The sequence below is a fragment of the Ipomoea nil genome, unplaced genomic scaffold (assembly GCF_001879475.1).
Source record: "Ipomoea nil cultivar Tokyo-kokei standard unplaced genomic scaffold, Asagao_1.1 scaffold2283, whole genome shotgun sequence".
Taxonomy (NCBI): domain Eukaryota; kingdom Viridiplantae; phylum Streptophyta; class Magnoliopsida; order Solanales; family Convolvulaceae; genus Ipomoea; species Ipomoea nil.
Genome location: NW_017618711.1, coordinates 2,059,830 through 2,131,918, shown reverse-complemented (window position 1 = coordinate 2,131,918; position 72,089 = coordinate 2,059,830). Strand labels below are relative to the sequence as shown.

The following is a 72,089-nucleotide window of genomic DNA, read 5'->3' as shown; positions in this document are numbered from 1 at the left end:
AAAGAATCACTCGATATTGATCCATGTTACTGAAAAATAGGGGGAACAAAAATAATTCCATAATGAATATCATTAGAAGAAAAGGGACTTACAATTTTCTCATACGCTATTCGGTTCTCTTCACTCCTTGGGAAACCATCAATGAGAAACCTATCATTTTCACCTGATTCAATAGCCTTTCGAAGCAACTTGACAGTCACTTCTGATGGAGCAATTGTCCCTTCCTTCATGATCTTCTCAATCATGTCACTATATAGAGAAAAAATTGAATTTAACAAAAACTATATTTTCTTGGATAGCAACAGGGATGATGACAATGATAATGATAATAATAATAACAATAATTATAATACTATAATAGTAATAATTTATATCAGTGCATGCCTATATTCACTATTAGAACCCATTTCTTTCCTCAACAGTTCTCCAGCACTGATGTGTGTGAATCCATAGGTATCAACAATTCTCGTGCATTGAGTACCTTTTCCACTGCCAGGACCTCCTGAGAGCATATAATATATTTATCAGCATAGCAACTAGAAGATTTGAGAAGTTCTACATGCAACAGCAATGATCACAATATTATATTTTTGATCACCCCCACCCCCCACTAGTGGGGATATAATTGGAAAATAAGAAGTTTATTGGATATGACAAAACAGATTGGTGCATATTGTCTGTTTACTCCCTGTTGAGAGAAAGAGAGCAGATTGCCAAATGCAATAAAATGGTATTCAACTAAAAGGCTAAAAACCATAAAGCATCATTAGTTAGGGAAGAAAACTCCTCTCAGGCAGATTCAAACAGCATCAAAGGTAACCCAAATTAGGCAGATCAAAGATAACCTCTAGTATACTTTTAGAGCTGAAAAGTTTTTTGGAACTTAATGCTTATACAAACCAGAATGAGGAAATCAAAGGCACAATGTAAAGAACAACAGTAGTTCAAATTATTTATACTATACACTAAAGCCCAAAATCATCATTTCAAACTGCAAATTACCCAGAACAAAAGCTATGGATGGGGTTGTTTTTCTGGAAGAGATTCCACCTTCTGCCTACACCAAACAGAGACCAAAATTTTAGGTGTTCGAATCTATTAACTATTATAACCGCTTCAATACTAAGAACGTAGATTTGGAAGAAGCACCTGATTATAAATCTCTGTACAAAACCCTTGCCAAATTTTGAACCCATTAACTGCTGGAACCTATTAATGAACAGGATCATTAATATTGAAATCAAATGTCAAAGAGAATAAGCGGGGCCCCAGATATTGAACCAGTGGTACATACCTGGAGAAGATGAGAAGGCTTAGACGATGAAGACGAAAATCGTGGAGAGAATGCAGTGAGCCGCCTCCACATCTTTGATGATCATAGAGGTATGAACATATGAACAAACGCAAAGCTAGAATTGGATTTCAGCTTCTTCCCAGTTTCAAGTTTCAACGCTTCTAAGAGGCTTTCTGTCGAACACCTGATTTACAATGCGGCCAGCCAACACGTGTGCTGTCTGTTGGTCACGCTCAGCTCCCCGTGTTAAAGTTTCTTTTTTCATTATTTTTTAAACGGAATCTTTTTCCCAAGCAAGATTTTAATAAGAGTTTATTACCGAAATGTTCTCTCGACTATTATAAAATTACCAATTAGATCATTGACAATTTTTTTTACCCAATTAAGGTTCTGTTTGAAAAGCTGGAAAATGACTTCTGAAAAATGTTTTCTAGAGAATGAGTCATTTTTCTGAAAACATTTTCCTTTTCGGTATTTGGCTACCTAACGTAAAACTGTCTTTGTGTGTTTGGTTCATTTTGCAGAAAATGAACAGGAAAATTAAAAGAATTGAATACTTCAAAATTTTAATTGTTTGATATTTTTGATAAAATTCTTCTGTGAAAAACACTCATAAGCCTTGTGTGTGTGTGTGTATATATATATATATATATATATATATATATATATATTGAAACACTTTTATCATTTTATTATATTATTTTGAAGTGATGATCTCGCTGGATCAGATTGCCTAAAGATGGGTCAGCAGTGTCAGCGCATGAAGCAGAAATTGGCATGCACGCACATCTCCTAAATTAGATGTTGTGAAGATTAAAGTTGGTTGTTGTGGCTAAGGCCTTTTGTATACAAACCCCCTTGTAATCTTGTTGAACATCTAGTGGATTGGGCTTATGTGAGTTACCCTGCAGACGTAGGAGGTTTCGCTCCGAACTGCGTGAACAATTAGTGTATTCATAGTTCTACTTTCTTACCTTTAATTTGTTTTTGTTCATTCGAAAATAAACATAATTAATGGTACGTTAATTCCTTAATTAAAACCAAGTAGAACTATAAGTATTAACTTGCATTCAAAACCCACGGTACAATAGTCAGTGGATAAAAGTGAAATTTATTCTAATATTTATTCTATATGTCTATAAATATAAGTTGTAATGTCCAAAAATCCGTCCTAAACTAAATGCACATCATCATATGCATTTCTATTCATTTTATAGTAGGTCCATAATGTTATTTCTATATGTTAATAAAAACAAAGCTTAATGTGTTAATATATAATATAATATAATATATAATATAATAAAGCAGAATCTAGCTACAAAATTTTCCCTCCAAAGTGTGAATACATTTTGATAGAAACAAGATTAGCAAGTATGAATGCATTAATGGTGTGGGTAGATATATTTATACATATTTTTTTTTTGAAGTTATTATGTATTTTTATATTTTATTATTGTAGCTCTATCTCTATCTCTATATATATTAAAGCATAATGAAGTATGGAAAAAAGTTTATTGTGTTCAAATTTATTGGTAAAGTTTTATATTTAATATAATTTGTGTATATATTCATTTAAACCTCAATTATAATTAATTTGACTCCACATATATAAAGAGCAGAAATTAAATATAAAATAAATATAGTTCTTCCATAAATAATCTTTTTCAAATGAATAAGTTTTTGGTGGAGATTTTTGACAAATATCGCCTGTTATTTTATTTACAAGATTTATTTAAATACATTAGTTATATAATTAAAGTAGTTATTTCAAATTCAAATTCCTTTCAAAAAAATCAAATTCAAATAATAATACAAGTAATAATAAATTTTAAAATCAACACAATAATAGCATAATTAAACTTTTAAAAATATTAAATATTACATTGTATAGTTACACTTACATTTTTAATCAAACTAATTATAAGTTCAAGAACTCAAGTACGTTTTTCTATTTCCACAACCATTACTTTCTTTGCTAATTTAGAGGATGTCAAAAATTTAATTGGTAAATTTGTTAAATTAATAATAGTTCGTGCATCGCACGGGACAATTACTAATGTATATAAATATTACACTAAAATAATGACTTTATGTACATATAGATTTATTTAAAAATTTAAAATAAAATATATCAATATGGATGACATTCAAAAGATCTTAAATTAGAGCTTTTTAATGATATATTTTTTATACATTAGTTGTATTTTTACAAAAAGAAAAGGAAAAAAAATAAACTCCAAGTTAAAATTAACATAAAATTAACATATGAAAGAAAAGTGTAAATTACTTTTAATTTTAAATGACATTTTTGTTCAAATAATTGATAGGGAAAATGACACTTTTTACCCCTGAGTTATATACTTATAGCACTTTTTTCCCCTCAATTATTTAGGTAAGCGCATTAGCCCCCTCAGTTATTCTAAAAGTGGTGCTTTTCCCCCCTGATATATTCAATTGACATTTATACCCTTAAAGTAAATATTTTATTTATTTTACTTCTCCAACAAATTATTGCGTATACGTATGGATGACCACGGTTCGGTTTGAATTGAACCAGATACTATAGCAATCGAATTAATAGTTTTCGGTTATAATTCATATCTAGAATCAAATATTTAAATGTCAATTTATTAAAATTATGTATAAAAAAAATTGAATCTTGAACCGTGAACCGGCGGTTCTGGACCCCATTCGCGATTTTGAACCGTCTTTATTTTAAAATAGTATAAATTCAACAATATATGTATTTTATTTTTTCAGTTCGGAACATGAACCGTCCGTTCTGGTTCACGATTTTAAAAAACTCTAAATATCAGATTTCGATTCTAAATTGTAATTGGAATATTTCGGTTTGGTTGCTATAGTGTTTGTTTGGTTTGAACCAAATTATGGTCATAATTTGTTGGAGAAAAAAAATAAATTAAATATTTAGTTTAAGGGTAAATATGTCCATTTAACATTTCAGGGGGAAAAACAGCCACTTCAATAATTTAAGGGGAAAAAATGCTATAGGTATATAACTCAGGAGGAAAAAGTGACATTTTCCCTAATTGATATTATAGAAATGCTCCTAAGATTTCGGAAAAACCTTTTCAGGCACTTCTATATATAGACAGAAATGCATGAGTTCTGGATATCAAATGATCCAGTTTTTATTCCATGTTATCTTCTGTATTTTTGTTGTATCTCAAATGTATTATAGAATACAAGCACTTTTATCATTAAAACTTTTCCATCTTTCATATTTATTTTATTTTTTTTTAAAAAAACGTTAAATACATTTGTTTGTTTTTAGTTTTTGCTAGAAACAAAAAGGACATCAAATACCGTGATTGGGCAATCAAAGAGTTAAAACATATAACATGTATTCAAACTCGGCAGGCATTTGTCAAAGCAGCATACCTTAATAAATAATAACATCTGTCATTCTGCATGAAAATCTTACTAGCTATATATACTTTTTAGGTTGTGTACCAATCTCCACTAAAATGAGTGTGTTTTATTATTGGGTATATATGGGCAAAACTAGCCTCAAAGAAGTCAGATTGTATGCTATTGCCCAAATCAGAACTCTTTTATCATGCAAGGATTTGGCTATGGCAACATCCTCTCCGATCGAACTTGAGCAAGCGAGACACTGAAGACGACACCAATTAAAATGGTTTCAGGGAGGAGAGACTTGATTATAATTCTGGAAACAATGCTCTAAACTAGCAAAACAATTCCAATAAAAAGGACACACCAAAGGTAAATGAATACCAAATCGAGTCAAGCAATCTAGGAAAGACAAATATCGATGAAAAAGCTTCCATATGAAAATAGAAATCTTGATTGGAATGCTAGAAGACCAAATACTTTGACCAATTCCACATTTAATTTGGTCCCTGAATATTATTTTTCTACATTTTGTCTCATAGATATTTAAAACCTTATCACATTTAGACCTCCGACCTAATTTTCAACTGCTCGGGACTTGATGGATATATATGGCCCAATAATAGAGACCCAGGTCTAGGAGTGCATAGCCCGAGCGCCCGAGGCCCAAAATGATGGGCCTTGACCTAGTCTCACGGGCCCACTTGGGGGGCCTCGACTTAGTCTTGTGGCCTACCATGACTTTAGGGGAGTTTGTTGGCTCATGTCCTGTATAAATATTGCGTTGTCTTGGCATTACAAATCATGTTCTATCTTGTGTCCTAAACACTTGTCTTATTATTACACTAGTTTTTTTACGCGCATTGTGCGATTGGGATAATGTCCAATGATTTTTTTTTTTTAATAAGTACTTTAAAGTATATTATGGCAAGATTATATTGAAATTGTTCATGCATAGATAATTGAAGGTTGAATTTGCGTATTTAAATAGGTAATTCTTCTCCCAAATGTTGAGTCCCCAACCCCAAGGGCCCCCCACACTCCGACCCGACAGAGCATTGTGGGAAGTTGTAAATCACGGTGACTCAATGGTTCAGCAGACAGGGCCAAATGCTGATACGCACAAGGAATCTGCCCACTTTGGACATAATTCCCGCATTGCCGCCGCCGAGGTTCAAACCTTGGTCTCTTCTCCCAAATACTACCCATTAAACCATTGAGCTAAGCCCGTGCAGGTTAAATAGATAATTCTAAGTTTACAAATGCAAGATAATATAGTCAATATTGATTATAATTGTCAATAAAATAATTGTATAGGTATGGTTGAAACCAAATACGGGACATAAGGGAGAACAAATAAAAATTAGGGCATAAAATATTAAATATATACTAATATTGTTTGAGGAGATTCCGACATTAGGATTTGTGGTTAAGTTCTATTAAGACTTTAATATTAGAATTAAATTAATGGTGTAGTTATAATTCTATATTAGACTTTAATATTAGAATTAGACTAACGGTGAATTAACGGAAAAGTTAAATGGATAATCATATAATTAAGGATAAATTAGAAAATCTTAAAAGAAAAAAATTAAAACCTGAACAATATGAACCATTCATTTGATTTAATAATTTGGCGGTCATTTTTTCTACCCAATGTTAATAATTAAATAAATTCGCTGGTCAAATCCGCTAGTATAATCCGCTAACGCTAACCGCTAACTGCTGATTGTCAAACAAGGACATTGCGAGGTAGTTCTCACTTCAATTTGTTGTGTGATTTGAATACTCTCTTTATCACAAAATCTCTCAAAAGTAGTTAATATGGTTGGCTTTATTAATTATATTTTTTTAATTTTTTCATGGTATTAATAAAATACTTGGTAAATAAATATATAACATTATTTTATGTTATAACTTTGATATTTAATTAGAAAAATAGTGCACAAAAAAGATAATAGATAATGTAGTGAATATAATCAATTGATGAATTTGAATGTAAAAATTTTTACATTTGAGAAAAATAAAGACTATAACTAATGAAAATATTTCTTTTAATTAATTTATTGATAATTAATAATTTTTTTTCACTGAATAAAGACATTGTAAGGACAATGTAGCGAATATAATCAATTAATAAATTTGAATATAAAGAATTTTTATATTGAAGAAAACTAAAGACAATATAACTAATAAAATTATTTATCTTATTTAATTTATTAATAATGAATAATTTTTTTTTGAATAAAGACATTGTGGACACATAATTCTAAATTAAAGAAATGCATATGTATTATTTTTTGTTGTAAATACTAAATTATTATTTATATATAATTTAATAAGAGTAAAATAGAGTACTAATTATGCCAACTTTGATTGGGATGAGGTTCGAACCTAAGACCTTTTTTTATTGAAATCAATGAGTAAGTTAACGGTGAACTAACGGCAATTCTTAAAATTTTAACGGAATTAGTAACGGTGTGTGGGTATTTTAGAAAATTTTAATGTAAAATTTAAATTTGATCAATCTGAGCCATTCATTTGATTAAAATCTGTGACCACCATTTTTTCTACCCATTATAGGCCTAACTCTCTTGGGCTCTTATAGTAGATGTTCTACACATCTGTAATAGCATTATACTTTCAGTTAATACAATATCAGTCTCCGCGACTATATTCTTATCCGAATTTAGTGATTCGGCACACCCCCTGATTAATTAAATCCATCAGGACTAATCTAATTTTTTAATGAAAAATATTATAAAAAATTACAACTTTATCTTTTAAAATAAGTTACATAATTATTTTTGTTAATCTAGTAACCCGGATGAGTGGAATAATAACGCCCGGCTTCAACACCCTCATGATTGCTGCAAATAATACCGCAAGTTGGCCAAATGCTAAAAAAAATGTAGCACCCTTCCGGGGCCGGGAATCGAACCCGGGTCTTTCGGGTGAGAGCCGAATATCCTAACCAACTAGACTACAACGGATTAGTGACAATAACAAGCATGGTTATTATTTTAATGAGAGAGCCTGCACATGAAGACTTTGAGTAAGCTGTAAGTATCGAGTACTTCATGACATGTAAATAGGTACCATTACTCTTTAAATAGCTTTTGTTATGATATTTAGTCTTCACAAATTTTTATCTGTAAGACATATCGGGTCAAATTAATATATAAATGTAATATTTATATGCGCAAACGTCATACTTATATGCTCAAATGTAATACTAATAAGAAATAAAGTGTTTGTTACTTAAGGGAAAATGTAGTACTTATAAGGGAAAATGAAATACTTACTTATAGGGAAAATGTATTACATTTTTTAATATAATTATTATATTTTCTTATTGACCCGACCCGACCTGCATGTCTCACATATAATAATCCTTGAAAAGGTCTCACACAAGTGTAATCCTTTGCTTTATTGCAATTGTCTAACTTGAAACTTGAAATCTTATCATGTCGCATTCTTTGAAATCTACTAAGAAAAAAATTGCATATTTAATTATTTATATAAGGAGTTACAAACTCTTTTTAATGATAATTATATTATAATTGATAAATGATTAAAAGAAAAGGACTTTTAATGATATATCATTAAAACTTTTCCATTTTTCTTATTTATATTCCTTAGAAAAAATATTAATTAGATTTTTTTTTTTTTTTTTTTGCTAAAAACAAAGAGGATATCGAATATAACTATTAGGCATCAAATTGTGAAACACATCTAACATCTATACAAACTCGGTTGGCATTTGTCAAACAACTATAAAGCAGCTTACCTTAATAACATTTGCCTTTCCGCATGAACCTTTCACCCACTATTAAGTAGAAGTGAGAGTGGAATAGAGAGCTTTGTGTATGGTATATATTAATTAAAATAGGATTTGTATTTTCTTTTTCCTGTGTGTACATACAAATTTTAACCTAATGGGTACAAGAGTATCGTTAGGCACCACATGGGATAATATCATCAAACCGATTAATTAATCTCGAAACAAATTACATTCTTGATAATTGTGGGGACTTTTCAAATAATGAGAAATGAGCTCACCTTGAAAACTTATATTTATAAACCTTTCACTTGTTGTATATATAATAGGTTATTACTTTTGGAGCTGAGTAGAATCAATATACGAGATAAATGAAAGAGAGAGGGGGATAGAGAGTAACAACGTCATTGCATAAAATAAAGATATTCAAAATACATACTTCTTTCAATTTAAATATTATACTTTTCTATTTCAAATTAAATGTTAAGTAAAATTTAATCTAATTGATAACAATATCAATATAATTAATAACATACAATAGAATTCTCGGGAACATATATTTATAAGCTTATTATTTGTATAAAAATCGAAATTTATGATTCAAATCTTAACAAACAAAACAATCTCTAGCATGCTCTTTCAAACTAAATAAAGCATATGAATAATGCTACAAGTTTGCAAGTAAGAGCATCCACAATGGTTGGGGAGAATTGGGGGAGAATGTAAGAGTGATTAGGAAAGAGAATGTGGGAGGGGAGAGAAAAAAAAAAGAAAAAAATTAAAATATAAAAAAATAATGTAATCAGACGCGTTGGCGCGCCTGACGCGCTACCGGGCGCGTGCAGTGCACGCGCCCAGCCTTCCTCTTGGACTGCGCAAAACGCGCAGTCCCTGCGTTGCTTTACCTTTTTTTTTTCTTTTTTTTTTTTCTTCCATTCTCCCACCCTTTGCAGGAGAATTATTTTGGTATTATTTCCTCTCCACATTAGTTATTATTTTCAACATGAGAGAATTCAACTTACATTATCCCCATATTATGCATTGATGTGGTTGCTCTAAACAAATAGGTAACCAATTCTTCTCAGTTTACAATAAATGAAAGAGTTAATTCCACTGGAGGTCCCTTGTCTTTGGTGACAATTTCAAATTTAGTCCCAGACTATTGTTTTTGCCATTTTACATCCCAGACTATCGTTTTTTGGACATTTTTAGTCATTCTCATGATTTTTTTCTATTTTTAGTAAGGGCATTTTTATCTCTTCATATTTTTCTTTTGTTATTTTTCCGGTTTCAACCAGTTTTATTGATTTAGAACTTTAGGTAACCTCTTATTTTTAGTAACCATATTTTTCAACCAATTTTTTAGTAAAGTCCTAAACCAATTAAACTTGTTGAAACCAGAAAAATATGAAGAGGCAAAAATGCCCTTACTAAAAATAGAATAAAATCATGAGAAGGACTAAAAGTGTCCAAAAAATGATAGTCTGGGACTAAATTTGAAATTACAACCAAAGACAAGGGACCTCCGGTGAAATTAACTAAATGAAAGCTTAAGACACCTCCAACTATGCAAAATGAAGGGATAAAGAATGTGATAAAGAAGGGGAGAAAATGGGAAGGAAGGGTTGGAGGGGAGAAAGTTGGGAGGGAGAGACAACCTCCGGAGAAAGTGTCATCTCCAGAGGTTGCCTCCCCAGGTACATGGGTGACACACGAGACAAATGACACGCAAAAGATGGGGGACAACCTATCCCCTACCTTCTACTGCTTTATTACTTAAAAAAAAAAAAAAAAAAAAAAAACAATTCAATTGTTGAGGTTGATAAAGGGCACACACAATAGTTAAAATTAATTTGACAATTGTGAGTGTTTTTTTTAAATGAATAAATAAATTTTATTTAGAGACTATCCCCCAAATAAAAAAAGTTCAGAAATCATACATGAGAGTATCTTGGACAAAGTTTGGAATAAACCCAAAGCTAAAGGCAATAAATGGTGAATGCTCTTATATATATATATATATATCCTACACTTCTATCATCTCAAATATTACACTTTTATTATTTCACAAAATTGTCTACATTTATTTAAATTTAAAATCAAAATTAAAAATTATAATTATAAATGTGAAATTATTAATTATAGGAATGTGAGGGAGTAGGACTATAAAAAGGTGGGGGGAAGGGGGGGGGGGGGGGGGGGGGAATTGGAGATGAGATTATATAGTGATGAGAAAAAGTTGAGTGGGAGAATAAAAAGAGATCGAACCATTATAGATGCCTTTATAACTAGTAAAGACATAATTGAATTTCTTCATAAATCAAAACACAATGACACAATCAACTAATTAATTACTCCGTATTATATATTAAGTAATTTCATGATTGTTGGGTTTGTATGTATGAGGTTTACTTCCTAAACACTAGGGTGCTTTATTATTTTTAAAATAATCATTGCACTCTAATTTACTTGTGATCCTTAAGAAAATGTTGTTGTATCTCAACAATATTAGTTTTGAATAAATATGAGCTTATTAGCACACATGTTGATGGATAATTACCTTTCAAAAAAAAAAAAAAAACAATCTAGTGGTAATTGGATGCTTTGATGGTGATTAATTTGTAAAAGGACAAGTCAATATAGGAATTGTATCAGGTTCTATGAAAATTTATAAAAAATTGTGAAAAAAATGTTAGAGCTAGTATCATGCACAAAGTCATTAGAAATGAAATTTTCTCTTTGAGATTATCCTTCTTAAAATTTGAAATGTTATAATGTCGTTTACTTGAAATTTACTAAAAAAAAAAAAAAGAAAAAAAAAAGACAAATTTATATATGGAGTAGCAAACTCTTATTAATAATAACGGTACTATAATTGATTAAATGATTAAAAAAAGGTTTTTAATAAATAATCTAATAATTATATTTGCCCATATTAGAGAAGAAAGAAAAGAGAAATAAAATGACTAAAATATCTTTTTTATTTTACTTATATCTATTATTAATATTTTTCAATGAGTTTTAACAAGTAATTTGATCGGAATGATCAAATAAAAATTGAATGATTAAGATTCTAAATTAATAATTTAAAAAATCGTGGATTGAAATTAATCGTGGTAGGAGCGAAATCCACCCAAAATTAAACTTAAAAGTCTAGTGGATAATACTCTGCAGTTTCTTTCCTTGTTTAATTCTCCTTAGCAGTTAGCAGAGAAGTGAAAATGGCGCTAATTCTCCACCCTTCATCTTCCTCTTGTATCACCAAGAAGAACAAATATCATCCTCAACATCTTCATCTTCTTCACAGAGCTAGACCCACACATTTCTCTATCAAATCTCAAGAATCTTCTTCCACAGATGGGGTCTCCTCTTCCACAGCGGGTCCGCAGCCCAAGAACCCTGACTCCGCAGGCATGGGATTCGGGTCCTCAACCTCCACGCAACCCAGTTCTGCCCCAGTGACCTCCAAAAAGAAGAAGCAGAAGGGGAAGGGAGAGAGGGCGTCTGTTATTCGCCGAGCCCCAATTCAGAAACCCGATTTCGCTTCCCAGCAGGACGCTGTTAAGGCCGAGGAGGTCATGAGAAATGAGAGTGCTTTTCTTCTTGCTTGGTTGGGTCTCGGCGGAATAATTCTTGTAGAGGGCATTGTTCTTGCATCCTCAGGTAAATCATAAATGGATTGTTCTTTAACTTCTCTAAAGTTGTGATTTTTGTGTGGTATTTGATTTCTTTTACTGTGTTCTGCTTGAATTAGTAGTGTTTAATTTTGGCTTAGATGTCGGCTTTTAAACTTTGAGGGGCAATTGGTAAATAGTTATTAGCTGATTGGATTAGTGGATTTGACTAGTTGATAATATTAGCTGATTGTGGAAAGATGTTTGGTAAATTAGCCGTTAGATGATAGCTGATTACATACAAATGACTTTCTCAAAAAACTTAGCAAATTAATCAAGCACTCATATTGATTGTTTAATCAAGTCAAACAGCTAAGTGGTTAAACAAGCCAAAATTGGCTGATAGGCTAACTATTTTACCAAATAGGGACTTCATTGTATGGAAATGATGGAATTCAATGATATTAGGATAACAAATAGCTACTTGCTATGATTTCACATTAACATGTCCATTTTGTATTTGGATTAAAATTTATAAGGAATGATCTTAGATGGGTTAATATTATAGCATGTAATTGTCTTTCCAAGTTACTCAAACTCAATTTAATTCTCCTAGGCTATGTCTGTTGATTTAACTTCTATTGTTGTATTCTCCCATTGTTAGTATAAGGTTGTTATTATTATTATTATTATTATTATTATTATTATTATTATTATTATTATTATTATTACTTTGTATAGTTATATCTTGTGGCTTAGATAGATTGACTTAGTATATCTATTTACTAGGATTAGTTAGAGTTGGATATATTTTGTAATCCTGATGTTACGTATCAATTAACGAAAGCCTTTTCCAATCTGGTATTAGACTGGGTTTTCGATCTCTCTCAAACCTCCACCGCAATTTTTTTCCCCCTCCCTTCCCGCACTCACAATCGACCATGTCTTCACACGGTTCCGATCGCACAGCGTTCGACGGTGCGGCTCCGGCAGCTGGTGGTTCCCTCGCCGGTGCTCACCATTACGTCACCGTGAAGCTGACGTTGAAGAATTACCTCTTCTGGCGCATGCAGATCGTCTCCTTCCTCCGTGGCCAGGAGCTCCTCGGTTTCGTGGATGGAAGTCTTCTGTGTCCACTGGAGATGATCGCCGGCACTCCGGCCAACGATGACGCCTCTGAACGGTCATTTGGCAGAGACAGTGTACATGAAACAACCACCAGGGTATGAGGATCCATCAACACCAGGGCATGTTTGTCATCTACAGCGGTCTTTATATGGTCTCAAACAGGCTCCCCGGGCCTGGTTTAAGCGTCTTCACGATTTTTTGTTGTCAGCAGGTTTTAAGTCGTCAAAGACGGATGTGTCCTTGTTCTACTATACTTCAGGCATCGCTCGTGTATATCTACTTGTCTATGTCGATGATATAATTATGATGGGCAACGACGGTACACTAGTAGACACTATTCTCCAGCGGCTTGCATCTACCTTCAAGATTCGTGATCTAGGCTCACCGGGTTTTTTCTTGGGTATCGAGACCGTGTCCTCTGCTAGTGGCATGTTTTTGTCCCAGCGACGCTATATGACTGATCTATTGGGTCGTTCGGGCATGGCCGACTGCAAACCTTTTACTACACCAGCAGCCGTCACAAAAGCAACTGTACCTTCCGCTCAGCTCTTTGATAATCCTACTCAGTACCAGCGTATTGTAGGGGCCTTGCAGTACTTAACCATTACGAGACCGGATTTGGCCTATGCAGTCAACCGTCTTTGCCAGTTTATGCACTCACCCATTGATGAACATTGGGGTTTAGTGAAACGAGTTATGCGTTATGTCAAGGGTACTCTGAGTTATGGGCTACGCATCTCCCCGTCTACGTCTTCTGATATCCAGACTCTGACTGGTCTGGTTGTCCAGTAGATAGGAAAAGCACGAGTGGGTTTGCAGTCTACTTAGGTGACAATTTAATCTCCTGGCTCTCGAAGAAACAGCGCACTGTGGCTAGGTCCTCCACTGAGGCTGAATACAAGGCCTTAGCTGATGTTTCCGCTGAGGTTACTTGGGTCGTTTCGTTACTCCAAGAGCTTGGGCTACACTCTGGGAAGCCTGCAACGTTGTGGTGTGACAATCTAGGGGCTACATATTTATGTGCCAATCCGGTTTTCCATGCACGCACCAAACATGTGGAAATAGACTATCACTTTGTTCGTGACAAGGTGGCATCGGGTGACTTCCTCGTCAACTATGTTTCTACGACAGATCAGCTTGCAGATATCTTCACAAAACCGTTGCCTGCACCACGGTTTTCTGCTATGCGTGACAAGCTCAATGTTGTCGCCCTCCAACCTTGTGCTTGAGGGGGTGTGTTAGTATAAGGTTGTTATTATTATTATTATTATTACTTTGTATAGTTATATCTTGTGGCTTAGATAGATTGACTTAGTATATCTATTTACTAGGATTAGTTAGAGTTGGATATATTGTGTAATCCTGATGTTACGTATCAATTAACGAAAGCCTTTTCCAATCCCCATCTTTCCATTTTATTCGTTTCAGACATTTGATAATAAGGGCTTAACAGAAATGTTACCCTGGGTTATTGTCTTAGATTAATATAGTCAGTGCCACTCAGCTTAGTCGCCAAAAGTTGAAGGCTCAGTGCTTTGTCTTTGTTTAGAATTTCATTGATGCATCATTTTACGTTTTCTTGTTGGTTTCTAGTTTTCTTTTACGTGTGAAGCAGCCAAATTCTTTGTGATTATCATAACTTTTAGTGTACTAATGAATGACAGCATGGTAGGAGCCTAATTAAGAAAGCTAATTTGTGTTCTATTATCACTGTTGATCGGAGCTGAAACTCCTCATATTATTAATTTAAAAGCATTTCTTATGCTTTGTAACCGAATGGCAAATTGATAAGAAATTGATGGTTAACCTGTTGAAATATAAATAGTTGGCATAAACTACAACAATCAGATTTTTCAAATAGAAATTTGTGTTCTTGGTTCGTGATACCCAGATTCAATGCACACACAAATAATCCTCATACACCCTCAATTTATTTTAATCATGAATTCAACTCTATATGCACTAAACAATGTTTAATGTTAAGAAAGTAGCAAATTCACATTTATTTGAGTTAGAAATTGCTTTAGAATGGTTCCTTTGCATCCAAATATAGGCTCTTTGATAATCTTAACCTTTTTCTTTAGCCTACCATATAGGCTCATGTATGGCATCACTTTTGCAATTCAAGGATGATGTAAATGCAATGAAGTTTTATTCTCTAGCTTTCATTGTGTTTTTTGTTGCAATACTTGTAGTTTTGTTTGGGGTAACCCCGCCAAGATGGCAAGGGATCCACACTTGTAACCACAAGGTCACGAATTCGAATCTTTGCCCCCATGGTTTGAGCGGGTCAGCTATGGATAACCTAGGCTGGTTTACTTCCTTGTGGTCCTTTGCTGGCTAGCCTCACAAGGCGGGGTTTACCTACACCCAAAAGGGTTGTGGGGTTTCCCTCGTCATCTTTAAAAAAAAAAAAAAAAGATGAAGTTGTTAGAAACTAAGATTGGGCCAAGGTCACTCAACTGGGAAATTCTATGGAATTTTATTTCACAAAATAGAAAATGAATGATATGGCAGAATAGGCCTATTCTGCGAACCAAACACCACATTAGTATTTACATCCATGTTTTCTTAATTCTTAGTAATAAACACCATAGTTTTTTAACATTGAAGAACAAGAAAGTTTATATTACAATTATGGTTTATGAAGAGAGAATTAAAAATAAGTAACTAACCATCATGCCACCTTTGCAGATTATCAATCATTTAAAAACAAAGGACTTTGCAATTTAGGGAAATTCTATACTCCTATATTTAGGATAGCTCTAGGAAGACCACAATTTGCTTTCTTGTGCACTTCTCGTGCATGCATATGCCAATTTCATACTTGATACTTTAGTGTATTTTCAAGCAGATCTGAGCCTACTGGTTCAACAACACTGAATATGTTGCATCGATTTTATGTTTATGAAATAATGGTATGAAGAAATGTCGTTCAGAATTGATACATGAGAACTGTAAACCTTTAGAATTGAGCCATTGACTCATTTTGTTAACTATAAATAATGGCGTTTTGTCATTGTGTTTGCAGGGTTTCTACCAGAACAATGGGATAACTTCTTCGTGAAGTATCTTTACCCGTCTTTCACTCCTACTGTGGGTTTGTTTGTAGCCGGAACAGTTGCATATGGTGTGTTGAAGTACCTGGAGAACGAGAAATTCAGGAATGAAAAGTGATCCTTCTCTAATTTTAGCTGCGATTCCATGTAGTTTGATCTGGCTCGACTCGAAGTGCAATTACAAGATGGGAAGATAATCGTTTGTTTTTTTTATCCACAATGTCGAAGAGCCTGAAGCTAAGGTTAATGGAGGTAAAACTTTTTGTACATTTGTATTTAAGTGGCTCGATGTTTAGTTCTTGGTATACTTGAGGAATCCCAACTTGAATGCATTTGAGGGAAAATATGGCATATTGAATGGTTTGCTATCAACTTTTCCTGCAATGGTGTTCCACCTTAACTCACCCTTAGTTAATTACTGACAACCATAAATTGTGTAGCAAGAAAGATGAACTACCTCTTTACTATGATGATAAGGCTATCATTCCTTGAACTACCTCTTTACTATGATGATAAGGCTATCATTCCTTGACCTACCTTTTCTTCTCCAAAAGGTTGAATCTCCAACCCCAAAGATCCCACACCCCGGCCGGATAGAGTATTTGGGAGGATGTAAATCAGGGTGACTCAATGGCTTAGCAGACATATCAGAGCCAAATGTCAGTGCGCACAAGGAATCTGCCCACTTTGAGCATAATCCCCACACTACACAAGGAATCTACCCACTTTGAACATAATCCCCACACTGCCGCTGCCTATGTTCGAACCTTGACCTACCTCTTGCTTATAGGAATAGTTGTCATTCATTATGGTCTAACTGTTTTTTTTTTTTTTAATAATTATACGGCATCTGGTATTCTCACCATTATGAGACTAGTCTGAATTTGGTTCAAATCGTGCTGGCAGAGTTTAACTTTTACTCGGGCTTAGAGCTTTTTAACATGGTCCACTATTCACTCTCTAAACATTATGATTGCATTAGCAGTTTGCTTATCAACTACTCTAAACTGTTAGGTTTTAACTATCTTTTCATTATCAACAAATGATTTATGGACTATGGTAAATTATTTTATAAAAAAATAAAAATAAAAAAATAGTGTAGTTACTATATGGAATTGAAAAGGTATTCATTATTATTCTTTAATAGGGTGTACACAATTTGAGTAGTGATGAGAATCCAATACTGGGTGTCTTAACTGCTTCAACCTCCATTGCATTTGATTTACATCCACCCAGCAACCATGAGGGCACTGGCTGCTGTGGTACGGTGCATCACATCAAATTCATCATCCTGTACCATTACTATACGGTTTTAAACGTTTTTGAAGTAGCGTTACGGGTTCATGAACCAATGGTTAACCGGAATTTTTAATTAAAATAAATTCAAGGATTCCCAAATCAACTACTCAAGTGATAAGTCTGAAATTCTCAAAAAAAAAAAAAAAAAGTTATAAGTCTGAATACTCAAAAGCTGACATTTTTTTTTTTTAGAATAAGATTCAAATTGACCACTGAACATAACCTGAAAATGCAATTAGGCCACTGAATGAAAAAAAAATGCAATTAAGTCACTGAATACTCTAAATGTATGCAATTTCACCTGATAGCAGGTTACCTACTTACGTGATAGCTGAGTTAGCATTTTTAATAATAAATTTAAAATTATAAATTAAAAAAAAAAAAAAAAAAAAAAAAAACGCATGGTGGCTGCCGGCCACCCCGTTCCCCCACCCCCACTCTTCCTTCGTCTCCGCCGGAGACGAAGGAGGGGGGAAGGGGGTGACCGGCAGCCACCCAGTCTTTTTATTATATTTATTTATTTATTTATTTTTAAATTTATTATTAAAATTTATTATTAAATTTATTAAAAATATCAACTTAGCTGTCACGTAAGCAGATAATCTGCTACCCGGTGAAATTGCATACATTTAGAGTGTCCAGTGGTCTAATTATACGTTTTATAGTGTTCAGTGACCTAATTGCACTTTTTTCATTCAGTGGCCTAATTACATTAGTAGCCAATTTGAACCTTATTCCTTCTTCTTCTTTTTTTTAATAAATAAAAGGCTTTTAGTTAACGCCTCTCGCATGGCGCCTGACGCGGGATTCCTGCGTGGAATTAGCCTTATATTTCTGACAGAAAAAACTTCATTTGTAAGAAAAAAAACCCTTAACATCCCATCTCCACATCTATAAAAAATCATCCTTTAGTTTTTTTTTTTGGAAAGAAAGCATATTCAATTAACTGGAATCCGAAATAAGAACATCAGAAAGGAAAGGCGGAAGCGAACAAAGCCAGGCCCTACAATCAGCGTTGAGTACAGCTTCCCGAGTAACCAAGTGGGCAGCCGTATTCGCGGATTGTTTAACAAAAGAAAAGCTAATATTTCTAAACATATTAGCTATTACACGAATATCCTTTAGTTTTTTGTTTTTAAAAAAAATTACCAAAAATCTATTGATATGGATGCTCTAAGGAAGCTTGGTTTTTGTCAGCTATGTGGGCCCCACCAAGAATACAACAATTAAAGAAATCCTCGTGTGAGGCACCAATCTCGCGCCCGACCACTGCACGTGCCCAGTCGGGCGCGTGAATCCTTATTTTTTTTAACAAAAAAATTGTTTTTTTTCCATGCCTCTCATTTTTTCTTTCCTAATTACACCTGCAAAAACTCTTTAAAAACTATAACTGGCACATTTGCACATGGCAAACAAGCTAAGTAATTTTTGCCTGACCACGATATGACCCTGTTGTATTTTTGCCCGAACGACGACCTCGCGGAGTGTGTTCATAGCGATTGTATTGGGGCTCCTTATGCCTAAGGAGACTGAGTTTTGCTTTTGTCCCCCCGGGACTTCGCCCTTCCTTCTTTATAAAAACTACAAGCTAAGTAATTTTGTATTATATTATCACATTTAGTCGTAATCTTTTTTTATTTTTATTTTTTTATAATCCTTAACTTTCATTTGTTTGTCATAATTACTTATTCATTTAAATTTTTACTCCGTATCATTTAACTCTTTACTAAAAATGGTTAACGTGTAATTTCATCATTTAGTCATCTTGCCCAACATGTAATTTCTTTCTCTTGCGTAAAATCTTTTAATTGAATAATGAAATTATATGTTAGTCATCTATACTAATGATGAAATTTAAACGGATGACTATTTGTACCAAACAAATGACAGTCAATGATGTAATGAGACAAAATTAAAAAGGACTAAATGTAGTAATGTCACATTAATCGAAGACTAAATTGATCATTAAAAAAAAAAAAAGGTTTCAAAAGACTTAAAAATCTTATGCAAGTTGTATGATAAAAACCAATTGGCTAGTGGAAGCAGCTGAGTCTACTACAACCCAATACTTATGCTATGGACCGGGTCCATCTTGCAAAGTGAATCTGGATCCAAAAATACACAATTTATATATTGAATGTTCACAATTTACATACTAAATGTTCAGCATGTAAATTGTGAATATTTAGTATATAAAATTGTGAACATTCAGTATGTAAATTGTGAACATTTAGTATACAAAATTGTGAACATTTAATATGTAAACTGTGAACATTCAGTATATAAATTATGTATATTTTGACCTAGGTCCGCCTTGCAAGGTGGACCTAGGTCCACAAAATAATTGGTAATTTGCTTTATTCTTATCTCCAAAAAAGGTTGAATCCTCAACCCCAAGAGTCCCACACCTCGGCTCGACAAATTAAAGTATTTGGGAGTATCTAAATCACGGTGGCTCAATGACTCAACAGCCAAGATCAAATGCTAGTACGCACAAGGGATCTGTTTACTTTGGGCATAATCCTCTTCTCTCAAATACCGCCTACTGAACCGTTGAACTAATCCCGTGCGGGCAATTGGCCGACCTATGAGACCTTACGCACAAAAGGTGAATTCCCTCACCCCCTAAGCCCCCACTACACACTCCAACTAAAAAACTCAACAAGATAGTAGAGGGATAAATCACGGTGACTTAGCAACCCATTATGTTAGAGGATCAGTGTTTCGCAGTTGTCAGGTGTATCCTTAGTTATATAATTTATCACCTATGAATTGAACCAATTGAACTGCCTATGTGAACACCAACCTAGGAAACCTGAGAAAGCATACACAAGATCATATGTCAATTTGGAGGCAGAAGATACAATTAGCTGTTAAATAAAAAGCCCTTTCACCTTCTCAAACAAATCCTTATATATCCAAAATAATTTGTATGAGTTGAAGTTATATACTCCGTACTATCTAGTATCTACCCTCAAATAATTTGAACAAAGTATATCAAACTTGATTATGGAGCAAATGCAACACATCAAACTTCAGAACCTATCATGCATGTCACGCCAAAGTATTTCCGAAGAACATTAAAAAGGAAAAAAAACAATAAAGATCAAATAGGCTATCCAATTAAACTACACACCAAATTGTAAATCTGCAATTATGTCACTTAACTCAAAAAAAAAAAAAATTATAATTGGATTCTTCAACAACATAAATTCATGCAATTTAACCTAAAATGACTTGTTTACCTATTAATATGCAATTAGTCATAATTTAATTCAAATCATGTTAGTAGAGTTTAACTTTTACTCAGGCTTAGAGCTTTTTAACATGGTCCACTATTCACACTCTATACATTGTGGTTGCATTAGCAGTTTGCTTATCAATTATTCTAAATTGTTCGGTTTTAACTGTCTTTTCATTATCAATAAATGATTTATGGACTATAGTAAATTATTTTATAAATAAAATAAAATAAAATAAAATAGTGTAGTTACTATATGGAATTGAAAAGGTATTCATTATTCTTTAATAAGGCGTACACAATTTCAGTAATGATGAGAATCCAATACTGGGTGTCTTAACTACTTTAACCTCCATTGCATTTGATATACATCCACCCAGGTACGGTGCATCACATCAAATTCATCATGCTGCGGTTCAGTTCGGTTTACGGTTCAAAATCGGTGGTTATTGGCAACAACCATATCCTGTACCATTACTATACGGTTTTAAACGTTTTTGAAGTAACGTAAAAACCTCCTAAAATCCTATCTCCACATCTATAAAAAATCATCCTTTAGTTTTTTTGTTCTAAAAAAAATCACCAAAAATCCACTGATAACGAGGCTCTAAGGAAGCTTGATTTTTGTCAGTTGTGTGGGCCCCACCAAGAATGCAACAATTAAAGAAAGCCTCGTGTGAGGCACCAATCTCGCAAATTATATCATGCACCGCGGTGCATGATCGATCATGCACCGCGCATCAAAACGACGTCGTTTTGTTTAATGAAAAGAAATAGAATTTTCGAAAGAAATAACTCTGTTCTTCAGTTTCATTTTGTATATACTGCAGTTTCAGTTCAACACAACTACATTTTCATTTCGATATAACTACAGTTTCATTCAATATTTATACACTCAAATATGTGAAAATGTTTTTTAATTTTATTTTATATACACTATAGTTTCATTAAAACACAACTACATGATCATTTTAATATAATTACAAATTCATTGTACAATATACACTCAAATATGTGAAATGTTATTCAGTTTCATTTTATATATATTGTAGTTCCATTTCACCACAACTACAGTATCATTTTGATATAACTGCAGTTTCATTTGACAATATAAAAATAATACGTGAGACAGTGTCGGTTTAGACACACTGTAGTGTCACTCCGTTATAACTGCAGAAACGGCGTCGTTTTAACGTGCCGGTGCATAATCGATTATGCACTGCGGTGCACGATATAACGACTGCACCAATCTCGCGCCCGACTGGGCGCATAAATCCTTATTTTTTAAAAAATTGTTTTTTTTTTTAAATTTTTTTTTCCCCTTCCCTCTCATTTTCTCTTTCCTAGTCACACCTGCAAAAACTCCTTAAAAACTACAACTGGCACATTTGCACATGGCTAACAAGCTAAGTAATTTTTGCATGACCCCGAGTTGACCCTGTTGTATTTTTGCTCGAACGCCGACCTCGCGGAGTGTGTCCATAGGGATTGTATCAGGGCTCCTTATGCTCGAGGAGACTGATTTTTGTTTTTGTCTCGCAGAACTTCGTCCTTCATTCTTTGTAAAAAAAAAAAAAAAAAAAAAAAAAAAAAAAAAAAAAAAAAAAAAAAAGCTAAGTAATTTTGTATTTTATTATCACATTTAGTCATAATCTTTTATTTATTTATTTATTTTTATAATCCTTAACTTTCATTTGTTTGTCATAATTACTTATTCATTTAAATTTTTACTAAGTATCATTTAACTTTTTACTAAAAATGGTTAACCTGTAATTTCATCATTTAGTCATCTTGCCCAACATGTAATTTTTCTTTATTGCGTAAAATCTTTTAATTGAATAATGAAATTATATGTTAGTCATCTATATTAATGATGAAATGTAAATGAATGACTATTTGTGACAAATAAATGACACTCAATGAGGCAATAAGATAAAATTAAAAGAAGACAAAATATAATAACGTCACATTAATCGAGGACTAAATTAATCATTAAAAAAAGGTTTTAAAAGACTTAAAAATCTTATGCAAGTTGTATGATAAAAACCAATTGGTTAGTGGAAGCAGCCGAGCCTACTACAATCCAATAGTTATGCCATGGACTCAGGTTCATCTTGCAATGTAGATCTGAATTCAAAATATACAATTTATAGATTGAATGTTCACAATTTACATACAGAATGTTCAGTATGTAAATTGTGAACATTTAGTATATAAAATTGTGAACATTCAATATATAAATTGTGAATATTCAGTATGTAAATTGTGAACATTTAGTATATAAAATTGTGAACATTTAGTATGTAAATTGTGAACATTCAGTATATAAATTGTGTATTTTTGACCCGGATCTGCCTTGCAAGGTGGATCCAAGTCCACATAATAATTGGTATTTTGTTTTATTCTTATCTCCCAAAAATGTTGAATCCCCAACTCCAAGGGTCCCACACCCAGACCCGACAAATTAAAGTATTTGGGAGTATGTAAATCACGGTGACTCAATGGCCCAGCAGACAAGATCAAATACCGGTGCACACAAAGGATCTGCCTACTTTTGGCATAATTATCTCCTCTCAAATACTACATACTGAACCGTTGAGCTAAGCCCGTACGGACAATTGGCCGACCTATGAAACCTTGCGCACAAAATGTGAAATTCCCTCACCCATAAGGCCCCCACACTCCAACTAGAAAATGCAACAAGATATTAGAGGGATAAATCACGGTGACTTAGTGACCTATTATGTTGAAAAATTAGTGTTTCGCTGTTGCCAGACTTCAATTTTGTATCCTTATAATTTATCACCTATGAACTAACTGACTTACCTATGCGAGCACCCTAAGGAAACCTGAGAAAGCATACACAAGATCATATGTCAATATGGAGGCAGAAGATACAATTGAGCTGTTAAATAAAACGCCCTTTCACCTTCTCAAACAAATCCTTATATATCCAAAACAATTTGCATGAGTTGAAGTTATATACTATATAGTATCTACCCTCAAATAATTTGAACAAAGTATATCAAACTTGATTATGGAGCAAATGCAACAGATCGAACTTCAGAACCCATCATGCATGTCACGTCAAAGTATTTCCGAAGAACATTAAAAAAAAAAAAAAAAAAAAAAAAAAAAAAAAAAAGACTATTCAATTAAACTTCACACTAAACTGTAATTATGCCACTAAATTCAAAATAAAATTATAATTGGATCCCTCAACAATCATGCAATTTAACCTAAAATGACTTGTTTACCTTCTCTCAAAAGGTTGAATCCCCAATCCTAAGGGCTCCCAAACTCTCCGACAAAGCATTGTGGGAAGATGTAAATCACGGTGACTCAATGGTTAAGGGCCCCCAAACTCTCCGACAAAGCATTGTGGGAAGATGTAAATCACGGTGACTCAATGGTTCAGCAGACAGGGCCAAATGCCGGTCCGGTGCACTCGTTGCACACAAGGTATCTGCCCAGCCCCCGTGCGGGTAAAATGGTTCAGCAGACAGGGCCAAATACCTGTACACACAAGGTATCTGTCCACTTTGGACATAATTCCCACACTGCCGCCGCTGAGGTTCGAACCTTGGTTTCTTCTCCCAAATACTGCCAACTAAACCATTGAGTTAAGCCCATGCGGGTAATGACTTGTTTACTTGTTAATATGCTGATGTGTTAGTTTATTTATTTAAAAATAATTTTTAAAATTTTATTTAAATAATTTTTAAAATTTTATTTAAATAATTTTTTAAAAAAATAATTATTTTAAAATTAAAATTAAAATTAAAAAAAATAGCCTCTATTGCTTGCCGGAGACGAAGGGGATCCTTCATCTCCCTCACCCTTCATCTCCGGCCAGCCAACCAACCATGGAGATGAAGGTTCCCCCCCTTCATCTCCGATCCCTTTGTCTCTGGCCAGCTAGCCATGGAGACGAATGATCCCCTTCGTCTCCGGCCAGTCATGGAGATGAAGGACCGGCCATGGAGACGAAGGCGTCCCCTTCATCTCCGACCAGGTTGTTTTTTTTTTTTTTTAATGTCAAAATAATTATTTTATTTAAAATTATTAAAATCAAATTTAAAAATTTATTTTTAAATACAGTAACAGAAACGTCAGTATATTAATAGGTAAACAATTCATTTTAAGTTAAATTGTATGAATTTGTATTGTTCATTGATTTAATTATAGTTTTTTTTTTTTTTTTTAGTTCAGGTGTCTAATTGCAGTTTGGTCACTTTGGTGTGTAGTTGAATGACATATTTAACACTTATTCCAAGGAAAAGTTTGATATACTTTATTTAATAATATTCTGCATGAATCATTGGAAAATAATTGTCAAAAATATATTTATTAATATTCTACTTAATCATATATAATAGAGTATAACTTAAGTAGAGTCGTCTATGTTGTGATAAGTAATTGAAATTTATGTTGGGTACACTAAAATTATTACGACATTATTTGTTATAGAATCATATCCTATCCAAAGTCAATGATCTTGTGGTCTGATGACACCAAGTTAAGTGGAGAAAGTAGATATAAACAGATAATGTATTGTAACAGAGTCAATAATACTAAAAAAAATGCTATCCGAACAACGTACCTATCCATAATTCATGATAAATTTTATATACATCATTCAACCACATGAAACCAAATAAAGATCACATCTAACAATCAAATACTTTCTTCAAAGATAATTTAATCTTCGAAATGATGTATGTATTTACATCCATTTAGTAAAATATGTCAAGAAAAAAATTATTAGTAAACAAATTTTTTAAACAGAAATATAATAGAAAACAAAAAATTAAAAATTATAAAATATAAAATAGAGAACAATTTCCTGAAGTAGTAGACCCTTAATTTTATGTATAGTAGACTCTTCTAACTTTTTTTTTGGCAGTATATCCTCTAAAGCATAACTATCCATAAATCTTAAGTGAGTTTAAACATCAACTATTATGATTCTTACTAGGGCAAATTATTATGGGAAAAATACTATATATGTATTTTCATTTTCTACTCAACTTTTATTCTTACATACAAAATCTTGATGTAGATACTTGTATTGGGACTCACATGAAAAAAGTAACATATCAGTGTCCGCCACATCATGAAGTAAAATTTAGGAAGCATGATTTGGGAGTGTATGGAGTAGAACTCATTATTCTGTGGACTTGAGTTACTTTGCAATGTGAAACCGGGTGCAAAGATACACAATTTACTTAAATTTTTAAAAACTTCATATTTAACTTCGGTAGAGAATTGACTATGAGACTAAATACGGTAATAACGGTACAAATATATAACGAATGACTTATTTTGGTTGAATTGAAATTCGATGATTAATTATGATATTTAATTAAAGGATAAGATATTAACTCCATAAGATAGTAATGAATGAGTGGTATAAAAATGAGAAATTTAACCAGGGATAACTACCTTAACTAATTTTCCAATAACACATTTAACCGAAAACCAACAAATTCAAAAAAGAATGTGAATAGCCACCGAAATCCCAAAAATGCCCATAGGAGATGAGCAAAACATCAATTCACTGGTCTAGTGCATTAGGGCCAGTGCAGTAATTTAGCACATGGTTCCATAGCCACTGCACCAAGAACCTCCTTCTAACCCCGTTCACGTTATACGTCGCGCCGTCTTTGCCGGCCAACATTTGGCCGGTGTACGACCCCCCGCCGCCGGTGCCGTATATCCCTTCACAGAGGTCGGCGATTTCCACCGGAAAAACCGGGTCCTGCCCGGCGTACCACGCGTTCACCAACGGGTTGGTGGAGAGCTCCGCGATCTCGTGCCCGATCACGCTTATCATCCCGTCCACCCCAACGTCGCCGTTGGGGGGTTTCACGGCCGTCAAGCCCGGAATGTAATCGGGAACGGCGAACGGGTAGGCGCAGGTGCCCGGGCAGAGCTTGCCGGAGTTTCCGACCCACGCGTACGGGAGCGTGTACCCCACGATCGACGGGAACGTGAAGTAATGGAAGCCGCAGACATTGTTGCAGAAATCCTGGACGTAGACGTCGTCTGACGTCAGCAGCAGGTAAACCCCGCCCTTCGGGTTGACGGGTACGGGCCGGGTCGGGGCAGTCACGGCGGATTTAATCACGGACTGAACGCTCAATCGAGTCAGGGATTTCCCGTGAGAGCAAAACCTATCGTTCTTCTCGGCGCCGAGCCGGACAATCCGAGAAACATGGCCGCCGGTCTGATCCGTGTAGAGCCGGGCGGTTTTCCACCACGCGGCGACTGACGGCGGCGGCGCCGCGGCGGAGATGGAGCTAATGAAGTCGCGGATAATCCGCTTCTGAGCGCTCCCCCAGCGGCCGTACCAGATGGGGTAAACGGTGATGTTGGAGGTGAGAACGGGGCCCATGTGGTACTTGAGATGGATGAGGTCAGAGGAGCCCTCGTACTTCTTTGAGCCGCCCAATATCAAATCGGTGGCGTTGGGGTTTTGGTTTTGCCATGGCCGCCACCCTATTGCCGGCGACGAGCCAATGAGGAGGAGGAGGAGGAAGGTAAAAAGCGCGCGGCACCGCAGACGCATTTTTCCGGGAATGCCTAGCTAGCTAATTCGGAGCAGAGCTACTAAGCTAGTAATCTAGTATGAGAGTTAAGAGTAGGGTGAATAAGATTTTGTGTAATATTGTAATGTATATATGCTGAAGGAAAACACTATTTGTATTTTCTTATACCAAAAAAAAAAATCAATTTATTAATTTTTTATCACACCTCTGTTACCCTTCTAAATAGATGGTCACATGATGCTCACACGAGCTTTGCTCAATATTTCGGTAGACAGTATTTAAAAGAAGAGATCAATGTTTAAACTTCGGTAGCGTTAGTGTGGGAATACCCAAAGTGGACAGATCTCTTATGCGCAGCGCACCAGCATTCATCTTCCTAAATGTTCTTTTGGGTATAAAGAATGAGGAAATGATAAATATACTCCATAGAGTATAACTCCCACATATATACAAATTTTACTGACTAAAGAAAACTGTATAGATAAAAACAATGTACAATATTTCATTTTGTTTTTTAAATCAATCAAAGCATAACACCATAACTTGGAATAGAGAATGAGAATAGATATAATATTACTCTAAGTAGAAACTAATTCAAATTCAATTGGGATTATATAATCGTAAAGATTTAGTTTTACTCGAAAAAATTTGACTCAATATTCTTTAATATGTCACACTCTACACTAAAGTAAGGTGGAAGAAAATATAAAATTTGAATAGAAAATGGTAATGGAGGACAGATGATTCTTAAAAGAGTAAGGTGGGGAAATGGGGCCTACGTATGATGTGGCGGCGATGGTCTTCTGTTTGGCTCATCGCACCAATTCTCTAATTTATTATTAACTTACTCGGGGTATACACAACTCAATTAATCAATAATTCAGAATAAATTTATAAATTTTGTTTTGTTAACAATCACCTGAATAGGGGTTTGAATTTATTTTTGCCTTATTGTTAAGACGTATTAACATGTTTATTTCTTTTGTTAGGTACAATGTCATTTTTATTTATTTATGATGTTGAATTTTAATTTTTTTTTTTTCATTTTTTAAAGTGTCACTATTTATTTTCATTTTTATTGATCAAATGTAAGTTGGTCAACACTCAACCGTACCACGAGTTAATTATGTAATAATTGAATATTAAAAAATGAATTTAATACAATAATAATGATGAGATCGAAGTGATTTTTTGTAATTTTATTTTATTTGACCATTATAGTTGTTTGATTTGGTTAAAAAAATTAATATAAATGTTTGATTAATTAGCTTTTTTTAACAACTTATTGCTCCAAAATATTAAAATTCAAAAAGCTGCTCAATTTTTCAATAAACTTTTTGAGAAAATCATTTTGCATGTAATCAGCTAACAGCTAAATTACCAAACACTTTTCTACAATCAGTTAATATTATCAACTAGTCAAATTCATTTATTTAATCAGCTAACAGTATATACCAAACACCCTCATAATTTTGTTAATTATTATTATTATTATTATTATTATTATTATTGTTGTTGTTGTTGTTGTTGTTGTTGTTGTTGTTGTTATTATTATTATCAAAAGGATGGTATTTATGATATTGTATATATATATTTTTGAAATACTCATAATTGTTTACAAATTTTTTACACTGTAGTATCTATTTTATACTTTATCAATTTTATCATGTAACTATCAATTTAAAATAATAACAGAGCTGTTATCACATCATATGAAGCCGCAAACCAATAGGGTGTGGCGGAACCTCCTGTTCACGCTTTAAGCAACATGTCTAAACTTTGGACCATTTATTTTTCTATTTTGTAATATATTTTTGTCTTTTTATTTTTAATTTTCTTCAGATTCTGCTTCTGATCTTAAAATTGATGTCTTGGATTACTGAGACATAAAATGTCCCTTTCACATTGAAAGGGGACAAAAAACAAAAGGGTTGCCTATGCCTTGAATAGGCTGCTAATTTTATTGGAATAAGGTGTAGTATTTAGATCAATTGTTTGATTTGAGTTCACTTATTCAAATGCTTTTGTGATTTTATGGGCATTAGTACAACCTCAATAGTAATATTTTTTTTTAATAGTTTTTGAACGGTTAATTAGAAAAGAGAAGGGAAAGAGAAGAAGGAAAAATAAGAAAATAAAAATAAAAAACATGTCTGACAAAATAATAATAATAATAATAATAATAATAATAATAATACTTCGTAATAATAATAATAAAAAGAGCAGTTAACGTGCCAGCCAGCACGTGCGTGCACCCGGTTCGGCGCAATCAGAGCGGTTCACGCACGAAATTACATCTCTCTTCTCTACTTTCTCTCTCATGTGTGCCCTACCAAAAAAAAAAAAAAAAAAAAAAAAAACAATCTCTTGTAAGTGTTGCTATGATTTACTCAAAAATTTAGCAAAATTACTATTGTAGTTGCTCTTAGTAATAAAATGTAAAATATAAGTAATTTTTTTTGAAAATTATATGGTGCTATATTAAAAATAGGCCGAAATAATATCTGGTGGGAGTAAATCCCAATACATAGCAGCAGGTTGCTGATAAGCCGTAGTAGCTAAAGCATGAGCTAAATAATTATCTAATCTAGAAATTAAATGAAACGAACAAGACTGAAATAAAGATGCAGTCAGCCTGCAGCTGTCAATGGCATAGCCTAGGTATGTACGCAACGCAACGGTTGGTGTGGTAAGATAGCGATGTAGCATTAGACAATCCGTGTATATCTCGACAATTTGTTCTCCCCGATCCTTTAACCATGATAATGCCTCCTTGCATGCTAATGCCTCGGCCATAAGCGGCGAGGTACAATTCCGGAGTGGTCCGGCATGAGCCGAAACATAAGCTCCATTCGTGTCTACTAGAACAGCTCCACCCGCAGCTTGGCCTGTCTCTGGCAAGAATCTCGCATCGACATAACAAATTCTCTTGGGCGACCCATCGTGCTGCTCGACAGTGTGCGGCTCGGCGTGGTTCAGATCGGCATTTTCCTGCGCCAAAGGCGGCTCGGTCGGCAGTGGTGCAGCACGGGCTACGGGTGGTGGATGCGCCCGGGTCCACGACTCCTTGGCTGCAGCGGCTATCCTGAGTATGGTGATCGGTCGTGGTAACTTTGCTTCCCAAACCGCCATATTCCTTGCTCTCCATATATTGTAAAGAATTGCTGCTGCATATAATATTCCATCAGAGTCTAGAATATTTAAAAGCTCACCAAACCAAACATGAAAAATATTTGTGTCAATGTTGGGGATTGTAAGGTTGGATTGTTCCCAAGTGTTCTTAGCAAAATCACACAACACTAAGGCATGCATTGTGTGTTCTTGTAATATTCCACACATGGCACAATGTGGATCCACATCCACTCTCTTTATAAGTAGGTTGGTTGTGGTAGGCAAAATATCACTAATGGCTCTCCAGAGGAACATTTTCCATTTTGGAGGGATTTTGAGCTTCCAAAAGTTCAACCATTCTGCAAATGTCCCATTATTATTTTGATGATTTCCAACAATTCGCCTGTATCCATTCTTAACAGAGTACATTCCCCTCAGGTCTCCATGCCAGTACCAAGTGTCATCATAACCCGGGGATACAGGTATTTTCATAATATTCTCCACATCATTGGGTTGGAACAAATCTGTTAAAATTGAGGGATCCCATGTGCCCGTTTGTTGATCAATCAAACCTGCCACTCTGGCTTCCTGCAGCTGTGCTGACATTTCTGTTTGTACCATAGGGTCATGATCATCTTGTAACCAGGGGTGAGCCCATATGAGTGTAGACTCGCCATTACCAATTCTGCGCCTTACCCCACTGCAAACTATACTTTTTGCTGCCATAATACTTCGCCAACAGAAACTGAGATTATTTCCTATCTGTGCATCAAAAAAAGATCCTTTAGGAAAATATCGGGCTTTATACACACGAGCCACTATAGATTCAGGTTTAGTCAACATCCGCCATGCCTGTTTCCCCAGCATTGCTAGGTTAAACGCACGTAAATCTTTAAAACCTAATCCTCCATACTTCTTTGGGATACACAACTTATCCCAAGCCTTCCAATGTATTCGCCTGCCAGTTCCAGAATCCCACCAATATCGATTCATAGTTCTCTCTATCATGGTTGCAGTAGGCGCTGGGCGCTAGTCGGGCGCCCGGGCAGCGCCTAGCGCCTAAGCGGCCTAGTCGGCCCCTAGGCGGAATCTAGGCGGCGCTAGGCGGTCGCGAAAAAAACAGTAGCAGACTTGCAATTTGACAATTTTAATGAGGCTGTTTTCAACATTCAATCAAATAACACATCCATATAAATGACATAATGACAATTCATAAGTCATAACATCAAAAGAATATTAAAAAAAAGAACTCAAATGAAATACCCAAATACTTCAATCATCCAAAGATTGAAAGTATTAAACTAGTCTACGAGTGTATATATGTCATATTATATGTATATGTCATATAAATGGAAAAAATTAGCAAGGTCGAGTCGGTCGGATTAACTCGACTAACTCGACAGAAATTGACGAGTTAACTCGGCGTAATCGGACGAGTTAGGCGCTAGGCGGCTGAATTAGGCGCTAGGCGAGCGCCTAGGCGGCCGGTCTCCTAGGCGGGAGCCTAGGGCGGAAATCGCCGATTACTCGGTGCCTAGGCGGGATTTTTACAACCCTGCTCTCTATTGCCGTACACACAGATATAGGCAGCAAAAAAACACTCATCAAAAACGTAGGCATAGATTGTGCTACTGTTTTCAACAGTATTTCCTTCCCTGCCTGAGTCAGCAGCCTCTTGTTCCATGATCCAATCCTTTGGCGGATTTTGTCCTCAATATATGCAAAAAATGCTTTCTTGTGCCTTCCAACAAAAGAGGGGAGTCCCAAATATTTACCAAAATTCGGGGCCTGTGTCACTCCCAGAATCTCAGCCACATTTTCCCTATCAGTCATACTTGTGTTCTTACTATAACATATACTTGACTTATGATAGTTTACTGCCTGCCCTGACAGATCCTCATACACAGATAGGCATCTTTTGATTTCACTTGCTTCCTCCACATTAGCTTTAAAGAATAAGAGGCTGTCATCTGCAAAGAATAAGTGTGAAATTGGGGGAGCACCTCTGGCTACCCTGCATCCATGTAATGACCCCACAGTATGTGCCTGCTGTAATAATAGGGATAGACCTTCTGCGCAAATAATGAATAGATATGGGGACAAAGGATCCCCTTGCCTCAAACCACGTGTTGGCACAATAGGATCACATCTTGAGCCATTTACCAGAATATTGTAAGAAACTGAGGTTACACACTTCATAATTAATTCCACCCAACCACCATGAAACCCCATAGCCAGCATCATCTTTCTAAGGAAAGACCATTCCACACGATCATATGCCTTTGCCATATCCAGCTTAAGAGCACTCCATCCCCCCACTCCACACTGCTTCTTATTCAAAAAATGCCCTACCTCCGCAGCCAGTAGGATATTATCCCTTATCAATCTATCTGGGATGAAGGCACTTTGTGACTCAGAGATTATTTCTTCCATCAATGGTTTCATTCTGTTAGATAACATTTTTGCCAAGATTCTGTAGATCACATTACTGAGAGCTATAGGGCGCAGGTCTGTCACTAATTCAGGGGTGTTCTTCTTAGGGATCAAAACAATATCAGTATCAGTCAACCCAGACGGGAAATCACATGATTCAACACAATTCACAATAAAACTCGCCACATCCCCCCCAACCACATCCCAAAACTGCTGATAAAAACATGGGTTCATTCCATCCGGGCCTGGTGCCTTATCTGGGAACATTGCAAATAGTGCATCCTTAACCTCCTCCAACTCAAAGGGTCGTAACAACGACTCGTTCTGTGCCTGAGTGACACGCGGATTTACCCCCTCAAAGAAATCCTCTCCAGATCCCGGTGCTCCAGAGGAGAAAATATGGTTATAATATTGCAAGATAACATTTTTCATAGGCTCCCCCTCCACCCACTCCCCATCATCATTCATTAGTCTAGAAATAGTATTCTTCTTTTTTCGGTGAGAGGCATACCTGTGAAAAAATTTCGTATTAGCATCCGCTTCCTTGAGCCAGTGTTGCTTGGCTCTCTGTCTCCAGTAGGCATCCTCCTGGGCTTCAGTGCAACTCAGCTGTTGTTCTAGGCGTTGGAACTCAGCTAGCGAGGCCGGGTCAGTACGCCCTCTTAGTCGCTGCTGCTCTCTTGTCAGCTCTTTAATTCGTTTCCCGTACTTGTGATACCGGTCTCCACCCCATCGTGTTAACCGGTCCCCACAATACTGAATACAGCTCTGTAAGCCCTGCCCCCTTCCCTCCTGCCAGGACTGCTCAACCACCTTCCTACACCCCTCATCATGCAACCATGCCATCTCAAACCGGAAACCCCTCCTACTAGGTCCACTCCTCCCTAAGGACTCATGGATTCCCAGAAAGAGGGCCGAATGATCTGATTTCCGAGTCTTCAAATTCATCACCCTGGCTCCAGTTACCATGCTACGCCACTCATTCGTTACCAGGACTTTATCAAGCCTCTCCTCCATCCAATTCTCCGTCCCCTTCCCCTTTTCCCATGTATACGGATATCCATGCATAGGCATCTGGGCGAACCCACAGTCGTCTAGAGCTTCCCCAAAACCGCGTAGGAGGCTATTCGGATGTGGATTCCCCCCTCTCTTCTCATGCTGATATAACAAATCATTAAGATCTCCAACAACCACCCACGGGAGGTCAGATCTGGCGGATAAAGTTCTCAAGAGATCCCATGACTCAGAGCGTCTCGTTCGTTCTGAAAAACCATAATACCCCGTCATTCGCCATTCTGGATATCCAGTGATAGTTACCTCAACATCCACATAATTCGTTGAATAACTTAACAGTCGTGCCGTACTATTCCTCCTCCACAATAACGCTATACCACCGCTTAACCCATCACTATCAACATAAAACATGCCTTCGTAACCGATCTTGACACGAAGCCGTTCCGCGTGATCACGCGCCACCTTAGTCTCCATCAGAAATACAAAGTCGGGTTGCTTACGGGACACCATGTCCACAATCTCCCGAACTGTCCGTGGATTACCCAAGCCACGGCAGTTCCAACTGAGGGTACTCATTGATCCGGGCGGGTCTGGAAACCAGATCCCGCCTGCTGCAAGTTTTTTGACAATTCGGCCATAACAACATCCCCTTCAACACCCATCCTTCCTTCATCACTGATCTCTTCCCGGCGCCGCTTGGCAACCGCCACCACCTCCGCCTCCACGGCCTCAGTGGCCCGATTCCCACTGCCCGGAGGCCGCCCTTCGGACACGGCCGGAACTTGCGGCTTCCGCATGTTTGCTTGGCGTCCGATTGGCAACAACCAACTCCCGCCTACCGGCCTGGGGCCACGATTCCCCCCCGCCCGCAATTCCGGGCCATACAAGTACTCATCGACCGGCATCCTCGAATCCCTCGCCCCCCGACAAAACTGATACGAATATCCGAGTAACCCACAAAAGTAACAATATGTATGTAACCGTTCATACTTGAACGTGACCCAGCAATTCGTTTTGTCCCGTTTAATGAAGTTCATTCGTCTCTTCAAGGGTTTATCAACTGGCAACGAAACCCTAATACGGTGGAAAACCTTCCATGGCGCATTGTCATAACGATCATCACTCTTGACAAAGGTGCCCATAAAATTTCCAATCTGCTCCAGAATCCGGCTAGATGAGTATCCCTTTGGGTGCCCATGCAATTGAACCCACAAATCAACCGTATCCAAAACTACGTCCACCGGCATGACTCCGTCCGGAACCTGCTTACACACTAGCGTGCTATTATCAAAAGACCAGGGACCCTCATTCAGTACTCGTTCCATGTCAGTTACATGGTGGAAAACGAACAGGAAACGACCAGGTTCTATTTCCGTAGCCTCGACCCCGCTCACCGGTTGCCATACCAAAGCCAAGACTTGGCTCATAAATTCCAACCTGACTAACTTCCGTGTCAAGAATCTCCCCACAACACACCAACACTCCTCTTCGACGTCGGAAGGCTCGTCGCCGTCCGTCCCTTCCACCGGCCTGAACGCCGTTGCTTCCTCCTCCAACACGATATCCGCCCATCTTGCGGTAAGTCCTGCGACTTCTGGTTCCACCGTAGACGACGCCATCCCGCCTCACGCCGGCTGCTGCGCTGCACAAATCGGTAATCACCGTAGGAAACCGTCGATGGATCGACAAAAAACCTAGAGAAACCCTAGGTAGAGAGCATACTGAAGTCAATAAGTCTGTTAAAATATAAGTAATTAATATTAGATTTATGTAAAAGTAAAATAAAAAATTACAAATAATTTTAATTTTCACGTAAAAAGATTTTGATAAATCAATTATAAGTTCTCTTAAAGTTATTTGCCTCACTATGATAGATTGCTTGTTGCCAAAAAAAAAAAAAAAAAAAAAAAAAAAAAAAAAAACAATTATTGTGTTTTTTTACCATCTTTCTCTTTTCTAAGACAACTTAGCTAGAGAAGTAGTCAAGTGTGGTCCATTTTGATTTTTTCAATATATCTCTCTTTTTTATGCCTCCTTCCTCCATTTTCTATGCTTGCACCAAACATAGTTGAAAACTAGTCTAATATAGAGATGAAGCACCTCAAATCTTTTAGCCTTGGTCCACCTAAGATTGTTATGTGAACGAAATCAATATAATCGGCAAATTATACTGTGGACTGTGGTTCAGGTATCAAATATGTACTGAAGTTTTATTTCAACAGAATTATAGTATCATTTTGATATAACTACAGTTTCGATAGACAACATATACTCAAATATGTGAAATTGTTATTCAGTTTCATTTCAACACAACTACAGTTTCATTTCAATTCAATTGCAGTTTCATTTGATAATATAATAAAAATAATACGTGAGACAGTGTCAGTTTAGATACATTATAGTGTTTGTCGTTTTAGATCATAATCCATAAAGCTTTATGGACCGTGGTTCACAGTATAATTGCTGTATATAATCTTGCCCACCCTGAACTCCCGCCGTTTCAATCTCTTTAATCATGAGATATGTTTTGAGTTTAATAGCAACAAATTTAGTTTCTTTGAATTTGATTGATTGAATCTTCTTTAAAATCATACATAGAAATTAAATTTGAAACGACTATTCCTTACTTAGTTAATAAGCCAAAAACAATAATTTTCAAGGAAAAAAAAAGTTTAATTTGAAAATCGAGATTTAAAATAAGAAAATAATGACCTGAACAACAATGGTATGTAGAAAGGAAACTCGATCTCATCCCGTGAACCTACAATATATTATTATTTTTATCTTAGGAGAACTTAAATAGTGAGATTATAATTGTGATTTATGAGATTAATTTCGAATCCTAATTAGATTATGTATTATGTAACATTGAGGTTTTCTTTTAAATATTAATAGTGAAATGAGTGATTTATAATGTAATTTCTATTTGAACTATGTTTTTCTTCTAAATTTTTTATTGTGTTTTAATGAATTTTTTTTTTATCCCCTGTCAACAATATTTATGGCTCGGCCTCTAAATGTTTTCTTTTTTTTTTCGCCCCTACTGAAGAAAATTTCTGGATCCGCCCCTGCATAAATAATGCACCACAAAGTATATTTAGACAATGCACAATTATGTGTGGTGCGGTGTAGTGCATTTTTTTGGCGTATGGTGCTGTGTAGTGCATTGTTTTTGCGTGTAGTGCATTGGTGCATTTCATTATGATGCATTTTCGAACACTTTATGGTGCAATTTTAATCAAGTAATATAAGTCAAATGTAGAATAAGTATATATATATATATATATATATATATATATATATATATATATATATATATATATATATAGAGGTTTATGTGCATTTAAGTGTTTCCCGTGCGGTTGTGCGGGTGATTAATGTGCGCGAGTTTTGTATTTAATGTGCGTGAGTCTTGTGCTTAATTTGTGTGAGATTTGTGCTTAATGTGCGTGAGTTTTGTACTTAATGTGCGTGAGTCTTGTGCGTAATGTGCGTGAGTTTTGTACTTAATGTGCGTAAGTGCATGTGTACTTAATGTGAGTTATTGAAACTTTAAAGTGCATGAGTTTTATGCTTAATGTGCGTGAGTCGTGTGCTTAAGGTGCGTGAGTTTTGTACTTAATGTGCGTGAATGTGTACTTAATGTAAATTGTTTTTAAAACTTAAGGTGCGTGTGTTTTTGTGCTTAACATGTGTGAGACTTGTACTTAACATGTGTGAGGCTTGTGCTCAACATGCGTGAGGTTGTGTTCTGAATGTGTTTTGTTTGTGTGCTTAAGTGCGTGTGTTGTGTACTTTAAGTGCATCAGATTAATTTTTAACGTGCGTCCACTTAACATGTGTGAGGCTTGTGCTCAACATGCGTGAGGTTGTGTTCTGAATGTGTTTTGTTTGTGTGCTTAATGTGCGTGTGTTGTGTACTTTAAGTGCATCAGATTAATTTTTAACGTGCGTCCACCCGCACAACCTCACGGGAAGCCTCAAATGCACCTGATTCCTTCCCTATATATATATATATATATATATATATATATATATATATATATATATATATATATATATATATATATATATATATACACACACACACACACCACAAAATGACCACTATGAATTTTGCTAATATTTGCCATCATTTCTCTCTTCTCCATGCTCAACTTTTCAAACAAGTCCATATTATAACATATTGATGTTGATTAAGTCGCCTATGTCGACCAAGGCTTCATGTGTTCACATTTTAGTACTTTGACTAGATTACTTTGAGATTGTCAAGATTGAAGTCCAATAATTTAATTTCCTCCTAACTTTTTTGTTTAATTAATTAATTTATTTTATTTTCTACAGGCTTTGCTGTACTGAACTATCTAATATACATCAAGTTGTAATCAATAGGTCAATACACGACTATAATCAATTAAAATGGTAGATATAACTAATCAAAATTGAACCGATCAATTTTTGATAACTGGATGTGTATGTTATTGAAAATTTTAATTTGGATTGTGGGATAGATGACCTAATTCTGTAACATATAATCGATAACAGACCAAAAGACATTACCTAAATTTTTAGTCAATTTAGTTATCAAATACATTAGTTATTTAAAAAAAAAATTAATGAATTTAATTTACTTTTAATCATTGAGTATTTGTGATTTTATCACATTTACTCATATTCTTTTAATTTTGTTCTATTACGTTATTAGTTTTCATTTGCTTCGAGTAATTATTCCTCCACTTAAATTTCTATCATTTCACCATTTAATAAAAGAGATGATGAGAAATTATACATGGGAGCAAGATGTTTGAATGATGAAATTATATATTAGTCAATTCTTGTTAAAATTAAAGTGAAATGATAAAAAAAAATTAAATGGATTACAAACAAATAAAAGTTAATGATATAATTAATGGAACAAAATTAAAAGAGTATAATTATGGGAACGTTATGCTGTGAAATCGTGTGCACCATGCAAGGTGCACACGGTTCCAATTCATAATTTCAATCCTATAATTCATAATTTATATACTGTAAATTCATAAAATCTATACTGTAGATTCATAATTTTTAAATCGTAAATTCATAATTTAAATACAGTAGAATCATAATTTCTATAAAGTAGATTCATAATTTCTATACTGCAGATTCATAATATCTGTACTGTAAATTCATAATTTCTAAACTGTATAGTTATCAAATTATGAGCATATAGTTCTGTGATTTGTGAATACAGAGTTCAACAATTGAGAATATAAACATTGAAAATTATGAACATAGAGTTCTGTAATTGTGAATATAGAATTCAATAATTATGAATATGAAGTTCAAAAATTATGAATATATAGCTTTATAATTATGAACATATAGTTCAGTAATTATGAACATAGAACAGATGGTGCACACGGTTACACAGCATAATTTGCCACAATTATGGGGTAATGTTACAAACGATTAAAAGTGAAATTAGCTCAAAAATTTTTTGTTGTGCTTTTTGGCAAATTATTGTGCAGACCACGCGGTCTAAAACGACGTCATTTTGATGTTAAAAAAATTCTTATTCGCGCGTGTGTTAGAATAATGAACATTTTGGGATAAGATAATGTATCTTATGAGTTAGAATAATGAACATTTTGGAATAAGATAATGTATTTTATGAGTTAGAATAATGTACCTTATGTGTCAGAATAATACACTTTATATGTATTGGAATAATAAAATTTATGGGGTATTACGTTTCATACTTTTATTGGAGTATTGGGCGGCAAATTTAAATATTGCATCATAGAAAAGTAAAACAAAAAAATGCAAAAAGAAGCTAATCATTATTGATACAACAACGTTGTGCAGAGACTGACTAACCAGGAAATTAATGGCTTTGGTGTACCAACTTTTCACACTGCCTTAAGTGTGAGGGACCATATATTACCCCAAACTTGTAAGTCTAACCTTACCTAAAATTAGAGTCACTGCCTCCCCAAATTCATGAATTTAGGTACCCAAATGTCTTCAAGATTTAATGCACATATGATAGATTATATTCATTTCATGCATGCAATGTACATCACGCCTTTCGTATCTTAGATAGATAATGCTACACGCCAAAAATTAACTCAGAATATAATGAAAAAAAAAAAGATGAGATATTAATCTTATACTCTTCTATATATTGCCTCATTTTATTTAATATCTCATCTTTTCTTTTCATTATATTCTATTTTAAGATAATGTTAATTTTCAATTTATATCTCAATAACTTTTTTTTAATCATATTTAAATGACTCAAACTCTTCCCATGTGAACCAATGCCTTTTCATTTACATTTACTTATTTTTTTCAATTTATCTAATACATACTTGTTATAGTTTAGACTGATTTGACATTATGTGCTAGCTATATATATATATATATATATATATATATATATATATATATATATATATATATATATATATATATATATATATTTGGATCCCATGAAAACACATCCAGGAGAAAATTAAGAACAAATCATAGTCTTACATCTGTAAAAATTCGATGGTTCTGATCAGATTTTTAAAAATGTGGTGGCATTTTCATAATTATCATCATCTTCATTATGTAAACTTGGACACTTAAATATGCAATCTTTAACAACTAAATATGCAAACCTGATAAATTCTATAAAACCAATGAAAAAGTTAAATTTTAAATATAAACCGTAAGTGCTAGATGCTAAGCACTAAAAAATTAACCACTAAACCAAATAAAACCAAAAACGCAGTCATAAACTCTATATTTGAAACCCCAAGTGCAATATACTTTCGCATTTTTGCAAGTGCAATCTTTTAATACTAAATGTACAAAATGTTAGTATTAAATGTGCAAATCTAAAAAATTCTGAAAATTGCATATTTTAGTGTTCAAAAGATGTCAGAAGTAATAAAATTTAATTAAATGACATTTAGTAGGAAAGAATTAATCAGTTTCCTAAATTATTTTTAAACATTATATAGTAGGAAATGACATTATATATTATATAGTTATGTTGTATTGTAGGTTCCTTTGAGAAAGATGCATATTACAATATTTTAAGTAATTTTACACACCCCTCCTATCTTTCCCTTATAATGTGGGAAATATTCTAATTCGACAACTAAATTCTTTTTTAATAGTGTTATAAAAATCGGTCTAGACGCCCACCTAGCTCTTAATTCGACCGAGTTAGTCGAATTAATCCGGTCAGCTCGGCCTTGCTAATTTTTAGTCTATATATATATATATATATATATATATATATATATATATATATATATATATATATATATATATATTGGTAGGGAATGTCCCGACCAACATAAGCTCCACCACGACCGACTTTGCCTTTGTCTTTTTCTTCTAATCTTTGCAGGTAGCAGGTCGGGCTTTTTCATGAAGACCCCGGTCGGGAACGGCCGGAAGTTGCCCGAACGCTGGTGTCGATCACCGAGCGGTAGCCCTTTGACGAGAGAGCTGGCGAAAGGACGCGTGGCGGCTCTTCATGATGACAGACAGGGCACCCGGGAGGGTGACACGTGGTGGCTACGTGGAAGACATGCCGAACGGCTGGAATCCTGTCCCCGGCATAGCGGCTATAAATACCCGCAGTAGCTACAGTGTAGGGGACTTTTGGACGATCGATAGGTTGTTGTTAGAGAATCCCGACCGCAGTCAGTCGGTACTCAGAGCAACCGAGTAGATTGTACTTAGGGCCTCTATTGTGATCAATAAAGTCATTTACTTGCTTTAATTGGTCTCGTGTTATTACATATTGCTTACGTGTAATTAGCAGTATCATTTTGGCGCCGTCTGTGGGGACCCGTGCAAGAGACCAACGTCTTGACGAGCACCCAATCTCTATATCGACATGTATCCGTGGGCACACAACAACTTTGCCGACGACCAGGCGGATGCGGCGAGCTCCTCTGACCACTATGCTACCCAACAGCAGGGTCAGACGATGGACCTCAACCTCAACCTCTCACCACCGCATCCGTCAAATGCATACCCGGCCACCCAGCAGCCGGTGAATTACATACAACCGGGGTACCCAACACCCAGTCTGCCATACCAGCAGCAGCCGATGATGTATCCCGCCCAGTATCCGTACCCGGTCCCACCTCCGCCGTATGGGTATTGGCCAGGCCAACCGATGTGCTACACTTCCCCGGTTGGTTATCCACCATATACGCCTGCTTATACAGCTCCAGCCGCCGCCCCTCCAGTACAACCGACCGCACAGGTAGAGCCGCAGCGTCAGTCCGCATCCCGGGCTCGACGCTCGGCTCATTCGCGGTTGGGGTCGGGGGGTGCTGATGCGATGGAGGCACCAGCTCAGGCCGTTCAAGCGGAGGACCCCGAAGAAGTTGCCCGAGCGGTAGCTTTTGATCGTCTTCGACCGGAGATGCGCCAGCGTTTGGGACCCCAAGACCCGAACCGCGGGCAAGGAGACGTACAGATGCAGGAGGCTTCATTTGGGTATAGCGGGTCGAGATCTCATCGACGGCGACGCGCTCGGGATACAGCCCAGGCCGCTCAAGCCGCCGAGCTCAACGAAACCCGAGGCTTACTCTATAACCTCCAGGCGGAAGTTGCACAGCTCAGGAATGCGTACCCTGCAACACCCCCGCTCAACCAATCGACCCTGCACCAGACGCCTTTCACAGCAGCGGTAATGGCCCAGCCTTACCCGCTTGACTTAAAGGTCTCTGGGGAGAAGAGTTACGACGGACGGGCAGATCCTGAGGCCCACGTGAATGATTTTTTCAGCAACATGATGCTGAAGGGCGTTTCGGACGCCGTGATGTGCAGGGCCTTCTACTCGACCCTCACCGGTCGGGCGGCAGAGTGGTTCCGTACCCTGCAACCGGGGTCGATCGATAAATTTGAGACCCTGGCGATCAAATTTGTGAGGAAGTTCATCACTTCCAAAGTGGTGAGGAAGTCCTACATGTATCTCGAGAAGGCCAAGCAATTAGAAGGGGAAAGCTTGACCGATTTCCTCATCAAATGGAAAGCAGCGGTCGGGGAGGTCGAGCCTATGGACGATGCGACCGCCACCCACATGCTTCACATATCTCTCCGGGCGGGACATTTGTATTAGGACTTCATCCTACACCCCCCGACCAGTTACGAGGAGGCCCTTCGGAGGGTCACAGACTATGCCAACGCCGGCGAGGCGAATGCCGTAAAGCGCCTGCAGGAGGTCGGCTCTTCGTCCCGTAAACCGGCCGGCCGGGCGGAGCATCGGTCGGGAGATGACAATCCCCGATCCCGCACCAGGCCTGGCGAGTTTACGGCCTTGAACCGATCCGCAGCGGAGGCCATGCAATACGCCCAGTCCTGCAATCTCATCAAACTCCCCCATCCCGATCGATACGGCCCTGACAAGAGTAAGCACTGTGCTTACCATCGATGTGCCGGGCATGATACCGAGGAGTGTACCCACTTACGCCAATTGTTGGAAGATTTGTTTAACAGGGGAAAATTGGACAAGTGTGTGGGGAAGAGAGAGGACAACAAGAGGAACACTGAGCGGAGGGATCATAGACGTTCCCATCACCGCTCTGATCGATCTGGGCAAGACAGAAGGGACGATCGACGGGATGATCGTCATGATGACCGACGAGACCCCGACCCTCTGTCTGGTAGCCGCCCGTCCGGAAAGCCTACCATCCACGTCATTTTTGGTGGACTGGAGGATGCTTCCCGACCGCGGACTAATTGCCCGGTCGCTATAGTGGATTCCCGGGGAGCCGGGAAGAGGCAGAAGATGGAACCCATAACCTTCACCCTCGATGACCAACCTACCAGCAGCGACCACGGCATGGAGGCGCTCGTGGTCACGATTGACGTTAAGGGGACAGACGTCCAGAGGGTTATGGTTGACACGGGCAGCAGTGTGAACGTCCTATACTTGGACGTGTTTGAGAAGCTTGGCCTCGACAGGAAGGAGCTGACTCCGGTCGGTGTACCACTGTCAGGATTTACCGGGGCTCTCATTTACCCCGAGGGAAAGATAACGCTCCCGGTCGAGATCGGCGCGCCTCCAAAGTCGGTCAAGACGGAGCTGGAATTTGTTGTGGTCAACCACCATTGCGTCCACAACATTATCTTGGGCCGGCCCGCCATTATGAAGATCGGTGGGATAATTTCTATGCCCCACCTGTGCATGAAATTCCCCACCCCTAATGGGGTCGGCGTGGTCCGTGGCGATGTCCAATCCGCCCGGAAGTGTTACACCCGAGCGGTCAATAGACGTGACTCCGGTCCATCTTCCCGGGTGAACACCATAGCCAAAGAGGAGGCTAAGGATCGGAAGGAACAGCCTGAGCCTTCCGAGGAAATTGAAGAAGTTCCCTTGTCCGAGGACCGCCCGGACAGGAAGATAAAGATTGGTCGAGCCCTCACCCCCGAGATCCGAACGGAAGTTCTGGCCGTGCTCCGGGAGTATGTTGATATCTTCGCATGGGGGCCCGAAGATATGCCCGGGATTGATCGTTCGGTCATCTGTCATAAGCTAGCCGTCGATCCCGCAGCAAAGCCGGTCGTGCAGAAGACACGCCACCTTTCCTCCAATCGCCGCGAGTTTGTTAGAGAAGAAGTCAAAAAGATGGCGGCGATCAAGCATATCCGTCCGGTAGTTTATCCCGAGTGGGTGGCAAATATCGTTCTTGTTCCTAAGCCCCCAGCATGGAGGATGTGCATCGATTTCACGGACCTCAACAAGGCCTGTCCGCTCGACCCATATCCTCTACCGAGCATTCACCAGATGGTCGACGAGACGGCCGGGGCCGAGTTAATGAGCTTCATGGATGCCTTCAAGGGGTACCATCAGATCATGATGCACCATGAAGACGAGAGCAAGACAGCCTTCGTGACCCCGGATGGGCTGTATTGTTACCGAGTGATGCCGTTCGGCCCCCGGAACGCAGGAGCGACCTACCAGAGGATGGTCAACATGCTCTTTGCCGACCTATTGGGCCGAACGATGGAAGCTTACATCGACGACATGCTGGTCAAGAGTCGGGACCGGTCCGACCACACTCGGGACCTCCGGGAGTGCTTCCAGATCATGAGGAAGTACCAGTTGCGCCTGAACCCGACCAAGTGCACATTCGCGGTTCAGACCGGCAAGTTCCTCGGCTATATGATGACCAAGAGAGGAATCGAGCCTAACCCGGCCAAAGTAAAAGCGATTCTGGACATGCAGCCACCTTCCACCGTTCGGGAAGTCCAGCAATTGACCGGTCGGTTGGCAGCCCTCAGCCGGTTCCTCTCCAAGCTAGCCGAGCGCGCTTTACCTTTCTTCAAGGTATTGCGGAAGGTTAATGGATTCGTCTGGGACGAAGAATGCCGAGCGGCTTTTGATGAGCTGAAGGAATATCTCATGTCACCGATCGTGCTCTCAAAGCCCGAGCTCGGAGAAGAGCTAGACGTGTACCTCGCCGTGTCCGATCGCGCAGTAAGCGCAGTGTTGTGCCGAACCGATCCGGAAGGGGTCCAGCGACCGGTGTACTATGTAAGCCACGCGCTACATGGTCCCGAGCTCCGGTACTCCCGGCTAGAGAAGTTCGTCTACGCCTTATACATTGCCGCGAAGAAGTTGGCTCCCTACTTCCAAGGTCGAGCAATTCGCGTGTTGACCGATCAGCCGATCGGGCCAGTCCTCCGGACTGCTTCATCATCAGGTCGCCTAGTCAAATGGGCGTTAATGCTGACCCAGTACGCGATCGAATACCGACCGAGACCGGCTATTAAAGGTCAGGCTCTTGCGGACTTCTTGGTTGAGTGCACCGCCCGGGATACCCGGCCTCCTGAGGTTGCGGATCCCGAGGCTGAGTGGTGGTCGCTGGCTACAGATGGGTCAAGTAGCAAGAAAGGGGCAGGAGGAGGAGTGGTAGTCACGAGCCCGGAAGGATTCAAGGTCTACTTTGCTCTCATGTACCAGTTCCACCCGACCAACAACGAAGCCGAGTACGAAGCGTTCGTTAACGGCTTACAGTGCGCTCGGGACTTGGGGGCTGAGTACATCCGAGCTCAGACAGATTCCGCGCTCGTGGTCGGGCAAGTTCTCGGGGATTATGAAATCAATGGAGAACGTTTGCAGCTTTACCGAGATCTTGCCATGGAGAAGCTTGCTCAGTTCCGGGGGTATACCGTCCGACACATACCCCGATTGGATAATGCCGACGCAGATATTTTATCCAAATTAGCTCAAGACGCCCCGGAGCACATGTCGAAGATAGCTCGGATTTTGGTGATCCCGAGACACAGCATTCATCGCCTACCGGTCAATCCCATCCAACCGGTAGAAGACAATTGGATCACCGATCTGAAGGAGTACCTCGAGCACGGTCGCCTCCCAGACGACCCGCAGCGTGCTCGGAAGGCCAAGCTTAGAGCCCCAAGGTTCCAAGTCTTGGACGGTCGTCTATATAGGCGATCGTATGGAGGCCCCCTCATGCGTTGCTTGACCGCATTTGAGGCTGACTTGGTTATGAAGGAACTGCACTCGGGAATTTGCTCTTCGCATCAAGGAGGCCGATCCCTAGCCCGTCGTATCATGCTGATCGGGTACTATTGGCCGTCCCTCCAGCTAGACTGTGAAAAGTTAGCTCGGGAATGTGAGACATGCCAACTATACGCCCGGATGCCTGGACGACCGGCAACCTTCTATCAACCGGTCACGACCGCAATTCCCTTCGCAAGATGGGGGGTAGACATCTTGGGCCCCTTCCCTCAGCTCTCTGGTCGGAGAAAGTTCGTAATCGTCGCCATTGATTACTTCTCCAAGTGGATAGAAGCCGAGCCCTTAGCCACAATTACCTCTCAGCAATGTGCTCGCTTCCTTTGGCGCAATGTGGTTTCCCGCTTTGGTGTGCCCGTGCATCTCATCAGCGACAACGGCCGCCAATTCGTAAGCCAATATTTCCAGAACTTCTTGGCCACGATCGGGACGACTCACGTTCGATCGTCGGTGGCTTACCCTCAGGGGAACGGTCAAGTGGAGAACGCGAACCGGACGATTTTGGAAGGTCTGAAAAAGAAGTTACACTCGGCTGGTCGTAGTTGGGCCGATGAGTTGCCATATGTCTTATGGACTTATCGGACGACCCCGAGGGAAGCTACTTTGGAGACCCCTTTCGCCCTGGTTTATGGGGCAGAAGCCCGACTCCCGATCGAGGCTTAGATCCCGACCGATCGAGAGAGAACCTACAATGCCGAGGAGAATGAACATGCTATGGCGGTGGATCTCGATGGGGTCGAAGAAAAAAGAGAGCTAGCCGCTCGGCGCATGGCCGAGTATCAGAAGCGCGTTAAGAGTTCTAAAGATGTTCGGGTCAACCCTCGTTATTTTCAGGTTGGAGATTATGTTCTACGACGAAGGGAGGCTAGTCAGCCTTTGGAGGGCGGAAAATTAGCTCAAAACTGGGAAGGGCCGTACATCATCAGTGCGATCATACGGCCGGGTACATACCGACTGGAGACGACAACTGGTCGGGTAATCGAGGGGACTTGGAATTCCGAGCACCTCGTTATGTTTAGGCATTAAGCCTCTTTTTTGTAATCATTGGACGAAGAGGGGGCTTGACCTGCGTGTAGGTCCCGATCGTCGTTTGTAATTAAATTCCTATGTTTGTAAATATTTACTTAACCGCCTGCGAGCGGGAAGGATTAATGTATATACGATCGGTGATTGCTCGACCGTTTGCATACGGCGGCCCGATCGGTCATTTTCTATACCTCCAGTGCATGAAGATCAATTTATCTTCAAGCTACACCGACCGGGCGAATCTATCGACCGGTCAGATGCGCTCCACATCGGCGGACATTCGAGTCACGCCATTGATCGGGGAAGCCAGGAGCCCTCAGCATAATTCCCCGATCCGTCCAACTTCTGTCCACTATCGCACCCACTCGTGCCTCGAGGGCACAATAGTGTGGGGGCTGGGATAAATGAAGTGTTGATAGGCCCATATCGCTCGGTATATCCCGACCGGGGGGCTTACTTCTTTTCGGGAAATTCGTCAAGACCTGGAGACCGGGTAAACTTGGTCGGGTAGGTCAATATTATGACGAATCTACTTTCAAAAAATCGTCAAGGCCGGGAGATCGGGTAAAATCGGTCGGATTGGCCAATTTTACGACGAAACATCAGATGTGCGACCAAGCCATAAGGCCCTAAGGTCGGGCGTTAGCAGGGTCGAGTATTGCAAGACCGGGCCTGAAGGCCGGGCGGTCGAGCGATTGAGATCAGTGTGTGCTCGGAGACGAAAGGGATAAGTTGGACAAAAAATTTTTAATTTTATTAATCAGCAAAAGTGCCCGGTACAAATTTGGGACCGGGCTCCCGATCGATGTCCCTTTACAAAAAACAAATAGAAGCTTATCCCTACTTCTTCGCTTCTCGGGCTCCGGCAGCTTCCCGAGCTCCGGCAGCTTCCTTCTCGCTCGCGGCGGCCGCAGAAGACCCGCCCTGCTCAGCTGTCTTCTCTTTAGGGCTGAAGGGAGAAGGACCGGGATCAGCCAAGTCCGGGGGCAGCGTCGAGAGAACCAGCTGAAGGTCCTCCCCCTCGAGAGCTTGCTCCATCCGGGTGCGGGCCCGCTCGAGCATCTTCCGTTGCCCGGCCTTGAAGGCCCACCGCCCGAACGAGAGGATCAGATCCTCCCCGACCTTGGTCCCCCGGGCTGCTGTGAGGAAGGCTGAGCCCGAGTCGTTGTCCTTGAAGACCACTTGCGCCAACTCGCTCGGGTTACCAAGCTGAGCCTTCAGCTGTTTGGCCTCCTCGATTGCCCGGTGGGCAACCTTCTCCGCCAGGGCCCGGTCTTCGTCGCTCTTTTTAAAGGCCTTTTGAGCCTTCTCGAGCTCGGCTTGGAGCTCTTTAACCTCCAGAAGGCGACGGGCGGCCGTCTTCTTGTGGTGGTCGGCCTCCTCGGCCAGCATGGCCCGACCCTGTAGTAGTTGGGCCGCTCGGGAGATCTGCAAAGGCAAAAACAGTCGGGGTTAGCCCGGTCGAAGGCACTTGCACAAAAGATGGATAGCTAAAGAAGGCTTACCTCGGCCAAATCATAGCCGATCCTCTCGGCTACCTGTGTGGGGGTCATCTTCCCCAGATCTTCTTTGGCCCGCCCCGCATTGCCAATCCGGGCCAATATGGACGAAGCGTCCCTTTCTCGCCCGACCGAAGGGCTCGGGCTGCGTTGTTCGCGGCGGCGTTTCATGCCGCCCACCTCCCTCACGCCCTGCTCGGGCGCTTTCTCTTTTCCCCGGGCGACTTCCACCCGGGTGATCAAGACGTCGGAGGGCTCGACGATAAAGCCCTCGCCCGTCGTCACGGTCGAGGTACTTAGTGGTCGGGCCGAGGGAATCTCCTTTTCCCCGGCGGGCTTCGCCTTCGCCTTCTTCTTGCCACCAAGGGAGATCTTGGCGGGCGGGGGAAGGGGGGCCTCTTCATCACCGAATTCTGCCATAGCTGCAAACAAAGAGATCAAGTTAGTGTGATCGAGGCATAAAGTTAAGTCGGGAGGGTTAGCTCGAGTTAAAACCTTTCTTCGTTCGCCTCGACGGTTTGGCGACCGTCACGCCCATCGGCACGGGCAGGTATTTCTCCTGAAGCTCGTATGTTGGGGGCGGGAGTTTAGCCGCCTCGAGACTCTCAGCCGTTCGGAAGATTGTATACTCGTGCAGCTCGCTCGAGATCCGACTGACCGTCTCCCTGAGCGCTTGCGTCTCGTCCGGCACCACTTGTTTCCGAAAGTGGGTGCTCCAAGCGCGGTCAACCGGGAGAATCCAGGGGTCGTATTTGAGGGAGAAAATCCTATTCTTCCACCCCCTGTTGTTCCCGGGCAGGCCTCTGATTGCGCACATATCGGCTCGGGACTGTAGCATCAAGAACCCGCCCCCGTAGCTGCCCGGGAGAACTTTGACTTGGTAGATGAAGTTGAACAGCTCCATCGTACAGGCGGCCTCATGCCGAGCGCATATCTGCGGAAAGCAGGCGATGATCCGGTGCACGTTGGGGCAAATCTGGGCCGGGACGACCCGGTAGTAGGCCAAGAAAGCGTTCAGGAGGGGGGTGAAGGGAATGGCGATCGGGGCCATCAGGGAGTCGTAATGCATCCCGATCCATTTGCCCCGATGCCGATCGATGGCATTCCCTAACTTCCGGCTCATGTCAAATTCCACCCGACCTACGAGCCTTTCGGCAATCCTAGCCGCCTCGCCTTTGGTTAATTGGCTCATTTGTTGTTCGACATTCTCGCTGTTCAAGAACTCGAACTCTGTTGCGGCTGGTGCGCGTGGCCCAGCTATGTCTTCCTCGGCCGGCTCGGGAGCAGGTTCCGGGTGGTCCCCAACCACCCGGATGGGCGTTTCCCTAACGCCTTCGGTCGGAGATCCTTGTCTCCCTGACGTGGTTCCTTCTTCTTCTTCTTCTTCGCTGGAGCTCCCCGATCCGCTTGAGCTAGAGCTCGACGACCCGGATGAGCTGGACGACGTGCCTTGTCAGAGTCCGTCATTTCGATCTACCTAAAGGTCGGTCGGGGTTAGTAGAGGACTTAGAATGTCCGGGACAGTTAGCTGACCTAGAAGTTCTACCTAAAATGGAAGCATAAAGAAAAGAGAAGGGTTGAGAACTTACCGAATGAGGGAACTTCGCGGATGAAAGCTTGAAAGGCCTTGCTCGACTGCCTTGCAAAGGTGCTCTGCTCGGGACTCTCTGAGGGTACCGGTTGAAGCAAAAGAGTGAGGAAAGTTCAAATGAGGGCCTCAAGGGCCTATTTATAGGAGGGCATTTAGGCGGGAAAAGAGCCCACTTGCGTGACACGACTGGCGCTGACTCCGAGGCGACGGTTGCAGTCGCAGAGGCCGGCAGTGGCTGACACGTGGCGAGGAAGGGAATGACAGCTGGCAGGTCGGCTTGGTGGCTGACGGTTCGGCTTCTTCATCCCGTCCCGTTTTTTCCCGAGGGATCAAAAAGACCCGGGCTGGGGGGCTTTTGGTAGGGAATGTCCCGACCAACATAAGCTCCACCACGACCGACTTTGCCTTTGTCTTTTTCTTCTAATCTTTGCAGGTAGCAGGTCGGGCTTTTTCATGAAGACCCCGGTCGGGAACGGCCGGAAGTTGCCCGAACGCTGGTGTCGATCACCGAGCGGTAGCCCTTTGACGAGAGAGCTGGCGAAAGGACGCGTGGCGGCTCTTCATGATGACAGACAGGGCACCCGGGAGGGTGACACGTGGTGGCTACGTGGAAGACATGCCGAACGGCTGGAATCCTGTCCCCGGCATAGCGGCTATAAATACCCGCAGTAGCTACAGTGTAGGGGACTTTTGGACGATCGATAGGTTGTTGTTAGAGAATCCCGACCGCAGTCAGTCGGTACTCAGAGCAACCGAGTAGATTGTACTTAGGGCCTCTATTGTGATCAATAAAGTCATTTACTTGCTTTAATTGGTCTCGTGTTATTACATATTGCTTACGTGTAATTAGCAGTATCATATATATATATATATATATATATATATATATATATATATATATATATATATATATATATATATATATATATATATATATATTTAGGATCATATGAGAACATGTGCTTAGGTGAGAACGTGAGAACACATCATGTGCATCCATCTAATATATTTTAATGGTCTAGATTAGATTAAGTGTGTGCAAACGCGCATTAAATGTGTGCAAACACACTAATCGCATTTGCACACATTTAATGCGCGTTCGCACACACTTAATCTAATCTAGACCATTAAAAAATATTAGATGGATGCACATGATGTGTTCTCACGTTCTCACCTAAGCACATGTTCTCACTGGAACCCTACCCTATATATATATATATATATATATATATATATATATATATATATATATATATATATATATATATATATATATATATACCAACACACGTGCATTGTTTTGTTTCTTTTTTTAGTTAGCCGCATAGTCGCCCGCCTAGGCTGTCTATGCGTTAGGCGCTAGGCGCTACTCTACCGCCCAACTAGCACCTAGCGTCTACTATAACCATGCTGGTAAGTCATCTATGAGCACCTAATGAATGGAGCTCATATCAGGAGGAGAAATTTAAGAGAGAAAAAAAAATTGTTCATATTTTATATAATTGAGAAAGCAATGAAGAGGTTGAAAAAATAAAGGTAATGGGGATTATACCTTGGTCGGATCGGGTCGTATTGCCCGGTCACCTGACCCGCTTGAAGGCCGCTTGAAAAGCTGTTCGGTCAGCCCCTTTGGCCGGACCTCCCGGTCACTCGATCATCTCTTGAAGCTGGGACGCTCGGTGGGCCCTGCTCCTCTTTGGTCGGTGACCGGGAGGACCGACCGGGCGGGGCTGGGTCACCTCGTTGGCAGAGGACTTGCGCCACGTGTGCGACTGCATGTTCGCCTCGGCTGGACCCGATGCATGGGCGCCACGTGCCCGTCATGCCGGAAGGCCGGGTGTTGCTCCCTATGTCTCTTATAAATACCGCATTAAATGCTGGAGAGAAGGACTTTTGGATTAGGCTACTGACTAGATTAGAGAGGATCCCGGTCATCACATACGATCGGTCTGTCTGTAACTCTACTGTAACCTCTACGTATCTATACACTGTTATTTTATCCACATCAAAAGGTATATAGCCAACTACCATGTAGTGTGATGGTATTCGTTACCATTCCAAATGGGTGGTCATAGGCAAATTATTATGTGGACCCAAGTTTACTTTGCAAGGTGGACCTGGATCCAAAATAGTCCACAATTTACATACTGAATCTTCACAATTTTGTAAAAGATAAATTGTAAATATTAGTATGTAAATGATTTATTTTGGACACAGGTCCACCTTGCAAGTTGGACCCGAGTCCATGGTATAACTATTGGTGGTCATAGGTTCAAACTGAACCCCGATGGTAAGGGCTTTGATTCTTTAGCTGAAAATATTTGAGAAAGTATAGTACAGATACTATCTTGTAAAGAATCATGAGTATTTCAAAATAAAAATATAGGTATATATTACATATTATAAATATTGATTTAATTAAGCAAATAATATATAGATCTTCATTTTGAATCTTTAATTTACTATTTTAATTTTTTTCTTTAATGTAAGCATACATAAGACTCTAAAATCTGTCTTGAAATCAGACTAAGATTTCCTAATCTATCTTACTTTATTCCAACAATATTTCAATAGAAAGCGATTTAAAATATTACACATCAACACATTTCATGTAGAGCCAAGAAGGTATATAAATTCAAGATAAATGAGGAATACATGATTCCATTAACATCAACAAAGATTCATCTTATGTCCAGCTCATAGTATGATGACGTTGTAGGTTATATAAAGATGTGACTAGGTAAATAACGTAACAATAATGACATGATAAACTATATGACATGACAATGACAATATAGAAAAAAAAAAAAAAAAATTGACTGACAAGTCATTTACAAGACAAAAATTATCTTTATTTTAAAAAAATTTAATATCAAAACTCTATTATCAATTTATCAAGTGCCATACATATCCCCTACTAGCACTTTGTGTTATTAGTATTTACTTATTACATAATAATGAATTGAACTTTTGATGGGCTAGCATGTTGGGAATTAAATGCATTAACATCTCATTGTCTTAGACTCTTAATTTATAGTTTACTTCAATGGACAAAAATTTGTAATCATATATTCCAACAAACTATATTGATATTTATATGTATAACGTTCGAACTTTAAAAAAAATCTCAATAATTAAATTATAATTATACTCCGTAAAATTTTTATTAGATTTAAATGTGATATTAATAATTAAATATGCAGGTTAGGTATTACCGCACCCACAAAATCCCCACAAAATAGAAATCCCCACAAAATAGAAATGGGATAGAAATTTAATTACTCGCGGGTGCAGGAATTGGAGTGGGAATGCGGATACAGGGGCAGGAAATATATCCTGTGCACCCTCCCTGCCCCATTGCCATTTCTAATAATAATTGAGATTAGCAGGCATCTTCGTCCCGGAAGGCGATATGAATTCATACTTCTTGGAGAATAACCGAATTGACCAACCGGCGAGTCTATATGCGAGCAATAAATTCAAACTCAAATAAGATTAATAACAAAAACTATTGTCACATACTGAGTATTTGTTAACTTCAAAAATATAATTTGAAAGCTGATGAATCTATCCTGTCAACAATATTTAAACAGATAATAACTTCAAAAACACAACTCCGCTAGTGCTTTATAGTTCAAGAATCAGCAATGGTAACCTCAACCTCCACCCCAGGCTCAATTGTAATTGAAGTGATCTGCTTCACCACTTCGGGAGAGCTAAATAGGTCAATCACACGCTTGTGGACCCGAAGCTCGAACCTATCCCAAGTGTTGGTACCTGCATAACAAAAACGCTTCACAAACTTTACCACCTTCTTGTGTAATGTTATTTCATTAAACCTCAGCCATCAAAACATTCAACTAAATAGTAGAATGGTTTGATGGATTAATAAATAAATAATCTTTCTTTTATAGGTAAGATAGAATAAAACTATTATTAAGCAAAACCAATGGTATGCAATATTCCCTTCAGGGCCTCAAGACTGTTCAATGACATTGAAAAACTAAAAAAAAAAAAAACATAGAAATAAACATGTTCACAACAAAAGTATATACCAGAATCACATTATCAAGACATTAGTTCACAAAGTAAATCACATAATCTACATTTGTAGAGTGTAAAGAATGTTCTTTCTTTAAAAAAGTAACTCTAGTTGAAAACAAAAATCATCCAACAAAATTTTTACCTTCTCCACAGGGAGACTTTCTAGTAGTAATATGAAGAACCTTGGTAGGCATCCTAACCGGTCCCTTGACCCTGAGTCTCTTGTCCTTGGCACCCCGGACCAAGTCAGCACAAACTGTTTAATCACCAGCAGGGAAATCATTTATGAGAACGAATCAAATCTACGCAAAACGGTACTCCATAATAGCTGTGTACATCAGAATATAAAAAGCCACTTTTACTCGAAAACCACAAGTCATCTAATACATTATTAATTAATTAAGGGACAATGCCTTGGATGCCCAATGATCGGTATACTTAGACTTACACCTGTAAGTTTTTACTTCATTATATGGTCAATTTTTAACTATGCTGATTTATCACAAGAACTGGGAATATTATGAGCAATGATTTACTACACAAGCAATCAGCCCATTAAGCAAAGACATAGCTCAACTGGTTAACCAACCCAAATAAGTAGAGTGGCTTTGCTTTGCTAGCCTACCAAGGACAAGAAAAAGGAAGATATGAACTTGGCCTTGTTGCAAGCATTAGTGTACAAGCATTTGGAAGCCTACAGGCAAGTGAGGACCCTCAAGTTCGGGGTTTTAACTTAATAAGCAAATCATACACCTATATTAACAGTTCAATGACTAACAAATACTAAACCAGGGTTTATAAGAAATGCAAATTAAGCAGATCCTAGGTTAAATGTTACTCCGTATTTCCGAATAGTGATTGTACAAGTACTACACACTAAATCAGATTTAGATAAAACTATATGAAAAAGGAGAGAATACACTTAAATTAAGGATGGAGTATTTATAATATAAAATTTCAATTAATACCAAGTAAAATTGAATTGCCAGAACAGGTAATTTGGGCAAAAAAATAAAAACACAGTTAGATATGCTATCAACTGCGTGTATCCATTTGCAGGCATCTAAACAAGTAAAGTAGGAAGCAGAAGATAGACCTTTCTCGAGATTCTTAACGTTTTTGGAAGAGAGAGTGATTCTGATCTTGTGAATCTGTTCCTGGGGCTCCTCCAGCCCAGCCTTTGCCGGCTTCACCGCTTGATACGCCATTTTTTCACTTCGCTTTCTGTCGAAACCCACACATATACATATAACAACATCCAATCAAATACATAGATTTACTGCAAACAATTACAACAATAGTAATGGCAGAGACGGAAGTTACCGGAGAGGCGGAGAGCGAACTGGCGAAGAAGTAAGGGAGATGCGGCTAACTGGAAGAAGAAGACGGGAGGGAGGGTTTTGATGATTTTCCAAGGTATAAAAGGGATTAGGGTTTGCAAAATAAGATTGGCCCAGTCCAATTATTTGGGATGATGAGGTTGGGTCAGACTAGGCCCAATCTAATTACAGCAATAGTTTTACTATGGACCCGGGTCGACCTTGCAAGGTGGATCCGTGTTCAAAATACACAATTTACATACTGAATGTTTACAGGTAAATTATATCGTGCACCAAGCTCCAAAACGACGTCGTTTTGTTTAATGAAAAGAAACGACACCCGTTTTGCGCCGTTCCGCAAAAAGTAACTCTGTTATTCATTTTCATTTTGTATATACACTGCAATTTTGTATATACACTGCAGTTTCAGTTCAACACAATTACAGTTTCATTTTGATATAATTACAATTTCATTTTATATTTATACACTCAAATATGTGAAAATGTTATTTTATTTTATATACACTATAGTTTCATTAAAACACAACTACATGATCATTTTGATATAACTACAGCTTCATTGCACAATAGACACTCAAATATGTGAAATGTTATTCAGTTTCATTTTATATACACTGCAGTTTCATTTCACCACAACTACAGTATCATTTTGATATAACTGCAGTTTCATTTGATAATATATAAAATAATACGTGAGGCAGTGTCGATTTAGATACAATGTAGTTTCAGTTGGTAAATAACACAAAAAAATGCGCGTCGTTTCTTTACTTAAAGAAACGGCGCCATTTTGGGCGCGGTGCATGTACACCACGGTTCATGATATAACGACTGATGTTCACAATTTACATACTTAATATTCACAATTACATACTAAATGTTCACAATTTACCTTTAACAAATTGTGAACATTCAGTATGTAAATTGTGTACTTTGGACCCAAGTCCACAGAATAACTTGTCCAATACACAGTATGTTTTTTTAAATCTCAGAAAAACCATAGACAAAAATATTTACACCAACAGTTATTGTATAGATCATGGGTCATACAACTGTGGATCACAATCCAAAAATGACATCATTTCGCACAATTTCTTCTTCACGCGACTCGCAACAACATACATTTTTATAATTCATAATTTACATTATTGTAATGCATAAAGTACATTATTCTAACTTATAAAATACATTATCTTACCCCCATAAGTTTCATTATTCAAACACATAAAGTACATTATTTTAACATATAAAGTATATTATTCTAGCTCATAATATTCAAGTACATTATTTTCACATCGATTTATCGTAGTCCACACAATAATTTGCCTATTTACACATATGAAGCCAAAAATATTGTTGAGGGAAATTTACATAATGGACCAAGGTCCACATAGCATTATGGACCATGGATTGAAAGAATTAGGTACATAATTCATACTCATAAGGTACAAAATTTCATAACACAAAACACAAAAAACCACAACACAAACACAACATTATAAACCCTGTGTTAAAATGACGACGTATAGAATTCATATTCAAAAGGTACAGAATTTCATAACACAAGACACATACTAATGTTATATATTTACTTATTTTTCAAATATGATTTAGGTACATAATTTGTGTTCATATGCACATAATTTTACAACAAAAGACACAAAAATTCATAACATAAGATACAATTACTAATTGAGTTAATACTCAAATGGTCCTTGTTTATAGTGGTTTTTTCTCGATTTCATCCTAAACGACTTTTGTGGCCTAATTTAGTCTCATACTTGTATATTTTTACTCAATATAGTCATTCGCTTGTTATTTCATCTAATTAGTGTTAAATAAAAAACAATTTTAGTAACTACAATATTTGACCCTCTTTCATTTAATACCTACTAACGCTACAAAACCTCTATTCACAAATTCTGTGTGAGGCACATTTTGTGTATTAATTCAATAAATAAATTGGGCATCACAAAGTCTGCATTTGAGGGCTGGAAAAAGGGTAATGGAGGGCGAACTCATTCATCAGTGAGAACTTATATTAAGATGTGAATCTGAGAATTAATCTGGACTTTTTATTTATATTAGTGTATGGTGTTTGTCACCTATAACACAATGCACACATAGTGCACTGCAAACATAATGCTCTCACTTTGTGCACCACGTCTTATGTTGACTTTTTCGTGCGCCATGTTCTGAGCCATTCGATAATGCAACATTAAGGATGTGCATATGTTCTCAAGTTCACAGAATAAAGTAGATTCTCGCCTGAAAATAAAACACACACACTCACTCCTTCCGCTCTCTCCAAATTTCCAGGAATCCATTCTCTTAAGCTTCTTCCTTTTCTCTCTCTCCCTCAACGTCCTACTGGCGAGTGTACCGAAGGAGAGGGAAGCGTGCGGCCTCGCTGTCTGATTATTTTCTGTTGTTATTTCAATCCGTTCACTGTTCGGTCATTGCTTTCTCGAAACCTTAAATGTCTTCTCAACATAAAAATGTCAATATTTGGCTCTCCAAATTTACTTCCCTCCCACATAGCTCCATCAGGTACTACGACTGCACATACGTATCCGTCTCTGTTTATATGAAAATGTCTGTGTAAAGTTCTTTTATCTTATTAGCAAAATAAGCACTAATGACTTTGTGGTTTAGTAGCACTAAGTTGCTCTCCTATATATGGAGTTATGGGTTCCATCCTCAGTATAAGTACTCAAAAAAAAAAAAAAAAAAAAAAAAAAAAAAAAAAAAGTGGGTGATTGATTGCGTCTCCAATCTGTGAATGCCTTGAGGAACAACTCCATATGTCCTCAAGCCATGGTTGCCTAGACAAGACACTTCGTTTGAGCTCTCTCAATTACAAAATTATTGTTTTTTGTTTTAATAATATTTCATTTTGTTATTGTTTTAACAATGTTTTATGTTTTATTTGATAATAGTAATAAAAAATATGCCAAGTACTCTAACTGCCATTTACAAAACAATCACTCCATGATGTGATAAATTGCTAGTTTTTTCTTTTTTAAAAAATCCTTCTTAATTTTATAGGGTAAGGAGTGCCAATTATTAAAAATAAAAATGTGTAACATGATCCTATTAATAATAACAACATTAGTATGCCAAATAAGTATCAATTATTTTCTATTTTAAATGTGATTATTTGCTTCTTGTTAACTTCCTATAAGTCAAATAAACATAATTACTTTATTTTTTGTAAACTCAAGCTTATTTGGAGCTCTTTTGAATTGAATAACTTAATTGTTTTTTTTTCTTTTTCTTTTTTTTTTTTAATAAAAGTTGGAAGGATCCATTTTACCCCAATCCTTCTAATTATAAATAGCAAAACTAAAATTGGTAATTACAAACAGTTATACCTTGAACCCAAGTCCCAAATCCTTCTAATTATAAATAGCAAAACTAAAATTGGTAATTACAAACAATTATACCATGAGTTCACATTGCAAGGTTAACCTGGTTCGCTCACAATTTGAATTGTGAATATTTAATATGTAAATTGTGTATTTTTTTATCCTGAATCCACATAATAATTTGCCGGTAATTACTAAACCACCTCTAATTATAAATCACAAAGCTGCAAAAACATTAATCAAAAACTCCTTTCTTTCTAAAAACTAAGTAAATTCTGATCATTCAGTATGTAAATTTCCAAATTTAAAGCATCTGATCATGACAATATAAGTAGAGCATTACAATGTGATAGAATGAATCCCAAACCCATCATCCATTGTCAGGCAACAGTCATGTCAAATTACAAAATTCACTTTTAACAAATATTTCTTGACAAAGGAGAACTATTGCCCAATCCTCTCTCCATTCAATCCACTCTAGCCTAAGCCACTAGTGTGCTTGCAGTAGTAGACTCGCTGCAAAGCAAAGACACAACATCAGAAACCGGTCATCTTAAATGAGGCCTTAGGCGACAATGAAGATGAAACAGAGTAACTAAACCGTATAAGAAAATGACTAAACCGTATAAAGACTCAATGCAACACATGTTGATACTTGATATAGCTTTGCAAAGGGAAACATCACTCATTGCTTAACACCACAACAGGTTTCATCTATGATGAACAACGAAACAGATGCTTTGTTCAGTTTCGACTGTTACCCAAAATGGACATAAATTTGTATTTGACATGCTAATTCCTTCGACACCGTATCAAAGAGTCAAGAGACTATTATACAACACTGAACTATAACACTGATCTGCAACAATTTCACGGCTTATTTAGTAGCATCAACCAGATCAAAAAATTGCAACACCAGACCATGTGAGAGAATGCATAACTCAAATGATAATTCCCAGACCTTTATATTAGTCAAATGTACTAAGAATTCAAGTAATTTTTACAACATAAAACAAAAGTTATTGAAACTATCAGGAATATAGTAAATTTATAGATTATTGCTATTGCTCAAATTCCTAGCATAATTCTAATGCATTTCGGACACAACACACAATAAGCATGGAAACAAACAGAAGCCATTTTGCCATGCAGAAGTTAGCTTAATAATTAGCACAAAACAAAGACAACTGAACAACAGCATGCATATTAGTACAAAGAAATGAGCAAAGCTATAAACCAAATGGAAAAGCTGAATAAGAACAATTTAATACAAACATCAAGATTTAGATGAGCATTCAGGGACAGGTTAGGATAATTATGCCACAGAAGAAATTTTAATATAATCTAGGTTGATTAATAAAATTACCAATTGCATAAATTAATGCTATTAAATATTTCTGCAAGTATTTTGCACTTAACATTATATCTTAGAATAAGCAAATCAGACACAACCATATCCAGCAAAGACTTGAAACTCAACATTAATATCTACAAGAAATAATGTATGGAAAATGCTATTTCCCCCTCCAAATTTTTCATCTAATATTTCACCCCATGATGTGTCTTATAATCATTGGGTGACACCACCATTAGTTAAAAAGAAATTTAGTTGTCCAATTAGGAAATGCCATGTAAGGAGGGGAAGATTGGAGAGGAAAATTTTGAAAGGGTGGGCAGCATTACTCATAATGTATTTTGAAGTTTAAGATATTAAGGAACAATTACAACAATCAACAACCATTTTAGAGGTACCAAAATCATGGAACTCAAATCAAAAGAAATATGAATAGTGCTAAGAACAGACAAATAGGACTTACTATTTCCAGACAGGGGGAAGCTTCTTTGTCTTCTTGTAGTAGCGAGCTAGGCGGTGGATTCTGCTCTCGACCAGAATCAGGCGGAACTTGGAGTCCTTATCCTTCCTGTTCCTCTCCAAGTGTTTCCTGATTGCCACAGCCTTCTTAATCAAGTGGTAAAGATCCTCTGGGATCTCAGGTGCAAGCCCTGAGCAGAAACCATATTTCAGATCATATTCTCGAGATAAATCATACACACACACAAACTAATAATTAAACATTAAGAGCAAATACCATGAGCCTTGAGAATACGCAAGATCTTGCTTCCCGTGACGCTCTTCACCTGAGCAATCCCATGAGAATCACGAAGAATCACACCAATCTGAGATGGCGTCATGCCCCTTTTGGCAAACTTACAGATATTCTCATCAACCTGTATGACAAAATCACATTTTAAATACACCAAAACTATTCATACATTCAAAAGACACTCAGAAATGTAAACACTCGCTGTAGACCCATACAAATGCTATTATAAGCTCACACAACACACCCAAAAAAAATTTTTAAAAAAAAATGCAATAAATTCGCCAATGGAAATGGACATAAATCAGAGAGATTCAAAATGTGAGACCTAGATTACATTATACGGCTTACATCTTGAGAGGAGGTCTTGAGCCAACTAGGAGGAGTTCTCTTGTAAGGTAAAGCTGAAGATGAGATACCCTTACTGAAATTCAAAGGGAAAAGCAAATGTTACAGCCAGAGTAGTGCATCAACAATGGAATCAGAAATTACAGGAAAAAAATTCATGCGATAGAATATAGGTATACCCGCGACTGTGCATACGCCCCATGTTGACAGAGGTGGTGGATCTCCGCCTGTGAACGGCTTACTTTGGTCGTCTTCTTCAGAGCAGCGGCTGGCAAACAGACCTAGAAGGTGTTTTGGCACTAGGGTTTATACAATATTAGAACAGAACCATTTTCACATTTCGGCATCATTTGTCTTATGGTTACTTGGTTAGGCCCAGTCCAAACATTGTCAATAGTCTCCGATCCGTGTCCAAAAAGACGTCGTTTTGCGTAAATTTTTTACACAATTTACATTTTTTATAATTTATAATGTATATTATTCTAATTTATAATTACATTATCTTATTCCAGAAATTTCATTATTTTAACATATAATATATACTATCTTAATACATAAAGTACGTTATTTAACACATAAAGTGTATTATTCTAACTCATAATGTACATTATTCTAACTCATAAAATTCAACGATATGGTTTTGGACCATGGTCCACACTCCACACAATAAATTGTTAAAGAGTGTTTGCTAGCACCTACAATTGGTATACAATGGATCATGGTCCAATCTAAAATGGTGAGTTTCGATATAAAATGGCATTCAAATTATGTGCTTATAATAATTAATATATATTATATATTTATAGTTAATAAATTACGTACCTATTAGACTACTACAACTAATATATTATAAATTATGTATTTATAGTTGATATATTATGTACTTTTAATTTATTTATAGGTTTAATTACAGTACATGATATATTAAGTTATTAACTGCACGTCTGCACATACATAATTTAAAAATGGAGAAATGAAAAAAAAAAAAACAATTTAAATTGCAAACAATTAAGAAACTATGTCCACCTTGCAACACTGCATTGTGCATCCCGTCATGCCCAAAATGACGTCGTTTTGTTAAGTTGTGTGGGAAGTTGATACGACATAGTGTATGTGTATTGTGTTATACGGAGTACAATTATGTATATTCTGTTATACAATTATGTACATTTTTTATGCAATTACGTACATTTTTGTATACAATTATGTACATTCGAAACAAATAATTTTTTTTAAAGAGTTCAACGTTTATGTCAGGGGCGGATGCAAGTGTGTGTTATGGGGGGCCTCATCCCCCCCCCCCCCAAATATTTTAAATATTATACATAATATTAAATTTTTTTAAAAATATTATATAGAATATTAAAATTTTGTTGTTCCTTCAAAATATTTGGCCCTTCCCACTTAAATTAATCTCAGGTCAAGTTATAAATTTCTTCATTTTCTCAACTTTTTCAGTTCTCTCACATTTCAAATTATGTTTTCCCTATATTGTTGACTCAGGTTCAAATTAAACATCATTTAGCTTACCTACTAGTTTCTCTCACTAGAACCATACATATATCATATATGCTACATATAAGCTATAACAAGATAATTTGTTATTAAAATCTATGCATATTTCTCCAAGTTTTTTTGTTTTTTTTGGTTTTGTTTTGTTTTTTGTTTTTTTTGGTTTTTGTTTTTTATATTTCTAACTACTTGTTTGGTTACTTTTTGTTTCATATTCTATTGTTTATTTTAAATAGTTGTTTTGTTTGATTCTAAATAATGCATATCAATGTGCATTTGTTTGGTTAATTGTGTATATTTGTGGTTATGTGATAAATTTTGTATTTAATTTAACATGCATAATAATGTAAAGATTGTGTAGTATATGTATTTGAGAAAACAATTGCTATTATGTTATGTTGTGAAGAGAATAGTTTTCAATAAATAACCAATAGTCTTTTAAAACATGCAGTGAATGTTTTCATTCTTTTCAACCGTACAAAGCAATGTGCATCGAAAAGCATATTACAAAATAATTTAATATAGATTCAATTATAAATGATTTATTCTAAACTTTATTAAATTTATAATGTAATGATTATTTTGAAATATGTTAACCCGATTTCAATCAATGTTGAAAAAATCGCTAGGCGCGCCTAGAGAGCCTAGGCAGACGCCTAGAACGCCTAGGCGGGCGCTTAGAGCGCCTAGGCGGGCGATTTTTGCAACACTGATTTCAATATATTTGATTTAGTACTTCAACCATAGTAGTTGGCCCCCCGCACTACTCAATCCTGGCTCCGCCCCTTGTTTATGTATATTATGTTAAGAGTTTATGTGTATTATGTATTATGTTAGATTATGTGTATTATCTTTTCAAAAAAGAGTATGTGTATTCTGTTATATAATTATGTACATTCTATTATACAATTATGTACATTCGAAACATGAGATTTTTTTTAAATTAGTTAACAACATACACAAAAAGTGTTCCAAAAAAAAAAAAAGGTACAAAACGACGTCGTTTTGGGCCAGGGCGCAAAATGCATTGTGCGCCCTGGTGCACGATATAATTTGCCGTAATCAGACTAGTCAATCCAATTTAGGTAATGACTAGACAAATGGTGGGTTAACTTACCCATTTAACACCAATTAGAAAGAGAGAAAAAAAAAATTAAGTGTAAGGTAATAATTTGAAAACTGTCTTTCGTGTAAAAATTTCATAAAACATTTTATGCCAAAATAGATTATTTTTCCTTTGACTGGAATGAGTATTTCTGTTGACTTCATTTTTCGTTGATAGCTAAACATTGAAAAATTCAAAAAATACCTTTTGAAAGTCTTTTTTCGAATTTTCAAACAGACGCTAAATGTGAAAGAAACATATGTATGTTTATATATGTCCAAACAACAACAATGCTTCATATAAAAAAAATGTGGAGTTATATCATTTAGACATCTTGAACAAAGATGGTAGAATGAGGAAAAAAAATAAGAATTAATGGTATGGCATTTTCATAATTACTATGGTACACTTTAGCCAAAACTTCATGGTGCACAAAGGTAAAGTTTCGTGGTGCATTGGTTGGTATGCTATGGTGAATCCAACTTGAGTGCACTTTTACAAATTAGGAGTGCAATGTCACATACCAGTGAATACATTCTAAAGTTTTTTGCATTGTGTATCATAATAATTACAAAAATATCAATACATTTTTTTCACCCAATAGTTTAGGATAGTTGGTAGGATAAAGAACATCAACGTCTTCTATTACCAAAAATTTATCTATTTCTTCATCGTCTCACATTTTTTTTATTCATCTTCAAAATATTAATTAGTATTCCTTGGTGTAAGACAAAGATTATTGTGAATAAAAGTTTAGTGTTTATTAGTGCATCTCAAAGCTAATTTGATCTCTCTAAATGAATGAATGCTCCTCTAGTTCCATTCACAACAAGAGGAAGAAGCATGTTGCCCAACATTGCACTTTGAACGTTGGTACGTGTTGCTACAATTGCATAATTTAATAATATAGGTCTTAGGAATCAAACAATGAATTAATTAGATAGATTTTAGAAAAAATTACCATTGTTGTAATTCGGCCTACTGATTAGCTCAATCTACCGGGATTGTTGTACGGTAATGCGCCAATTATATGTATAAACAATATTGTAATATGGAATGGGAGAGTAGAGAGAATAGTAGAACACATGATATAAGAACTTCAAAAAGGCTCATCTTATTCATCCTTCAACATGTATATATATACAAAATAATACAACCCTTCATTTCCTAACATAATGAGGGAGTTGAAGATAGGGCAAATGAAAAGCCTCAATGATAATGGTCATTCAATAATATATTTATAACACTCCCCCTTGGCCATTATCTAACAATACTCATGCCTCGTTAAAAACCTCGCTAGAAAAAACCCAGTGGGAAAAACCTAGACGAGGAAAAGAGTACATGAAGTATGTCAAACCATGTGTTGCACTGATTGCCTCATTAAAAACCTTAGCCTAAGAAAACCCAGTGGAAAAAAAACTTAGCTAAGGAAAAGAGTACAACCATAAATCTTCCGGGCATAATCTTCAAGATTTCAAGGGTCTTCAGGACTAACCACTCAAGTGCACCAACATTGGTTGCCTCATTAAAAACCTTAGCCTAAGAAAACCCCGTGGGGAAAAACTTAGCTAAGGGAAAAAGAGTACAACCATATGCTTTCATAGCATAATCTTCAGGATTTCAAAAGTCCTCTAGATTGTCCATTCCAGTGCAATTAGGGGTTGTCGCTCCCCCTGAAGATAACAATCTTCTAAGCCCACGCATCCCAATTTTATGAACATATTACTCAAAAGTGGATGTAGGCAGAGACTTAGTGAACATATCTGCAAGATTGTTCAGTAGGGAAAACATTCTCAACAAGATTTACAACTCTTCTAGAGTTCATGTGTGTAGAAGGATTTAGGTGCAACATGTTTTGTAAGGTTCTCCTTAACAAAATTATTACTTGCTTGTGCAACACAATCTTATTTGTCCTCATATGGGACATTGGGGGTAAAAATATAGCATAACCAGATTGGGACTTGGCATCATAGGGATCAAATAAAAGAGCCAGTACCCAAGTAGCCATCAAAACCACATGTTGGTTTCTCACATAAACGTCAAAATCTTTATACCTCGAAAATGCTGGAAGATATGTTAAACACAATTTCAATATTTCATTGTAGAGGGAGCACTAAACGTTGCTAGCAATTTCATCGCAAATTCAATATCAGGCCTGATGCGACTATAGAACTTCTAGTTCTATAATAGTGCTCCAATAGGAATGAAGTAATGGACTTCCAATCCCTAAATATCCTCATTATCATCTTCGAGTCTAAATGGTCTTTTATCTACTTCAAGAGATTATTGGACAACCGTTTGTGTGATAAGTAAATAATACTTATCCATATAAAACATCTTCAAGACATTTTTCAAATAGGCTAACTGGTGTATAAAACTTCTTCAAGGAGAAGCTCGATCTTCAGGTCGAGACAATACTTGGATTTCCAAGTCTTTTATTTCAAAAACTCCGTCTTTCGGCATGAGTTGATATCACCAAGCTCTCTATGTGTTTCAATGATATTTAAACCATCAATATCGACTATGATAATAAACAAATAACTCCATTAGCAATTCTTTAACGAACACGTAATGGTACATATTTGCATATTCCTTCTTCGAGAGGAAAAATACACAGTCAACTCAATCATTCAATATGCATTCCTTCTTCAGGAGGAAAAACACTCAGTCAATAATATTCAATTCTTACAAAGAATTTTGTAATTTAATGATACACGTTGCGATTTTCACTTTTCACATTCCAAAAGTGTTGAATCCATCGGGGATTTACAAATAAATATTAGCGTCTAATGACCAATAAATTACAGTCATGACGTTCATCAACTGCATATCTAAATTCATAATTCACTGCCAATAATGTTAATTTGCGGAACGTAATGCCATATGTTGTGGGAGAGAATATTTGATCAAAATTAATTCAGGGTCTCTGCGAAAACTCTTAAGCTACCAGTCTCGCTTTATGTCATACCACCATATTGTTTGTATTTCTCTTTCGTACAAACACACATTTGTAACCTACAGGGTTAACATTAAATGGTGTACGTGTTATAAAGAGAATACAGTTTTAGCGAGCTGAGCTGTACATGCCTTAATTGCTCTGTTATACATAAAAAATACCAAGGCACAACTGGTGCCTAGCTCTGGATCCAGATTCTCATATAACGAGAACAATTTGTAAAGGCAATTCTGTTGTCGACAACTATAACATTTTTCATAAATTTCTCCCATATATATAAAATAATGGCAATTTATAATTCAACCAGACTCGAGACATTTCCCAAAGATATTTTTATCTGGTCGTTCCGCATCCCCAGTATTATGATTTTTGGTGCACCTAAAATTTTACTGGGATTTTCGCCTTCTGGACGAATGTCTTCAGGACATACTTCTTTAAGCGATTTCAAGAGTGACACCATTTTCTACTAGATTTAGCTTTCCGCGGATTATACCAACATGTCTCCACGCTTCTGGCGTCAAGGAGCATTGGTAGATACATATGGTCCAAGTTGGGGAAAATATGTAGGACCTAGTCACTCTTTTTATGATCAATATATATATATTGACAGATTAATTATCTTCTGAACTTCTAGTTCAGTTTACTTCTTCTGAACTTTTAGTTCAGTCTACCTAGTACGTGGATTTAAATATTGAAGATCAATTATTCATAGAATTTCTCGGCATTCTATAAAATTTGAGATCTTATCTCCCCCTAATGCCGTGAAATGATCTTCATAAAGTGTGCAGTCGGCGTACCTAATTATATATTGATCCCTTATCATGGGCTCTAAGAATTTAAATAACAGACGGAGGTTTATAATCAACATATATATGCCCACAAAGGTACGCTATGGTGGTGATATAGGAAAAAGACTGCACACTGTGAATAAAACGCAGATGGGAAATGTTTGGTTTTATACCACGTACTAGGTTCTAGGGGGAATAATTATGATATGCAGTAGGTGAGATTGTGATAACCACAATAACATATAAAACTGATGTCCCTTGGAAAAGAAAATATATAATTGCCCAAGGTGACGCACTTTAAAAATATATCGCAACATATGAAGTACCCAAACCATATATGCAATCATCTAAGAGTAACATATATAATCAGATATGAAAGCGTACATAACAAATGACATTATAAGGGTACACAACAATCATAAGGAAGTTTGAAGCTTGTCAAATAAAATAGATCTTCAAGATCTTCTAAAAATCCTTATCCTGAACTTTACATTAGTTCACTCACTGGTTTGGGAATTGCTTCGTGCAAATTCACATGATATAATTCACTCCCTCATTTGCTTCGGGCAAACTAATATGAAATAATTTATTCCTTCGTTTGCTTCAGGCAAATTGATATGATATAATTCATTTCTATCTTCCAAACCAATAACATCTAAATCAATCATATCATGTATGACAATAAGTCAAAGATCATTTTTATAAAGGAGTATACAAATCCCTAAACAACACAGAATTGCACTAAGTCATATTCTGAGAGAATTTAGTCATGTTGACATCATAAATTTAGTCAAAAGAAGATTCTCATAATTTGTTGATAATAGCAATCCTTCCGGGATTGACAATAATTCAATCTTGAATTAGCAACCAGTCAATTCCATATGAGGGTCATGTTGCATGCATGAGAAAAAAATTCCATAAATAAGCATGCAAACTAAGAGAAGTAACTCTGAGGAGTAAACTTCCCGAATAGTAAATTTCGAATATTTAATCCAAGTAGTAAAATCAGCAAAGTAAAATCACATTGCCCTCATAATAATTTGCATCCAAAACAATAACTTTGCACTCAAAATACATTTGGAGTGTATATACTACTCGGTTACGCAATCAGTTATTGCGGCCATGAATTAACTTTTCGAGTGCTTCAGGTAAAAACTAACTTCTCAGATGCTTCAAACATGAGTTAACTTCTCAGATGCTTCATGCTTCAGGCATAAACTAACCTTTTTATCCATGAATATATTTTCATGAATTACCCAAACATTATCATGACACCAATCATTTCTTCATCAATACCTCATCATTTCATTATCATCATGTATCACAGTATTTGCTTCCGGAAAATTACCTAAAATCATCAAGATGATGCGTATTCTTCGACGACCAAATGCACCCACATTGTTAGCAAACCTGCTTCTGGCTAGAATTTTGCCTCGATGAGTTTGGTCGTCCTTGAATATATTGACCACTTTGTTTCTTATTCTGAGCTCGAAACTCATATCACACCGGTTATAATTTCGACTGCAACCCCTTATAAAGTTGCTCAACTGGGTAACATTATGTGCTTCAGGCACCTGTGCAAAAACCGACCAGACATGCATTTTGATTCTTCATCAACAACTAGTTATGTTTCTTAGCCACAAGGAGTGCTAAAATCAGCTTAGAATGCTTCTCATAATTTGTTGTCTTGTACTACTGCTGGAGTACAAATTACTCGCATGAAAAGTTGACAATGTCTTTCCAAATAAATATTTCTCTGAAACTTCTTGTTTAGAGTTTCACTTGCGAGACTATTTTGTTCATAGCTGAATTATAGTTAATCGCTGAATTACATTATAATCTCAAAATTAAACATGAGATTAAACTAGTCAAAATGTGTCTGAGGAAGAACATTTGATGACTTCTGGTCGGAATAGTCCTTCAAGGACTTCCATTAATTCAAGGGGTTCTTTATCAATCAGATACTCATTTTTAAGGTCGTGGTGACGTATGGAAATGAGAGCTTGTGTCTTATAGGCATTAGTGCTCTGTGACTTAGCAACAAAAAACTTGGTTCAATTCTTTAGATGCCGAATATATTTCAATATCAAGAGCCCAAGCTAACTAACTGCTTCATTCATAAGTGATCTTAATAAATTCACATTTTCAATGAAAGGTATGATCTACAAGATCATCATTTGATGCAACTTATACTTACAGAAAACAGTAGTTGATATTCATGTGAAAAACATGTCTTGTAAGCAGATTTCCAATAGAACGTGAAAAGGAAATATTTCACATGTTCTCATATAGATTCATACTTCTCCATGTAGCACTACAAGAAAAATGCACATAGACAACACTAGAAAGACAACGGTTTTTAACAAAAGTGTTATCATTTGTATAAAAGACAACAGTTTGGTCCAAAACTGTTGTCTTTGATGCAACACTTTTGTCAAAGACAACGGTTTTTACTTAACTGTTGTTATAAGTGTGTTGTCTTTGTGCAATTTGAGAAAAGACAACACTTCAACAACAACGGTTTTTAGAAACCGTTGTCTATGTGCGTTTTTTTTTTTTTTTTAATTTAAGACAACGATTTTATTTAACCGTTGTCTTTGATATGTTGTCTTTAAGTGTACTTGAATAAACAACACTATAAAGACAACGGTTTTTTAAAACTGTTGTCTTTGCGCATTATTATTTTTTAAAAGACAACAGTTTTATTTAACCGTTGTCATTTGTGTGTTGTCTTTAATAGCACTTGAATACACAACACTACAACGACAACGGTTTTATAAAACCGTTGTCGTTGCGTGTTCTTTATTGCTTTAAGACAACGGTTTTATTTAACCGTTGTCTTTGGTATGTTGTCTTTAAGCGTACTTGAATACACAACACTATAAAGACAGCAGTTATAAAAAACCGTTGTCTTTGCACAATATTATTTTATAAAAGACAACGAATTTATTTAACCGTTGTCATTTGTGTGTTGTCTTTAATAGCACTTGAATACACAATACTACAAGGACAACGGTTTTATAAAACCGTTGTCGTTGCACAATCTATTTTTAATTGAAGACAATAGTTTTATTTAGCCGTTGTCTTTAAGCGTACTTGAATACACAACACTACAAAGACAACAGTTATTTATAACCGTTGTCTTTGCGCATTATTATTTTATAAAAGACAACAGTTGTATAAAATAAAGAAAAGGATGTTACTAGCAAGAGTCAAACCTATAACTTCTAACATAACAAACAAAGCTTAACCAACTAAGCAACACCAACCCTTATGTTTTAAAGCGCAACATCTTGTATATAACCGAGTTACTTCTGTGTTGTCTCTGAAAACCAAGACAACAGTTTTATAAGAAATGCCTCCAAGAAGAATAAAACTTGAGACCTCTAACATAACAACCAATTAAGGCTAAACCCACCAAGCCACATCAACCCTTATGTATTTAAGCGCAACAACTAGGATATAACCGGGCTGCTTCTGTGTTGTCTTTGAGAACCAAGACAACAATTTTATAAAATAGGTTAAAGATGCTGTAGACACAGAAAATTTGAACACGACAAGTGGACTGATAAAATTGTTATTGGGCCAATATTGAAATTGTTATTGGGCCAATTTAATTAATTGGATCATAGAAATTAAATTGATTTAATTAGTCCAATTAAATTTGATTTGGGCTATTGAATTAATTAATTAATTGGTACAAGCACATTTCATATTTGAATTTGAATTATAATTATAATTTAAATATAAGGGAAAATGGCACTTTTTACCCCTGAGTTATATACTTATAGCACTTTTTCCCCTTCAATTATTTAGGTAAGCACATTAGCCCCCTCAATTATTCTAAAAGTGGTGCTTTTTCCCCCCTGATATATTAAATTGACATTTATACCCTTAAAGTAAACATTTTATTTATTTTACTACTCCAACAAATTATTGCGTATACGTAGGGATGATCATGGTTCGGTT

At 37.3% G+C, this 72,089-nt stretch overlaps 6 protein-coding genes, 1 long non-coding RNA gene and 1 other non-coding gene across 8 annotated transcripts in view; 1 reads left to right on the top strand and 7 right to left on the bottom strand.

Annotated features, from left to right (window-relative positions):
* LOC109151355 (UMP-CMP kinase 3) overlaps window positions 1-1,548 on the bottom strand; it is a 2,839-nt gene extending 1,291 nt beyond the window's left edge. The window contains exons 1-5 of the mRNA XM_019299330.1: window positions 1,295-1,548; window positions 1,150-1,209; window positions 1,003-1,057; window positions 385-502; window positions 93-249 (exon numbers count right to left, since the gene is read on the bottom strand). Of these exons, the coding sequence (XP_019154875.1) occupies window positions 93-249; window positions 385-502; window positions 1,003-1,057; window positions 1,150-1,209; window positions 1,295-1,366 (462 nt within the window). The 5' untranslated portion in view covers window positions 1,367-1,548. The remainder of the gene's footprint in view (window positions 1-92; window positions 250-384; window positions 503-1,002; window positions 1,058-1,149; window positions 1,210-1,294) is intronic.
* A 6,041-nt stretch (window positions 1,549-7,589) lies between these two features.
* On the bottom strand, window positions 7,590-7,662 carry TRNAE-CUC. Its single transcript has one exon. It is a non-coding gene; the product is annotated as a tRNA-Glu (tRNA).
* A 3,945-nt stretch (window positions 7,663-11,607) lies between these two features.
* On the top strand, window positions 11,608-16,635 carry LOC109151356 (protein LOW PSII ACCUMULATION 2, chloroplastic). Its single transcript, XM_019299332.1, has 2 exons — window positions 11,608-12,113; window positions 16,224-16,635. The coding sequence occupies exons 1-2, from the start codon at window positions 11,672-11,674 to the stop codon at window positions 16,367-16,369; spliced, it is 588 nt and encodes a 195-aa protein (XP_019154877.1). The 5' UTR covers window positions 11,608-11,671; the 3' UTR covers window positions 16,370-16,635.
* On the bottom strand, window positions 15,273-21,799 carry LOC109151357. The gene is made up of 3 exons (XR_002049290.1): window positions 21,789-21,799; window positions 16,974-16,976; window positions 15,273-15,592 (listed from the first exon to the last, which is right to left on the bottom strand). It is a non-coding gene; the product is annotated as an uncharacterized LOC109151357 (long non-coding RNA).
* A 4,372-nt stretch (window positions 21,800-26,171) lies between these two features.
* On the bottom strand, window positions 26,172-27,429 carry LOC109151234 (protein EXORDIUM-like 3). Its single transcript, XM_019299155.1, has one exon. It carries the CDS (start codon window positions 27,360-27,362, stop codon window positions 26,349-26,351), a length of 1,014 nt encoding a protein of 337 aa, XP_019154700.1. The 5' UTR covers window positions 27,363-27,429; the 3' UTR covers window positions 26,172-26,348.
* A 2,495-nt stretch (window positions 27,430-29,924) lies between these two features.
* Window positions 29,925-34,374, bottom strand: LOC109151173. The gene is made up of 3 exons (XM_019299091.1): window positions 32,066-34,374; window positions 30,012-31,411; window positions 29,925-29,929 (listed from the first exon to the last, which is right to left on the bottom strand). Exons 1-3 carry the CDS (start codon window positions 34,372-34,374, stop codon window positions 29,925-29,927), a joined length of 3,714 nt encoding a protein of 1,237 aa, XP_019154636.1.
* Window positions 34,375-54,029: 19,655 nt separating this feature from the next.
* LOC109151054 (40S ribosomal protein S20-1) lies at window positions 54,030-56,038 on the bottom strand. Its single transcript, XM_019298960.1, has 4 exons — window positions 55,928-56,038; window positions 55,701-55,828; window positions 54,747-54,860; window positions 54,030-54,337 (listed from the first exon to the last, which is right to left on the bottom strand). The coding sequence occupies exons 2-4, from the start codon at window positions 55,810-55,812 to the stop codon at window positions 54,195-54,197; spliced, it is 369 nt and encodes a 122-aa protein (XP_019154505.1). The 5' UTR covers window positions 55,813-55,828; window positions 55,928-56,038; the 3' UTR covers window positions 54,030-54,194.
* A 3,512-nt stretch (window positions 56,039-59,550) lies between these two features.
* On the bottom strand, window positions 59,551-62,106 carry LOC109151058 (40S ribosomal protein S13-like). The gene is made up of 5 exons (XM_019298968.1): window positions 61,939-62,106; window positions 61,763-61,835; window positions 61,400-61,538; window positions 61,127-61,313; window positions 59,551-59,825 (listed from the first exon to the last, which is right to left on the bottom strand). Exons 1-5 carry the CDS (start codon window positions 61,959-61,961, stop codon window positions 59,792-59,794), a joined length of 456 nt encoding a protein of 151 aa, XP_019154513.1. The 5' UTR covers window positions 61,962-62,106; the 3' UTR covers window positions 59,551-59,791.
* Between the last annotated feature and the right edge of the window lie 9,983 nt (window positions 62,107-72,089).

Bases quoted from the DNA above. Each gene is read 5' to 3' on its own strand.
- LOC109151356 (XM_019299332.1), top strand. From the start codon at position 11,672: ATGGCGCTAATTCTCCACCCTTCATCTTCCTCTTGTATCACCAAGAAG. The intron at 12,114-16,223 runs GTAAATCATAAA...TTGTGTTTGCAG, and splicing joins CATTGTTCTTGCATCCTCAG to GGTTTCTACCAGAACAATGG.
- LOC109151234 (XM_019299155.1), bottom strand. From the start codon at position 27,362: ATGCGTCTGCGGTGCCGCGCGCTTTTTACCTTCCTCCTCCTCCTCCTC.
- LOC109151173 (XM_019299091.1), bottom strand. From the start codon at position 34,374: ATGGAGACTAAGGTGGCGCGTGATCACGCGGAACGGCTTCGTGTCAAG. The intron at 31,412-32,065 runs GTTTTTGATGAG...TGGAACTGGCAG, and splicing joins GTAGCACAATCTATGCCTAC to GCGAATACATTGGAAGGCTT.
- LOC109151054 (XM_019298960.1), bottom strand. From the start codon at position 55,812: ATGGCGTATCAAGCGGTGAAGCCGGCAAAGGCTGGGCTGGAGGAGCCC. The intron at 54,861-55,700 runs GTCTATCTTCTG...GTGATTAAACAG, and splicing joins CGTTAAGAATCTCGAGAAAG to TTTGTGCTGACTTGGTCCGG. The intron at 54,338-54,746 runs GTAAAAATTTTG...TTTGTTATGCAG, and splicing joins AAAGTCTCCCTGTGGAGAAG to GTACCAACACTTGGGATAGG.
- LOC109151058 (XM_019298968.1), bottom strand. From the start codon at position 61,961: ATGGGGCGTATGCACAGTCGCGG. The intron at 61,836-61,938 runs GTATACCTATAT...TTTGAATTTCAG, and splicing joins GGGCGTATGCACAGTCGCGG to TAAGGGTATCTCATCTTCAG. The intron at 61,314-61,399 runs GTATTTGCTCTT...GTTTCTGCTCAG, and splicing joins GCGTATTCTCAAGGCTCATG to GGCTTGCACCTGAGATCCCA.